Here is a 72,089-nt window from a genome sequence, read left to right on the forward strand (position 1 = left end):
TCAGTTGCAAATACCTTTGCTTTTCACTGTCATTTCTCTTAATTCCTAAAACCATTATTTCTTTGTATTAATTCTTCATCTTATGGCAGAAGATATTTTCCCTGAGGCTCAGTTGGTTCCTCTTTATTTGCTTGCTTTCCTGCCTCACTAGGTTCAATTCTTCTCCCTCCAATATGGCTATTTTCTTAATGTTACATCCTCCTTTACAATTTCAGTTAGTCACTATAAGTACCTAAGTATGAAAAACCTTTTTTCCTTAAGACAAAACAGTATTCATAATTTTGGCCAGTCTTCCAGAAAGAAGGTTTCAATGAAAGCATGATTATTCTTTTTGTCTCAATCTTTCTGGCTTGCATTAGTTTACAGCATGCCATTTGAAACACATGTTGTGTTTTATGCATCTCTTGTTCATCATGTAGTTTCAAAGAGGAAATGAGAAACTCATCTTAAACCTAACCTTATTTAGGGGCGCCTGGGTGGCTCAGTCGGTTAAGCGACTGCCTTCGGCTCAGGTCATGATCCTGGAGTCCCAGGATCGAGTCCCATATCAGGCTCCCTGCTCTGCTGGGAGTCTGCTTCTCCCTCTGACCCTCCCCCTTCTCATGCTCTCTCTCTCTCTCTCTAATAAATAAAATAAAATATTTAAAAAAAAAAAAACCTAACCTTATTTAGTTTAAGAAAAGCATATAAAAAGACATAAAAATTTCAGAAGTTTCCTTCTCTTTGTCCTTAAAAAAGTCTCTAGTTTTTTCTATGGTTCCTAGGAGAGGAATACCTTGTCAACTTTATTTCTTGGCCTGGAACACAAGGTGTCAAGTAAAAATCACTTTTTGATTCAAGTCTGTTTTATCTACAGGAAGACTGATGGGAAAAAAATCTGTTTTCTTTTAAATAATTTTAAAATGTGCCTTCATGACTTCTTTAACCAAGAAATACTGATTGTGTCCATCTGAAACTGAGATAAGAACAGGTCTGACTTCCTTTTTGTTTTTACTTTTTATGGTTAAGACAAGTAAAATTAAATGTATAGGATTTATCAAGATACTTGACATAAATCAAAGCTCATTTTGGCTTTTATACAATGTGGAAATTAGCCAGTATTCGTTAACACCCATACAGGAATTGTCTAAGAAAAATATTTTTAAAATGGAGAACATTTTCTCCCCTAAAAAGTCTTCATTTCATAACCATGGATGTTAAATTTCACAAAGAAAGCTTGAATTTTCCATAAAGAGATGTAACTTTCACAGTAAAAACAGTCTTTTTTTAAGAGAGCTATTTTTAAGAAAGTATCCTGATGAGTTTTTGTTCTCTTCTATTAATCTATATTGATTATACCTTGATAGGCTTGTTTAATAGGCACACCTCTTGAAGGAAGTCAGGATAACTAGTAATCCATGACTCAGTGTTTATGGCAATAAACCTAAGTTATACCATTTTTTAAAACCACAAATTATTAATCATCTGACCTTTCAAAAATATCTATACTTTTAGGAGGTTAAAAAAAAGTTTGACAAATATATTCTGAAAATATTGCTACCAATATGTGAAAATCTAAGATTTTTCTGCTTATCAGTTTTCACATTTATATCATTTTAATACTTTGGCTGATATGAGTCTGTGTTAGTTGCCTGCTCAGTTTTAACTTGTTTCTGGTGCATTTGCCTTGTGAGAGATGATGTTTTATTAAGTAATCAAAATTCTCCCATAAAGGATTTTTGTTTAATTTACCTCTGATCCTTGTCTTTGTTTATAAATTGTGCATTAGGCCAAGAGTATGTAATTTTGTATTTCTAGTCTTTCTTGCTTTCCCTTCAAGGCCTTTTCTTATACTACTTTTAGGCAAAGTAGTGCTTCAATTGATTATGTTAAGGCTAACAGTGGGAATCATACACTTTTATAATGGAGTTGACAGAGATGGGGATAAAGTGGAAGAAACATAAAGGTATTGGGCTTATGAGGAGTTGGATAAGTCTAGAACAGGGGTTATTGGAGGAAAGGGAAAAAGTAATGGTAGACAAGATCTTGGTTTGCAATACTATTCTCTAATAAAAGGAGTTAGGGTTCCTTGGAGAAATGGCTAATCTTAGGGCTGGGGCATGGGATATATAAGGTGAGCCCAGCACATTTTGTAGTGCCATAAATTAAGGAAGTACTCAAAAAAGAAAAGTAGAGGTATGTCAAAGGGATACAGGAGTTAACCTGAAAGTGTTTTCAATGGCCAAAGCCAGAGTACCCTGTTCAAGAAAATAAATCATGTAGTATTGGATTATAACTGAAGCATAAAATAAGTATACATGAGCCCAAACTGATATAAATAAATTATTGAATAAACACAGATGAATAAATAAAGAATAGACAAATCTCCCATGCATAATTTATGCATATAACTTTCCTTCCAGAAAGTAAAACTTAATTCTACCTCCTTGAGTGAAGGCTTAGTTCATTTCCAAAATATAGTATATAGAAAAAAGGGTTAAAAAATATATAATGGAGAAACCTGGCACACATTCCTATTTAAGCCAGGTGATCAAGACTAACATTACCAGTGACAAGACATGTTGATCATATGTATCTCACATGTGATGGGATGAAAATGGCACTTAATCTCTATGGTCTTATTCCCCAAACAAATAACCTCAGTTTAATCATGGAAAAAAAGTCAGATAAACCCAAATTGATGGTCATCTGCAAAATACTAGACACTTATCCCTCAAAACTGTTAAGGTCATGAAGAAAAGCAAGCAGATAGTAAAAACTGTCACTGACCAATGGAAACTAAAGACATGATTACTAAATGTGATGTAGGATCCTCAAATAGAAAAAGAACATTGTTGAAAAACTAGTAAAATCTGAATAAAATCTCAAATTTGGTTAGTTGTAATGTACCAGTGTTATTTTCTTTGTGACAAATCAAACATGGTTATGTAAGATGCTAACAACAGGGGAAACTGGATGAAGACTAAGGGGTAATTCTCTGCACTATCTTTGCAACTTTTCTATAGATCTAAAATTATTCCAAAATAAAAAGTTTGTTTAAAAAAGTAAATGGTAAGGAGGTCTTCCAAAAATAGACCATAGACATAACTTTTGTACATGTCATAGTTGTCATTTTGAGCCAATTTTAAGTCAGTTTGTTTATATGTAATAGAGAGTTGATTAATGGTAAGTATTCTCAAGGAAATACCGAGAGAGGATGATGAAATTTCTAGCTAATGAATGTTGTTGAGATGGTGGTGTGTATTTCTAGTGCTTGTAGCATGTGGGAGTTAAAAAGAGAGTCTCAAATGGAATGAGGCCCTGGATAAACTAGATGACCATTTATAGACTTAAATTCAAGGATAGGATCTGTTGGAGACAGAGGGCTAGAAGGAGAGAGAGAAGGGAGGAAGAAGGGGCAGAGGGAGGAAAGGAAGAAGGGAGAGAGAGAGAATGAAAATGGTCTCCCCTAGGAATAATCTTGGCATTGTGATATGTTTGTAAAAAATTGGAGATAGAAAAAGCTAGAGTCAGGGTCAGTTGTGGCAAGGAGGAGATTGGGAAAAGGGAACACAATTTTAAAAGGCACATATGTTAGGGAGGAGCAAGATGGCAGAGGATTAGGAGACCTAAATTTTGTCTGGTCCCAGGAATTCAGCTAGATAGTTACCAAACCATTCAGAACACCTACAAACTCAACAGGAGATCGAAGAAAAGAATAGCAGCAACTCTCTGAACAGAAAAGCAGCCACTTTCTGGAAGGTAGGATGTGCAGAGAAGTGAATCTGAGGCAATATTCGGGAAGATAGATGGCGGGGGGGACGGGGCCTCCAACAGCTGGCTACCGGCAAGTGATAGACCAGTGGAGCACAAAATCGGAAATTTTAGAAGTCTGCTCTGCTGAGGGACATCACTCCAGTGGCTAAGCGGGGGGTGGAACCCTCACTGGAACAGTGTGGTCCCAGGACCCTTGGGGTCACAGAAAGACGGGGTGCCTGAGTGTGGCAGAGCTCCCTGGTATCAGAGCAGGGAAGCCAGCTACAAAGATGGAACCAAGGAGTGGGCTTTCAGCTCAGGGTTGCCATAAACCATGATCCATGGTGGAGTTGGGCCACTACTCTTCGAGTAGGGACCCAACAAGTGGCAGATCCAGGGAGACTGCCCTTCCTCCCCCAGGAGGAGCAGTGTGGGAGCCCACCACTGGAATCTGCTGGGTTTGGAGACTCCAAACGGGGTTCTGTGCCAGAGATAGAAATGTTCGGTCACAGGCCAGGTGAGCACTGAGTGCGGCCAGAGACCAGGGAGACAGGAGTGACTGACTGCTTTTCTCTGAGGGCGCACTGAAGAGTGAGGTCCTGAGTTCTCGGCTCCTCCAGGGCCAGAGATTGGGAGGCTGCCATTTTCATTCTCATCCTCCAAAGCTGTATGGAAAGCTTGCAGGGAACAAAAGCTACTGAGAGCAAACCTGAGCAGAATACTTAGCCTGGCCCCTGGGAAGGGCAGGGCAATTCCACCTTGGGCAAAGACATTTGAGAATTACTGCAACAGGCCCCTCCCCTAGAAGATCAGCAAGAACATCTAGCCAAGACCAAGATTACCAATCAATGAGAACTGCAGGACTCCAACAATAGGGGAATACAGCAAATAGAACTCTTGGCTTTTTTCCCATGGTGCTTTAGTCTTTCAAAGTTAATCTTTTTAATTTTCTTTTTTTCTTTTTCTATTTTTTTGTTGAATTTATCTTCTTTCCTTTTTCAAACAACATCTTATCAATTCCTTTTTTAAAATCTTCTTTAATTTTTCATTTTTACAGTCATATTCTAACTCTTCATTGTATTTAACCTTATTTTTTGTATATAAATAAGTTTTTCTTACTTTAAAATTTTGGGATACAGTTTGTTCTAACAGACCAAAATATACCCTAAATCTAGTGTATGACATTGTCCTAGTCTCACACCTGATCACATTCTTTTTTTATTTTTAATCTTTCTCATTCTTTTTTCAACCAACTTCTTATCTTATCAATTCCTTTTTTAAAATCCTTTTTTAATTTTCATCTTTGCAGTCATATTCCATCCCTTCATCATAATTACCCTTATTTTTGTGTATATATAAATTTTTCTTTCTTTAAAATTTGGGAGGCAATTTCTTCTAACAGACCAAAATACACCCAAAATCTAGTGTGTGGCTCTGTTAGTTTCATCAGCCTGATCATATTCTTTTCTTTTTTTTCCCCTTTCTTTTCCACCCAGTTTCAGGTCTCTTCTGATTTGTTTAGTATATATTTTTTCTGGGGTCACTGTTACCCTTTTAGCATTTTTTTAGCATTCTGTTCTCTCATTCATCTATTCTCCACTGGACGAAATGACAAGATGGAAAAACTCACCTCAAAAAAGAGAGCAAGAAGCAGTACTGACTGCCAGGGACCTAATCAATAGAGACATTAGTAAGATGTCAGAACTGGAGTTCAGAATGACGATTATAAAGATACTAGCTGGGGTTGAAAAAAACAGAGAAGATACTAGAGAATCCCTTTCTGGAGAAATAAAAGAACTAAAATCTAATCAAGTCAAAATCAAAAAGGCTATTAATGAGGTGCAATCAAAAATGGAGGCTCTAACTGCTAGGATAAATGAAGCAGAAGACAGAATTAGTGATATAGAAGACCAAATGATGGAGAATAAAGAAGCTGACAAAAAGAGAGATAAACAACTACTGGATCACGAGGGCAGAATTTGAGAGATAGGTGATACCATAAGATGAAACAACGTTAGAATAATTGGAATCCCAGAAGAAGAAGAAAGAGAGAGAGGGGCAGAAGGTATATTGGAGGAAATTATAGCATAAAACTTCCCTAATTTGGGGATGGAAACAAGCATCAAAATCCAGGAAGAACAAAGAAGCCCCCTCAAAATCAATAAAAATAGGTCAACAACCCTATATCTAATAGTAAAACTCACAAGTCTCAGAGATAAAGAGAATCCTGAAAGCAGCTCGAGAGAAGAGGTCTGTAACCTACGATGGTAGAAATATTAGGTTGGTAGCACACCTATCCACAGAGACCTGGCAGGCCCGAAAGGACTAGCATGATATATTCGGAGCACTAAATGAGAAAAATATGCAGCCAAGAATATTATATACAGCTAGGCTGTCATTGAAAATAGAAAGAGGGATAGAAGGCTTCCAGGACAAACAAAAACTAAAAGAATTTGCAAACACCAAACCAGCCTTACAAGAAATATTGAAAGGGGTCTTCTAAGCAAAGAAAGAGCCTAAAAGTAACATACATCAGAAAGGAATAGAGACAATAAACAGTCACCTTACAGGCAATACAATGGCACTAAATTCCTATCTTTCAATAGTTACCCTGAATGTAAATGGGCTAAATGCCCCAATCAAAAGACACAGGCTATCAGATTGGATAAAAAAACAAGACCCATCGATATGCTGTCTGCAAGAGACTCATTTTAGACCCAAAGACACCTCCAGGGTTAAAGTGAGGGGGTGGAAAACAATTTACCATGCTAATGGACATCAAAAGAAAGCTGGGGTAACAATCCTTCTATCAGACAAATTAGATTTTAAACCAAAGACTATAATAAGAGATGAGGAAGGACACTACATCATACTTAAAGGGTCTATCCAACAGGAAGATCTAACAATTGTAAATATCTATGCCCCTAACATGGGAGCAGCCAATTATATAAGCCAGTAAATAACAAAAGCAAAGAAACACATCGACAACAGTACAATAATATCCCCCTCATTGAAATGTACAGATCATCTAAGCAAAAGATCAACAGGGAAATAAAGGCTTTAAAGGACACACTGGACCAGATGGATTTCACAGATATATTCAGAACATTCCATCCCAAAGCAACAGAAGACACATTCTTCTCTAGAGCCCATGAAACATTCTCCAGAATAGATCACATCCTGGGTAACAAATCAGGTCTCAACTGGTACAAAAGATTGGGATCATTCCCTCCATATTTTCAGAACACAATGCTTTGAAACTAGAACTCAGTCACAAGAGGAAAGTTGGAAAGAACTCAAATACATGGAGGCTAAAGAGAATCCTACTAAAAAATGAATGGGTCAACCAGGAAATTAAAGAAGAATTTAAAAAATTCATGTAAACAAATGAAAATGAAAACACAACTGTTCAAAATCTTTGGGATTCAGCAAATAATCCCAAAGTGTATAGCAATACAAGCCTTTCTCAAGAACAAGAAAGGTCTCAAATACACAACCTAACCCTACACTTAAAGGAGCTAGAGAAAGAACAGCAAATAAAGCCTAAACCCAGCAGGAGAAGAGAAATAATAAAGATCAGAGCAGAAATCAATGAAATAGAAACAAAAGAACAGTAGAACAGATCAACAAAACTAGGAGCTTGTTTTTGAAAGAATAAATAAAATTGATAGACCCTTGGCCAGATTTATGAAAAAGAAAAGAGAAAGGACCCAAATAAATAAAATCATGAATGAAAGAGGAGAGATGACAACCAACACCAAAGAAATAGAAACAATTATAAGAACATATTATGAGCAACTATATGCCAGCAAATTAGATAATCTGGAAGAAATGGATGCATTCCTAGAGACATATAAACTACCAAAGCTGAACCAGGTTAGATGGATAAACTGCTCTACACTAGAAATTAACAGCAATTTGGAGATGTTGCTGGTATCTAGGGAAAGGGGAAAAGGAGAGGCAGCTCCTTTTATATGTGGCAGCAGATATAGCAGCAGATCTGGCTTGAGAAATTCCCAGTTATAGGGAAGTCATTGTTTTTACAAGAAGAGTAATGTCTAATAAAATTGTAAATTTCAAAAAAAAAAAAAAAAAAAGAAACTGTACCAGGAAGAAATAGAAAATGTGAACAGACCCATAACCAGTAAGGAAATTGAAGCAGTAATCAAAAATCTCCCAACAAACAAGAGCCCAGGGTCAGATGACTTCCCAGGGGAATTCTACCAAACATTTAAAGACAAATTAATACCTATTCTTCTGAAGCTGTTTCAAGGAATAGAAATGGAAGGAAAACTTCCAAACTAATTTTACGAGGCCAGCATTACCTTGATCCCAAAACCAGACAAAGACCCCATCAAAAAGGAGAACTACAGACCAATATCCCTGATGAACATGGATGCAAATATTTTCACCAAAATACTAGCCAATAGGATCCAACAGTACATTGAAAGGATTATTCACCGCCACCAAGTGGGATTTATTCCTGGGCTGCAAGGTTGGTTCAACATCCACAAATCAAACAATGGGATACAATATATTAATAAAAGAAAGAACAACAACCATATGATAGTCTCAATAGATGCAGAAAAAGCATTTGACAAAGTACAACATGCTTTCTTGATTAAAATTCTTCACAGTGTAGGGATAGAGGGAACATACGTCAATATCATAAAAGCCATCTATGAAAAGCCCGCAGTGAATTTCATTCTCAATGAGGAAACACTGAGATCTCTTCCCCTAAGGTCAGGAACACAGCAGGATGTCCACTATCACCACTGTTGTTCAACATAGTCCTAGAAGTCCTAGCAACAGCAATCAAACAACAAAAAGAAATAAAAGGCATCTGAATCAGTAAAGAAGAAGTGAAATTCTCACTTTTTGCAAATGATATGATACTTTATGTGGAAAACCCAAAAGACTCCACCCCAAACCTGCTAGAACTCATACAGGAATTCAGTCAAGTGGCAGGATATAAAATCAATGCACAGAAATCAGTGGCATTTCTATACACCAACACAAGACAGAGGAAAGAGAAATTAAGGAGTTGATCCCATTTACGGTTGCACCAAAACCCATAAGATACCTAGGAATAAACCTAACCAAAGAGACAAAGGATCTATACTCAGAGAACTATAGAATACTCATGAAATAAATTGAGGAAGACACAAAGAAATGGAAAAATGTTCCATGCTCATGGTTTGGAAGAACAAATATTGTGAAAATGTCTATGCTACTTAGAGCAATCTACACATTTAAGGCAATCCTTATCAAAATACCATCAATTTTTTTCAAAGAAATGGAACAAATAATGCTAAAATTTGTATGGAACCAGAAAAGACACCGAATAACCAGAGGAATGTTGAAAAAGAAAAGCGAAGCTGGCAGCATCACAATTCTGGCCTACAAGATTACAAACCTGTAATCATCAAGACAGGATGGTACTGGCACAAACACAGATACATAGAACAATGGAACAGAATTGAGAGCCCAGAAATGGACCCTCAACTCTATGTTCTACTAATCTTCGACAAAGCAGGAAAGAATGTCCAATGGAAAAAAGACAGTCTCTTCAACAAATGGTGTTGGGGAAATTAGACAGCCACATGCAGAAGAATGAAACTGGACCATTTCCTTACACTACACACAAAAATAGACTCAAAATGGATGAAGGACCTAAATGTGAGATAGGAATCCATCAAAATCCTTGAGGAGAAAACAGGCAGCAACCTCTTCGACCTCAGCTGCAGCAACTTCTTCCTAGACACATTGCCAAAGGCAAGGGAAGCAGGGGCAAAAATGAACTATTGGGACTTTATCAAGATAAAGATTTTGCACAGCAAAGGAAACAGTCAACAAAACCAAAAGACAACCAACAGAATGGGACAAGATATTTGCAAATGACATATCAAATAAAGGGCTAATATCCAAACTCTATAAAGAACTTATCAAACTCAACACCCAAAGAACAAATAATCCAATCAAGAAATGGGCAGAAGACATGAACAGACATTTCTGCGAAGAAGACATCCAAATAGCCATCAGACACATGAAAAAGTGCTCAACATCACTCGGCATCAGGGAAATCCAAATGAAAACCTCAATGAGATACCACCTCACACCAGTCAGAATGGCTAGAGTTAACAAGTCAGGCAATGTTGGCGAGGATGCGGAGAAAGGGGAACGCTTGTACACTGTTGGTGGGAATGCAAGCTGGTGCAGCCACTCTGGAAAACAGTATGGAGTTTCCTCAAAAAGTTGAAGATAGAGCTACCGTGTGACCCAGCAATTGCACTACTGGGTATTTATCCCAATGATACAAATGTAGTGATCCAAAGGGGCACATGCACCCCAATGTTTATAGCAGCAATGTCCACAATAGTCAAACTATGGAAAGATCTAAGATGTCCATCAACAGATGAATGGATAAAGAAGAGGTGGTATATATATATACAATGGAATATTATGCAGCCATCAAAAAAAAAAGAAATCTTGCCAATTGCAATGATGCAGATGGAACTAGAGGGTATTATGCTAAGTGAAATAAGTCAGAGAAAGACAAGTATCATATCATCTCACTGATATGAAGAATTTAAGAAACAAGACAGAGGATCATAGGGGAAGGGACAGAAAAATGAAACAAGATGAAATCAGAGACGGAGACAAACCATAAGAGACTCTTAATCTCAGGAAACAAACAGAAGGTTGCTGGGGTGGAGGGGGTGGGAGGGATGGGGTGGCTGGGTGATGGACATTGGGGAGGCTAAGTGCTATGGTGAATGCTATGAATTGTGTAAGACTGATGAATCACAGACCTGTACTTCTGAAACAAATAATACATTATATGTTAATTTAAAAAATTAAAAAAAAAAGAAAAAAAGAAAAGCCATATATGCAGGTGAGATTTGGGAGAAAGGGAAAACTCATGATACTTTAATTTTTTTCCAGACTGAAGGAAGGAGAAATGGGAAGAAGGGATGATATAGGTACCTAGACAGGAGGGGGATGATTGTTCAATTAAGCTACAGTAAAAAGCCAATTAAGCAAAGACTGCTATATCAGACATTTAGACAAATGATTACACATTTACCAAGAGTGGAAATGACTTACATCTTGGGAATGATCTCAAAGTATATATCGTTCTAGTTACCAGGTTTGGAGGAGATTGAGGCACATTTAGATCTGTCGTGATTTAAGAAGGAGAATCAAAATTGTTGGAACATCATTTTAGTAAATCTCTGAAGTTTTATTTAGCAGTGAAACAGTGATGTTAAGAAAACCTGGGATTGAGATGGTACTGAAAGATACTGGCAAAGCATTTGGATTAGGGAGTAAAAGTAAAAGAAAGAGTTGAGGTCAGGGGAGGTCAGACATCTCTTAGTGTTGGGATTATGAAAATAATGGACAAAATTATGTGTTTTAGCATTAATAAAAAGAATAACAAGCTTGCTTATAGCCAGCTTTCAAATATGGGGAACAGGAGAAGAATGCAGGGATAACACTTTGTATTACCTTTGATGAAAAGAATAGTTTTAAGTATACAAAATTCTCTAATAACACCAAAAAATGTATAAAAAAAGGTAGTGGGTAGCAGAATAATGTCTGCTGAAACAACGTTTTATCCAAAATTGATCGAATAGGAGAGGATTCTGCCTCAACTTTTGATGCTACACTGCTACTACAACCATGGCTAAACCCAGAGTAGAACTAACTCCAAATCCATATATTCAGTGTGATATTTTTCAATAATTATGCAGTGACTGAGAATAATTTCAAATTAGTGAGTTCAGTAACTTACCCTGAATTGTTTATCATCTTTTAAGGAGTAGTTTAAAAACAGTTTATTTCTGTGCTAAGCTGATTGTATGAAAAGTTCTATTTTTTTCTTTTGAAAAAATTAATTGAGTAGTAAAGCATATTATATTCTCCTTTTCTCATCCATGGAGGTTTTTCCAGACCAAATTCCCGGTCAAGGTACTGCAGTTGGTGACAATATGTCTGAATTGATGGCAATCTACTCATGTGGAAATAGTTCCCAGGTTACTGGTATTGAAAACAAGCAAACACAGAGACTTTTCTAGAATGCATTGCTAGAATGTATCCAGAATATGAGCAGACAGAAATTCTTCAAGAAGAGACTTGTAAGTGGTGATAATAGAAAGAGCTTAAAGTAGGAATGGAAGAGAAAAGGAGATAAAAAGATGCAAACAGGCAAAAGAGCTGCAATGACTCAAGGTGAAATCTTTCCCTGTCAAAAGCAGGATCACATATAGGAGGAAAGAGCTGAGCTGCCATTAATGACAAGAGGATGAAGATGGAACTGAGTGAGAAAAGGCCCATGTAACAAAAAGCTGTTAACAGTCCTCAAAGGACATTCTGAGCTATTTCGGGGACACTTCTTAAAATTGTAACCATTTTCTTTTGAATGGGACTATAGGCTGAGTTTTGAGGTAAATTCTTCAGATGTAAAATTGAGAAAAAATTGCAAAGGCATTTTGGAGGTTTCATCTTATGCTCCAAATCTGGTTGGCAATGGCTAAATTTCATAGTGCCCATCTTTCCTACTGCTTGTTTCAGATTCTCACAGTATAAGGCCATTTAATGAATATGAGGCAGTAGGTAAATGAATTGCAGCAGCTTGAGATTTATGTAGAGACTATGCCATCAAACCTTTTGTTCCCTCTTCCAACTTCACAAAGGATATGGATTACCAGACAAAGATCTGTGAGATTTGTAAATCAGCTCAAACAATAGTGATGTTTGGAACTTGTACTGAGTTTACTGAAGCTACTTCTTGCAATCTTAGAGCTTTACATAACCCTTTCTTGCAAGCACTGTGATTGCCTTTATAGATTCATAAATTACTCTTGGTATACAGAATATGTGGGAGGCTGGCACAGCATGGGACTAAGACCTGAGTGTTCAAATATTGGAAGACAGCTGGAACACAATCTGTGCAAAGGCAATCAGAGCTTCCAGGTCCATTCAATACTAACTTAAAACATCTAGTGAGAATTGGGAAAATCTCACTCAGTTATACATTTATAAATTTAGTAACCTGGCATTCTTCCCTCTATTTCCCTCTCTTTCATACATTTTGATCTATAACATTAGTTTACTAGAGCAATTTGTCTTTGATATGCTGAGCTGCATTTCCAGAGTATGGAGTCAAAATTGTCTTTATGAGAATTGTGTACATGTGTCTCTTCTATAAATCCAGATTTCTTGGAGAAAACTTGGTTTGATTTGAGTTTCTCTCCTGCCAACAAAGGATAGCAGAAACTGAATACTGCAGTCTAAACTAAACCAACCTTTGTGTCTCTCTTTGTTTAAAATGATTTCTCCAAAAGTGTAGATGAAGCAGTTCCATAAGTTTACATTGCTTGTTTTCACATTGTTAATGGTTTCTCCAAATGTATTAATTACTCAATGTGTGGAAGATAAATGATGTTGAAAGCTGTATTAATTCCTTTGGGCCTTCAGAAGATGATATACACTAAGAACTCCATAAGGCTGCTTCTTATTCCTGGAGAAGGCCCCAGAGTTTTAGATTAGCATGGACCTGCCTTAGGATTGTTCTGGTGAGGAGTGGTCACAGGTCTACTCCCACTGTTCAGTAGCTCTTTGACTCAGGCCTAATTGGCTACAGTTAGAACTTGTAAGGGATCCAAGTTATTGGGACCTCAGATACAAATTCCTAATATAGTTACAGAAGTTCTTGTTAAATGGCAAATCACCAGATTAAGAAGTCAAGGGTATGGGGGAATGGGTGTTTCTGTCAAAGTAAATTTAAATCTAGAAAATTTACACTTAGCCTCTAAACTCCCCATATAATTTTCATCCACAGACCACCCTCATTGAAAATTCTGTTTCAGAATCGGATATCTGGAAGCAATTAGCCAATAAGATACACCTACATGTTCCTGAGGATTATTGTCTCTTAGAGGGAATTCTGTATTACAGATGCATCTGGTGAAATGCTAATAGAGCTTAAAATAAGATTTAGAGCTTTTGAAAACTTTTTTTAAATTTTCACTCACTAGTCTGTTTGATCTCTTTGGCCTCATCAAAATGAGGTATTTTAGAGTCAAATGGCCAAGGATAAACACATGGAAAGTTTCCAAACAGGATTGCAGAGATTTTTAGGTAACTTTCCAAATAAAGGTATGACTGGGGAAATACCCTAAAATTAGAGCTGATTAGCTATATGGTTCCCCCTGAGCTGATATTTTTAGTTTGATAACCATCTGAGTCCCCAAAGATTGGTTCATTTCATCTTTTTCTTTGTTTTATTATACATATTAGTCACTTACTGTGTGTAAAAATTATGAAAAAATGATTAATTTTATGTATATGTATATATAAATGTATACACATATATCCTTTTTAAAAATATTTTTTTTATTTATTTGACAGAGAGAGAGAGAAAGAGAGAGAGCACAAGCGGGGGGGGAGCTGCAGGCAGAGGGAGCCTGATGTGGGGCTTGATCCCAGGACCCTGGGACCACCACCTGAGCTGAAGGCAGACGCTTAATTGACTGAGCCACCCAGGCGCCCCCACATATATCCTTTTTTAAAATATTTTATTTATTTATTCATGAGAGAGAGAGAGGCAGAGGGAGAAGCAGGCTCCCTACAGAGCAGGGAGCCCAATGTGGGACTCGATCCCAGAACCCTGGGATCATGACCTAAGTGGAAGGCAGATGCTTAACCAACTGAGCCATCCAGGTACCCTACACATACATCCTTCACGTGCTACAATAATAAATTTTCTTTGGCAATTTAACTTAGAACTGTAGGTTTTTATATAGCGTAGTTAATACAATGTAACATCTTTGCTATGAATATTAGGGATTATATGCTTGTCTACAGTCCACATGGGCAGAACCTTAGTGTACACTGAAACAAGTTATGCATGTGAATTGAGGGTAATATGAAAAACCCATTAATGCTATATTAAAGATACCATTTGAAAACTGTTTTCTATTCTTTGATGATGGTTTGTGTAAGAAGCCACTGAGTCGGTGCTGAATCTCAGTGTTGTACAGCAGTCTTATGGCTATTTACTTTTTCTTTTGTGGTATATCAATCCAGTTATCTCACCTGGTTGAATGTGATATATTTGGCAGATGTAATATCACATATTCTCTTTCATGTTTGCACCATGACCAGGTTGTGAAAATGGTCCACACACCTTAGGTTCAACTTGTTGAGCTCATGTCAAATACAATATCTTTAATGCTTGACTACAATACTTCTATATTTTATAGCAATGTATAGTTAAATGTGACTTCTATCCCTTATCTAGATGCAATAAATATTTGCTACTGACTGCTGCTGAGAGGCAATATCTGGGCATTTCATAAAACCAGCATGATGGCTTTGTCTGGAGGGCAGCATTTGTTAAACATTTTAATCTGCTATATTCTTTGGTTAACTTTTCATTATTTATAGATATCCAGGGCTGGAAAGGCCTTGAGAGGTCATATAGTCTACACAGCATCCACATCAGCCCTGTCCCTGCCTCTAAGTAGCACCACAAAGACTTCCAACTTATGAGGAACTAATCTGTTTTCTTAAAGATCCTTGGTAAAGGAGATTCCTGACTCCCAAAATTTACTCATTTCTGTAACTAGTAATCCTTATTGTCAGGGAATTCTTCTTTATGTTGAACAGGCTTTTCATGTTTCTGGTAAGAGCAGCTCCTTTTAATCTGCCATAGTAAATATGGGTAATTGTTTCTTTTCTGGGGAAAACAAAATGAACACCTTGAAAACAATTATGAAATCACCCTTAGCCCTATCTTGTCTGGGCTGAAGAATTTCAACTCTTATGTATGCCTTATTTGGATACATTGTAGTCACATACGTCACTCTTTTTCAGATGCTATTCACATTTTTACATCTCTTTTAAAATGTGTTTTCCAACAATGGACACAGTACCCTGAGATAGTGTGGGTAGGAAGGAATCCCATCTCAAAATTTCAATCCCCCAAAGCATTTTTCCATTTAGACCAACCCCAAACTGCTGATGTCCATTTATATGGAGAAGAAAATAGTTTCTGCCAATACTGGTTCTTGCTTTAGTACTCCTCAATTTCAAGTCTGAATATAGGCCATTTTTTTCTTTCCATGTTTTAAGCTCCTTCAGAAAAGAAGAATTTGTACTACACATTTTTTTGATTTATCTTATTTTGCAGAATATTCAAATAACTCTTTACTGTCTGCCAAGTCAGTGATTCAACAAAGAATTTGAAACTCTAAACTATGTATATGGCACTATACTTGCTGTAGCTCTATGCTGTCTTAGATAATACAGCTACTTTATGGCTTGAACTTGGCTTTCAGTCATAGCAAATTTTGAGGTAAGCCTGCTGCTGTGATCAGATGCCATTCTGGAGATGTAGAGTATAAAGAGCCAGTATTCTGTTTCTCTTAATCTTTATATATGAGAAGTATGGGTTATTTATTCACTGATTTATTTGCCATTTATTAAAAAATATTTATCAAACACATACGATGTTCTAGGTACTATGTTAGGTGCTGGTATTCAGTGGCATACAAAAACATACATGAGACTTTCCCTCGTAAAATTTTAAATTTAGTGGAGGAAGTAGACATTAATCAGAGAATCACACAAATGTATGTAAAATGAAAATAGTGTAAAGGGAAGGTATAGGGTGTCATGAGAGCATGTGATAGTAGCGACCTGGCCTGTCAGAGAGGGAAGGACAGCTTCACTGAAGAAGGAATACATGAGTTGAGACCTGAAGGAAGATCGTGGGTCTACTAGATTCTTACTAACCTCCATAATGTTACTGTACCTGCTTCCAAAATTCATTAGAATTTCTGGAAGAAAGGTAGGGGTCAAGTATGGAAGAGTAGAGCCAGGATGGTAGTTGTATGTTATAATGCAGGTATAGTAGAACTGGTGGGCCAGGAAACAAGTACCAGATTTCTAGACAAATTGCTACTTTTAAAATAGGAAAAAAAAAAAAATCACTTGCCTCAGCTTTTCAATCTAGAGGGAAAGAGGAAAAACATTGGTACATAGGTATAAAGATCAGGAGTCAAGTAGTATTGCTTGACAATGGATTTTGTGATGAATATTTTTTCTTAACTGATAAACTTGATTCCTCACAACTTTGAGGAATATGATTTTTTAAATTAAAATCAATTAATTAACATATAGTGTATTATTATTTTCAGAGGTAGAGTTTAGTGATTCATCAGTTGCGTATAACACCCAGTGCTCATTCCATCAAGTGCCCTCCTTAATGTCCATCACCCACTTAGCCCATCCTCCCACCCACCTCCCTTCCAGCAACCATCAGTTTGTTCCCTATATATAGTTAAGTCTCTTATGGTTTGTCTCCTTCTCTGATTTTGTTTTATTTTATTTTTCCCTCCCTTCCCCTATGTTCATCTGTTTTGTTTCTTAAATTCCACATATGAGTGAAATCACATGATAATTATCTTTCTCTGACTGGCTTATTTTGCTTAGCATAATACCCTCTAATTCCTTCTACATCATTGAAAATGGCAAGATTTTATTCTTTTTGATGGCTGAGTAATATTCCAATATTTATATATGCCACTCTTCTTTATCCATTCATCTGTTGATGGACATCTGGGCTCTTTCCATATTTTAGCTATTGTGGATATTACTGCTATAAACATTGGGGTGCATGTGCTCCTTTGAACACTAGGTTTGTATCCTTTTGATAAATACCTAGTATTGTAATTGATGGGTTGTAGGGTAGCTCTATTTTTAATTTCTTGAGGAACCTCCATACTGTTTTCCAGAGTGGCTGCACCAGTTTGCATTCCCACCAACAGTGTAAGAGGGTTCCCTTTTCTCCGCATCCTCACCAACATCTGTTGTTTCCTGACTTGTTAATTTTAGTCATTCTGACTGGTGTGAATTGGTATCTCATTGAGGTTTTGATTTGTATTTTCCTGATGCCAAGTGATATGGAGCATTTTTTCATGTGTCTGTTGGGCCTTTGGATATCTTCTTTGGAGAAATGTCTCTTCATGTCTTCTGCCCATTTCTTGACTGGATTATTTGGTTTTTTTGGGTGGTGAGTTTGATAAGTTCTTTATACATTTTGGATACTAGCCCTTTATCTAATATGTCATTTGCAAATATCTCCTTCCATTCTGTAGTTTGCCTTTTAGTTTGGTTGTTTCTTTTGCTCTGCAGAGCTTTTTCATTTTGATGTAGTCCCAATAGTTTATTTTTGTTTTTGTTTCCCTTGCCTTTGAAAACGTGTGTAGCAAGAAGTTGTTGTGGCCAAGGTCAAAGAGATTGCTCCCTGTGTTCTCTAGGATTTTGATGGATTCCTGTCTCACATTTAGGTCTTTCTCCATTTTGAGTTTATCTTTATGTATGGTATAAGAAAGTGGCCCAGATTCATTCTTCTGCATGTGGCTGTCCAATTTTCCCAACACCATTTATTGAAAAGACTGTCCTTTTTCCATTGGATATTCTTTCCTGCTTTGTTGAAGATTAGTTGATCATAGGAGTATGATTTTTAATAATGCAGTGATCCCATGATTCCTGCTAGCTAGAATCTAATAGGATAATAGACTTCTAGGTGAAAGTTAAAGCTAAAAGTGTTTTGGAATGAATAAAATAGTTATGTATTGTGCCCTAGAGCATTAAAATGAAAGATTGAAGCAACAACTGATTAAACAGGATTCTCTTAGTACATTAAATTTGAAAGTTGTATCATAAGTTGTGAAAAAGGTAGTGTGGAAGGTTTTATTTGGTAAACTGAACATCTAAAGTCAAATAGTGCAAGAAGACAAAAGCAAGCTGTCACAAAAGGTTTATAAAATACTCTTCCTGAAATGGCAAAGCCTGAGAGGAGACATGACAAACTTAAATAAGGTATAAAAGTGAGATCAAATTTGTCAACTTTTGAGATGCCTTTAAAGTATGAGTAAGGAAAAGCTGAGGACACAAAGAAATGCTTCTTTAGATTGGACAACAAACAGATATATCTCTTTACCCAAAATATATGGTACAGAAAAGGATTTTAGATTTTTTTTTAAATAGTGGGAAAGATTTTAGGTTTTTCTTATTTATATTTTAGCTAGAATTAAGCTATACTCTCTCAGTTTTATTGTTTTGCTTCAATTTCAAGCTATATCTTTGTTTTTTAGTGTTTTCATTTTAAAATTATTTAAACAATTTGAAAAACATTTAAATCACTAGAACATTTAAATCTCTCTTGTTTTAATTTTACTATGTTCAAAAGTAATACCTTGTAGTTTTCTTCTTTTTAAATGTACATACCTCTTTAACGGATTTACTGAGGTATAACTTACATACCATAAAATTTACTAAAAGTGTATAATTCAATGATAAATTTATAGAGTTGTACAACAATCACCACAATTCAGTTTCGGAATGTTTCCATCATCCCCAAAAGTTCCTTCATACCAATTTTGAATCAATCCCCACTCCCATCCCAACCTCGGGCAAACACTGATTTCCTCTATATATTTGTCTTTTCTGGAAATTTCATATAAGTGGAATCATACAATATTTAGTCCTTTGTGTCTGGCTGCTTTCACTTACAGTAATGTTTTTGAAATTCTTCAAGAGATTCTTCAACTAGCATATATCACCACTTCATTACTTTTTTATGTTTGCTTCTTTATATTTTTAAATTTATTCTAATTTTTTAAAGTTCTATTTTAATTCCAGCATTGTTAACTTACAGTGTTATATTAGTTTCAGATGTACAACATAGTGATACAACAATTCCATACATCACCTGGTGCTCATCATGACAAGTGCAGTTGTTAAACTGCATCACTTTTTAAACCATCCCCCCATGATACCTACCTACCCTCTGGTAACTATCAGTTTGTTCTCTCTAGTTAAGAGTCTGATTCTTGGTTTGTCTCTCTCTCTCTCTTTTTCCCCTTTGCTTGTTTGTTTTGTTTCTTAAATTTCTCATATGAGTGAAGTCATATGGTATTAGTCTTCCTCTGACTGACTTATTTCACTTAGCATTATACTCTCTAGCTCCATCCATGTCATTGCAAATGGCAAGATTTCATTATTTTTTATGGCTGAATAATATTCTAATGTATGTGTGTATATATAGAATTATCCATTTATCTATCAATGGACACTTGGGCTGCTTCTATAATTTGGCTATGTAAATAATGCTGCTATAAACATTGGGGTGTATGTATCACTTTGAATTAGTGTCTTTGTATTTTGGGGGTAAATACCCAGGAATAAGATTACTGGATGGTAGGGTAGTTCTATTTTTAATTTTTTTAGCAATCTCCATACTGTTTTCCACAGTGGCTGCATCAGTTTGCATCCCCACCAACAGTGTAAGAGGGTTCCCCTTTCTCCACATCCTCATAAACACCTGTTGTTTCTTGTGTTGTTGATTTTAACTATTCTGACAGGTGTGAGGTGTTATCACATTGATTTTGTTCCTGCAAGTTTACTGAATTTGTTCATCAGTTCTAGAAGTTCTTTTAGTAGAGTCTTTTGCATTTTCTCTATATAGTGTCATGTCATCTGCAAATAACAAAAGTTTACTTCTTCCTTACCAGTTCAGATGCCTTTTATTTCTTTTTGTTTTCTAATTGTTGTGGCTATGACATTTTTAAAGAACCATCTCCTGGTTTTATTGATCCATCTTATTATTTTTTTCTATTATTATTATTTTTTTTTAGTTTCTATTCATTCATTTTTGCCCTAATTTTTGCTATTTCCTGCCTTCTTCTGGTTTTAGGTTTTTTGTTTTCCTTTTTCTAGCTTTTTAGTGTAAGGACAGGTTGTTTATTTGAGATTTTTTGGCTTCTTGAGGTAGGCCTGCATTGCTATAAACTTCCCTCTTAGAACAGCTTTTGCTGCATCCCAAAAGTTTTGGACCATTGTGTTTTCATTTTCATATTTTTCCATTTGCTTTGTAATTTTTTCTTTTTTTCCTGTTTGACCCATTCATTGTTTTATAGAATGTTATTTAACCTCCATGTGTTTGTGGTCTTTCCAGAATTTTTCACTGTTGTTGTTGACTTCTAGTTTCATAGTGTTGTGGTCAGAAAAAATGAATGGTATAGGTTTGATGTTCTCGAATTTGCTGAGGTTTTGACAAAGCAGGATAGAATATCCAATGGAAAAAAGACAGTCTCTTCAACAAATGGTGCTGGGAAAATTGGACAGCCACATGCAGAAAAATGAAACTGGACCATTTTCTTACACCATACAAAAAGATAAACTCAAAATGGATGAAAGAGCTAAATGTGAGACATGAATCCATCAGAATCCTAGAGGAGAACACAGACAGCAACCTCTTTGACCTTGGCCACAACTTCTTGCTAGATGTGTCTCCAAAGGCAAGGGAAACCAAAGTAAAAATGAGCTATTGGGACTTCACAAAATAAAAAGCTTCTGCACAGCAAAGGAAACAGTCAACAAAACTAAAAAGCAACCTACAGAATGGGAGAAGATATTTTCAAATGACATATGAGATAAAGGGCTAGTATCCAAAATCTATGAAGAACTTATCAAACTCAACATCCAAAAAAAAAAAAAAAAAAAAAAAAACAGAACAAAACAGAAAAAGTCCATTCAAGAAATGAGCGGAAGACATAAATAGACATTTCTCCAAAGAAGACATACAAATGGCCAACAGACACATGAAAAAATGCTCCACACCCCTTGGCATCAGGGAAATACAAATCACAACCACAATGAGATACTACCTCACACCAGTCAGAATGGCTAAAATTAACAAGACAGGAAACGACACATGTTGGTGAGGATGTAGAGAAGGGAAACCCTCTTACACTGTTGGTGGGAAAGCAAGCTTGTGCAGCCACTCTGGCAAACAGTATGGATGTTCCTCAAAAAGTTGAAAATAGAGCTACCCTACAACCCAGCAATTGCACTACTGGGTATTTACCCCCAAGATACAAATGTAGTTAGCCGAAGGAGCACATGCACCCCAATGTTTATAGCAGCAATGTCCGCAATAGCTAAATTATGGAAAGAGCCAAGATGTCCATCAACAGATGGATGGATAAAGAAGATGTTGTATATATATACAATGGAATATTACTCAGCCATCAGAAAGGATGAATACCAACCATTTGCATCAATGTGGATGGAACTGGAGGGGATTATGCTGAGTAAAATAAGTCAATCAGAGAAAGACAATTATCATATGGTTTTACTCATATGTAGAATATAAGAAAAAGCACAGAGGATCATAGGATAAGGGAGAGAAAACCAAATGGGAAGTCATCAGAGAGAGAAAAAAAACATGAGAGACTCTTAACTATATGAAACAAACTGAGGGTTGCTGGAGAAGAGGTGGTTGGGGGGATGGGGTAATTGGGTGATGGGCATTAAGGAGGACATGTGATGTGTTGAACACAGTGTGATACACAACTGATAAATTATTGAACACTACATCTGAAACTGATGATGTACTATAGGTTGGCCAATTGAATTTAAATAATAAAAATAAATAATATAAAAAAACAATGTTGACAAATTGAATATAATTGTTGGCACGGGGAAAAAGGCTGCAAGGTGGCAAGTACTGAGAACTTTCACAAATGCTTTCTGGTAATCCAGATACACCGTGTCTAAAGCATATTTATGAACTACCAGCCTAGTAACTATTTAAAAAGGATACAAAGTATAAAAATATAAAATAACAAAAAGAGAAAAAGAGGTTTTCCCTGATCTTTGAATGAGGGAGAGCTTTCATAGCATAAAAACAATGGAAAAAAAGCAATAAATGAAAGGGCCAATAGATTTGACCACAAAGTTTTAAAGTTTCCATAAACTGGAAAAATGGAAACAGAATAAAAAGACTAAATGAGAAAATATTTACAACAAATATGACTAGAAAAGTATTATTTTCATTTTTATTTTATGATCTTATACCAGTCAGTAAGAAAATATCAAGACCCAATAAAAATGGTCAAAGAACATGGCCAGATCAAAGAAGGGAAATTACATATAATGATTAAATTTTAAAAAGATGTACAATTTCATTGCTGTTCAAACAATTGCAAATTTAAAATGGATATATTATTTGTTTTAACCAATCAATTTTTCCAATAAATAAATCCTCAGTATTGGCAGGAGTTCAGTGAAATGGAAACCCATTTACACTAATAGGAATAGGAATTGGTAGTACTTCTGTGGGAAGCTATTCAGCAATATATATCAAGGGTATTAAAATGCACATGTCCCTTGATTTTATTTTTTAATAGCATTATTGAGGTATAATTGATATAGAAAGAACTACAAACATTTAATTTGTAAAATTTGCTTAATTTGGAGATATGTAAACACCTGTGATAACATTATCCACAATGAAAGTAATAGCTTTATCTAATTCCTCTCAGGGTTTTTTTGTGGTTTTTTTTGGTCCCCTTTTTTTTTTCTAAAAACACTTAATATGAGATCTGGTGTCTTAACAAATTTTGCAGAGTTCAATACCATATTGTTAATTATGGGCACCATGTTGAACAGCAGATCTTAAGAACTTATTTATCTAACATAACTAAAACTTCATACTTATTGAAAAACTGCCCATTTCTCCCACTCCCCAGCCTCTGGCAACCATGATTGTATTCTCTGCCTCTATGAATTTGACCATTTTAGATATCTCATATAAGTGAAATCATGCAGTATTTGTCCTGTGAGTAGCTTACTTCACTTCGTATTTGTTCATGATTCATTTGTGTTGTTGCACATGGCAGGATTTCCTTATTCTTAAAGGCTAAATAATATTCCATTATTCTATAAAGAAACTGCCACATTTTCTTTATCCATTTATCTGTTGAAGGACACATGGGTTGTTTCCATATCTTGCCTACTGTGAATAATGCTGAGATAAACATGATATTGCAGGTAGGTATCTCTTCAAAATCCTGATTTCAATTCTTTTGGATATATGCCCAGAAGTGGGATTGCTGGATATTATAGTAGTTCTGTTTTCATTTTTTTGAGGAATTTCCACAGCTGATGCACTATTTTACATTCCCATCAACAGTGTACAAAAGTTCTAATTTTTCCACATTCTTGCCAACACTTATCATTTTTTTTAAATAGCCATCCTAACATGTGTGAGGTGATTATCTCATTGTGGTTTTGTTTTGTATTTTCCCCATAATTAATGATGTTGAGCATCTTCTCTTGTGCCTGTTGGCCATTTGTATGTTTTCATTGAAAAAATGCCTATTTAAGTTCTTTGCCCATATATTCACTTGGGTTATTTGATTTGTTTTTTGTTGTTGTTGTTTTGTTGTTGTTGTTGTTACTGCTGAGTTGTAGGAGAGACATATATTTTGGATATGAATCTCTTATCAGATATATGGTTTTCAAATATTTCTCCCATTCATAGGTTGCCTTTTTATTCTGTTGATTTTTTTTCTTTTGCTTTGCACACGGTTTTTAGTTCTATGCAGTTCCACTTGTCTATTTTTGCATTTGCTGTCTGTGCTTTTGGCATTCTATCCTAGAAATCATTGCCCAGACCAATGCTAAAAAGCATTTTCCCTGTCTTTTTTTCTAGGAGTTTTACAGTTTCAAGTCTTACATTTAATTCTTTAATCCATTTGAGTTGATTTTATGTACAGTGTAAAGAAGGGGACCAATTTCATTTTTTGTTTGTGGCTATCCAGTTTCCCCAGAACCATTTGATAAAGAGACTATTCTTTTCCCATTATATATTCTTGGAAACTTGTTAAAGACCAGTTGGCTATACATGATGGGCTTATTTCTCATATATTTTGTTCCATGTGTCTGTCTTTATGCCAGTACTGTACTGTTTTAGTTACTGTAGTTTTAATAAATTTTGAAATCTAGAAGCATGATGCCTCCAGGTTTGTTCTTTTTTCTCAAGATCATTTTGGCTATTCTGGTTTGATATGAATTTTAGGATTTTTCTTTTCTATTTCTATAAAAAATGACATAGGAATTTTGATGGGAACAGCTTTGAATCTGTAGATTGCTTTGGGTAGTATGGACATCTTAAAAATATTAATTCTTACAATCCATGAACATAGGATATCTCCATTTATTTGTGTTTTCCATACTTTTATCAGTGTTTCATAGTTTTCAGCATAGAGACCATTCACCTCTTTGGTTAAGTTTGTTCCTAAGTGTTTTGTTCTTTTTAATACTACTACAAATGTGATTATTTCCTTCATTTCCTTTTCAGATAGTTCATTTTTGCTGTATAGAAATATAAATGATTTTGCTTTTGTATCCTGCAACATTACTGAATTTATTTCTTGGTTCTTTATTTTATTAGTAAACATATTTGTCCATAAAGAAACATTTTATTACTTTTTGTTTCAATTTTTTATTTAAATTCTATGTAGTTAACATATAATATTAGTTTCAGGAGTAGAATTATTGATGCATCACTTACTTCAACACTCAGTGCTCATCACTAGTGCCATCCTTAATACTCATCACCCATTTAACCCATTCCCCTGCCCACCTCCCCGCCCAGCAACCCTGAGTTTTTTTTCTATAGTTAAGAATATGTTTTATGGTTTACCTTTCCCTTTCTTCCCCCTATGTTCATCTGTTTTGTTTGCTAAATTCCACATATAAGTGAAATCATATGGTATTTGTCTTTCTCTGATTGACTTATTTTGCTTAGCATAATACACTCTAGCACCATCCACGTCATTGCAAATGGCAAGATTTCATTCTTTTTTATGGCTGAGAAATATTCCATTGTATATATATAACACAACTTCTTTATCCATTCATCGGTTGATGGACATTTGGGCTCTTTCCAAAATTTGGGTATTGTTGAAAATGCTGCTATAATCATCAGGGTGCATGTATCCCTTCGCATCAGTATTTTTGTATCCTTTGGGTGAATAGCCAGTAGTGCAATTGCTGGATCATAGGGTAGTTCTATTTTTAACTTTTTGAGGAATTTCCATACTGTTTTCCAGAGTGGCTGCACCAGTTTGTGTTCCCACCATCAGTGCAAGAGTGTTCCCCTTTCTCCACATCCTCACTGACACCTATTGTTTCCTGTGTTGTTAATTTTAGCCATTCTAACAGGTATGAGGTGATATTGCATTATAATTTTGATTTGTATTTCCCTGATGAAAAGTGATGAGCATCTTTTCATGTGTCTGTTGGCCCTTTGGATGTCTTCTCTGGAAAAATGCTTATTCATGTCTTCTGTCCATTTCTTAACTGGATTGTTTTTGGGGTGTTGAGTTTGATTAAGTTCTTTATGGATTTCAGATATTAACCCTTCATCAGAAATGTCAGTTGCAAATATCTTCTCTCATTCTGTAGGTTGCCTTTTGTTTTTTTTATTCTTTCCCTCACTGCACAGAAGGTTTTTATCTTGATCAAGTCCCAATAGTCATTTTTGCTTTGGTTTCCCTTGCCTCAGAGACATGTCTACTAAGAAGTTGCTATGGCCAATGTGAAAGAGGTTTCTGCCTGTGTTCTCCTCTGGGATGTTGATGGTTTCTTGTTTCACATTTAGGTCTTTCATCCATTTTGAATTTATGTTTGTGTAGGGTGGAAGAAAGTGGTCCAGTTCCATTCTTCTGCATGTTGCTCTCCAGTTTTCCCAACACCATTTGTTGAAGAGACTGTCTTTTTTTCCATTGGATATTTTTTACTGCTTCATCTAACATTAGTTGACCATACAGTTGTGGGTCTATTTCTGGGCTTTCTATTCTGTTCTATTGATCTGTGTGTCTGTTTTTGTGCCAGTATCATACTGTCTTGATCACTACAGCTTTGTAATATAGCTTCAAGTCCAGAATTGTTATGCCTCCAGGCTTGCTTTTCATTTTCAAGATTACATTGGCTATTTGGGGTCTTTTGTGCTTCCATAAAAATTTTAGGGTTGTTCTAACTCTGTGACAAATGCTGTTAATATTTTGATAGGGATTGCATTAAATGTGAAGAATGCTTTGAGTAGTTTAGACATTTTAACAATATTTGTTTTTCTAATCCATGAACATGGAATGTCTTTCCATTTCTTTGTGTCATCTTAAATTTCTTTCACAAGAGTTCTATAGTTCTCAGAGTATAGATCTTTTACCTATTTGTTTAGGTTTATTCCTAGGTATCTTATGGTTTTTGGTGCAGTTGTAAATGGGTTAATTCCTTGATTTCTTTTTCTGCTGCTTCTGCATTGCTGTATAAAAATGCAACAGATTTCTGTACATTAGTTTTGTATCCTGTGACTCTACTGAATTCATGTATTTGTTGTAGCAATTTTTTGGTTGAGTCCCTCAGGTTTCCTACATAGACTATCATGGCATCTGCAAACAGTGAAAGATTGACTTCTTCCTTGCTGATTTGGATGACTTTTATTTCCTTTTGTTGTCTGATTGCTGATGCTAGGACTTACAGTACTAAGTTAAATAACTGGTGAGAATGGACATCCCTGTCTTGTTCCTGACCCTAGAGGAAAAGCTCTCAGTTTTTTTCCATTAAGGATGATATTAGCTGGGGGTCTTTCATATATGGCCTTTATGATGTTGAGGTATGATCCCTCATTCCTTACTTTGTTGAGGGTTTTTATTAAGAATGGGTGATGTACTTTGTCAAGTGTTTTTTCTGCATCTATTGAGAGAATCACATGGTTCTTATCTTTTCTTTTATTATTGTGGTGTATCACATTGATTGGTGAATATTGAACCACCCTTGCAACATAGGAATAAATCCCACTTGATTGTGGTGAATTATTATTTTAATGTACTGTTGGATTCAATTTACTAATATTTTATTGAGAATTTTTGCAGCCCTGTTCATCAGGGATATTGGTCTGTAATTCTTTTTTTTTTTTTAATTTTTTTATTGTTATGTTAATCCCCATACATTACATCATTAGTTTTAGATGTAGTGTTCCATGATTCATTGTTTGTGCATAACACCCAGTGCTCCATGCAGAACGTGCCCTCTTTAATACCCATCACCAGGCTAACCCATCCTCCCCACCTCCCCTCTAGAACCCTTAGTTTGTTTTTCAGAGTCCATCATCTCTCATGGTTCGTCTATCCCTCCGATTCCCCCCCCTTCATTCTTCCCCTCCTGCTATCTTCTTCTTTTTTTTTTTTCCTAACATATATTGCATTATTTGTTTCAGAGGTACAGATCTGAGATTCAACAGTCTTGCACAATTCACAGCGCTTACCAGAGCACATACCCTCCCCAGTGTCTATCACCCAGTCAGCCCATCCCTCCCACCCCACCCCCCACTCCAGCAACTTTTAGTGGGGTCTTTCTCTGGTTTTGGAATGAAGGTAATGCTGGCCTCGTAGAATGAATTCCATTTCTATTTTTTGGAACAGTTTGAGAAGAATACATATTAACTCTTTTTTAAGTGTTTGGTAAAATTCCCCTGTGAAGCCATCTGGCTCTGGACTTTTGTTTGTTGGGAGATTTTTGATTACTGATTCAATTTCTTTTGCTGCTTATGGGTCTATTCAATTTTCTATTTCTTCTTGTTTCAGTTTTGGTAGTTTGTATGTTTCTAGGAATTTGTCCATTTCTTCCAGATTGCCCAGTTTGTTAGCATATAATTTTTCATAATATTCTCTTATAATTGTTTGTATTCATGTGGTGTTGGTTGTGTTCTCTCCTCTTTCATTTTCTTTTATTCATTTGGGTCTTTTCTTTTTTGTTTTTTAGAGATCTGGCTAGGGGTTTACCAGTTGTACTAATTCTTTCAAAGAACCAGCTGTTTGTTTCATTGATCTATTCTACTGTTTTTGTTTTTTTTTGTTGTTGTTGTTGTTTGTTTGTTTCTATATTGTTTATTTCTGCTCTAATCTTTATTATTTCCCTTCTGCTGGCTTTAGGCTTCATTTACTATTCTCTTTCTAGCTCTTTTTCATTTAAGGTTAGTTTAGTATTTGAGATTTTCTTCTTCTTGAAGTAGGCCTATATTGTTATATATTTCCCTCTTATGACCACTTTTGCTGCATCCTAAAGGTTTTTGGACCATCTTGGTTTAGTTTTAATTTGTTTCCATGCATTTTTTAAATTTCTTCTTTAATTTTCTAGTTGACCCATTCATTCTTTAGTAGGATGTTCTTTTACTTCCATGTATTTGTGGTCTTTCCAATTTTTTTTTTTTTTTTTTTTTTTGGTTGACTTCAAGTTTCATAGTGTTGTGGTCAGAAAATTTGCTTGGTATGATCTCTATCTTTTTATATTTGTTGAGGCCTGATTTGTGACCTAGTATGTGATCTATTCTTTTGCATGTCTCATGTGCACTTGAAAAGAATATGTATTCTGCTGCTTTAGGATGAAATGTTCTGAATATATTTGTTAAGGCATATGGTCCAGGGTATCATTCAAAGTCATTGTTTCCTTTTTGATTTTCTGCTGAGATGATCTGTCCATTGCTGTAAGTGGGGTGTTAAAGTCCCCTACTATTATTGTATTATTATCAATAGTTTCTTTATGTTTTTTATTAATTGTTTTATATATTTGGGTGCTCCCAAGTTGAGGGTGTAAATATTTCCATTTGTTAGATCTTGTTGGATAGACCCCTTTATTATGATACAGTGCCCTTCTTCATCTTCTGTTACAGTCTTTGGTTTAAAATCTACTTTGTCTGATTTAAATTTTGCTACTCTGGCTTTCTTTTCACATCCATTAGCATGGTAAATGTTTCTCCATCCCCTCCCTTTCAATCTGCATGTGCCTTTAGACCTAAAGAGAGTCTGTTGTAGGCAGCATATCGATGGGTCTTTTTTTATTTTTGTCCTTTCTGATACCTTTATGTCTTTTCATTGGAACACTTAGTCCTTTTACATTTAGAGTAACTATTGATAAATATAAATTTAGTATCAATGTATTACCTGTTAAGTCATTTTTTTCTGGAGATTTTCTCTGTTCCTGTCTATTCTTTGTCATTTTGGTTTTTCTTTACCATTCAATGAGTCTCCTTCAATATTTCTTGCAGGGCTAGTTTAGTGTTAATGAAGTCCTTTAGTTTTTGTTTGGGAAACTCTTTCTCTCTCCTTCTCTTCTGAATGACAGCCTTGCTGGATAAAGTATTCTTGGTGCTTATTTTTCCCATTCAGTATATTGAATATATCACGCCTCTCTCTTCTGGCCTACCTATTTTCTGTGGATAGATCTGCTGCTAACCTTATTTGTCTTCCCTTGAAATTTAGCGATTTCTTTACCCTTGCTGTTTTTAGGATTCTGTCCCTATCTCTGTATTTTGGAAATTTTACTGTGATATGTCTTGGTGTTGGCCTGCTTTTGTTGATTTTGATGGGAGTTCTCTGTGCCTCCTGGATTTGGATGTCTGTTTCCTTCCTCAGATTAGTAAAGTTTTCAGTTATAATTTGCTCAGATAAGTCTTCTGTCCTGTTTTCCTTCTCTTCTCTTCTTCTGGGACACCTATGGTACAAAATTATTATGCTTTATGGAGTCACTGAGTTCCCTAAGTCTACATTCATGATCCAAGATTTTTCTTTTCCTCTTCTTTTCAGCTTAATTATTATCCATAATTTTATCTTCTGTATCACTTATTTATTTCTGTCCTTCTTCCATCCTAGTGCCATTACATCCAGTCAGTTTCATGTCTTGGTTTTAGCTTTTTTTTTTTTTTTTCAGCCTGACTAGTTTTTAGGTCTTTTATCTCTGCAGTAAGGGCCTCCCTAGTGTCTTCTATGCTTTTCTCAAGCCCAGTTAGTATGCTTATGATTTTTGCTTTAAATTGTGGATCAGGCATATTGCTTATATCTGTTTCAATTAGATCCCTAGCCATGACCTTTTCTTGTTCTTTCAGGATGAATTCCTCCATCTTGGCATTTGTCTAGGTCCTTGTCTTCTTCTCTGTCTTAGGAAAGTCTGTTATGTTTCCTGCTCCTGAGAGTAATGGCTTTGTAAAGTAAAAGTAAAAAAACTGTCCAGGGCCTGGCACTTCAGGAAGTGTTTCTTGTGTATACTGTGTGTACTCTGCTGCTGTGTTTTGGGTGCCCATCCCTCAGCTCAATTCTCTGCAGAGTTTCTCCTTGCCTGCAGTGGGGATTGTTTGGACCTTGTCCAGAGTGTGGCAAGTTTTAACTAGGTGTGCTCTGGTCTGCTTGTTAAAAGAGGTCTGATCTTATTTCCACTACAGCTAAAGATTTGCAGCACTCTTTGGTCAGTAGACTTGGTGCATGTGGGGGGTTTGTGCAGGTCTCCTAGGGGAGAGGCCTGCTGCTCTGTTTCTCAGGCACACTTGCACTAGTAAAGAAGCAGCTGTAGAGGTCAGGGCATCAGGCCTTACTGTAAACAGCTCAGGCCTCCATGTTGGCACTGGGCTGCTTACTGAAGTCCTTCATGATGGGTGAGGGAGAAAAATGGTGCCAGCCCTCTCCCAGGTTCCTGGAGATTGGAATTTGTGCCCGATGCTGTCAGGGAAGCCCTCATAGAAGAGTGAATTATCTCCTCTCGTGTGTCCCAGGCATCTATCAGATCATTGCCTTCACCCTTAGTGTGTCTTGGCCTTTTACAGCCATGTTTTACCTCAGGCATGCTGGCTGAGTTTCAAAACTCCATCTTTAGGGACCTGGCATGGAGCAGACCCACACTTGTTCTCTGTGGGAGGGTCATGCTGTGCTGGGGCTGTGTCACTTTGTCCCAGAAGGGCAATTGCACCATCCCACAGGACCTTGAAGTTTAGAGTATAGCACAGCAAAAAGCCTGAATCCAGGTTAGCGTCCCTCAGCAGGTATCTCTGTCCCTATGCTTAAGGGACAGGTGAGAACAATGCATTTGCTGGCCCTTTTGTCCCCTGAGAGGCAATGCCACCTCTCCAAGATGCATTCCAAGAAGGGGGGAAATTCTCTCCCTGTGTGTCCCAGGGGATCCTCAGATCATGCATTCCACAGCTGGGCCTCTGCCCTCATTCTCCACAGGAGCACTGCAATGCCAGCCAGGCTGCACACTTGCCATGGCACAGACTTCTAAAACTCCAGTCTTTGAACTATGCTGGTTGTAAAAGCTCATGATAATCAGCCCCTCTCATTTTCCCAGTCAATGATTTTGGGGAAGTGTTTTTCTTGTATGATCCCCTCTGTTGCTCCTCTCCTCCCCTCCTTTCTCCATCATCAGGGCTCTTTCCCCTCTGAAGCATCCGTGATAATTTTCTACTCCAAATCAGGTCTCCGTACCTCCTGCCTTCCACAATGTAGCCTCTTCTCTCCCTCTAGATGGGCAGTTTATTCTTTTAGTCCTCAGATCAATTTCTTGGGTGTTCAGAATGATTTGATATTCATCTAGATGTGTTCGAGGGACAAGGCAAGCATAGGTCCTCCTCCTACTCCATCATCTTAATTCTCCTCCCTATTTTTTAGTTCTCATAGTTTTTTTGGTGGAATCTTTAGGGTTTTCTACATATAGAGTTATGTTATCTGCAAACAGTGATGATTTTGCTTCTTCCATTCCAACTTGGATGCCTTTTATTTGTTTTTCTTGCCTAATTGCTCTGACTGAGACCTCTAAGACTGTTAAATAGAAGTGGTGGGAATGGTCATCTTTGTCTTATTCTTCTTCTTAGAGGACTCATTGACTTTATAATCACACATCTTAGAAATTATCACAAGGATATATTTAAAACTCAGAAAAGTCCTTATTACTAGGATATTTATTATACATTGCTTATGATAGCAAAAAATATAGGAAATGATTTAAAAATAATTAGTAAAGGAAGAATTGAATAATGACACAGGCACAATATGTATATTATTAATTTCTGATTTTGGTTAATTTTTAATAATTGGAGGAGTAGCTTATAATTAAACATTTTGTGCTCAGAGTGAGCACATTACCATGAACATAATAATAATTAAATACATATTTTATTTGATGAATACTGAGGGAAATAAAGTTAAATAAAAGGCAGGATACTTTTTTTCTTTTTTTCAATTTTATTTATTTATTCGAGAGAGGAAGAGAGAGAGTGAGCAAGGGAGAGTAACTGGGGGAAGGAGCGGGGTGGGGCAAGCTCCATGCTGAGTTCAGAGCCTGATGCAGGGCTCAATCTCATGACCCCAAGATCATGACCTGAGCTGAAAATAAGTCAGACACTTAACCAACTGAACCACCCAGGCACCCCTAAAAAGGCAAGATTCTGAATGTAAATTTATAATGGGTCAGCTATGTCAGAATTTTTTTAAAGTCTTAAGTACATCAAGTACACCAAAATATTAATAGTTATCTTTAGTTGTGGGTAAGAGTAAATTGTGAGTTCCTTTATTGTTCTTATTTGTAATTTTGTTTTTTCTGAACTGCATATAAGTATTGCTTTTATAGTCCGAAAAATGTTTATAAAAAGGAAAAGATGTTGTGTAGCATTGCCATGACCTGTTCTTGGGTGAAATCATGTTGGCTCCAAAAAATTACAGCTTCTTTTCCAGATGCCCACAATATGTTCATCTAATAATCCACTTTAGAGTCTTGCCAGGAATAAACATTAAACATTTGTCACATTTGACATGTGCTTTCTTGTATGTCCTAGAATTTAGGATAGTTGTCTGTCTCCAGACTTCCAGTGTATATCTATCCAGGTTGCCATGATTTCTCAACATTAATAACAGTAATTTTTTTATTATATAGAATTTCCATGGTCACTCAGGACCCTCAGATGTAACAATCTTGGGCCAGGAGATTTAAATTCCTTTAAAGTAAGTAGGTTTTTTATTTTCTCACTTAATATGGACTTCAATTTTCTCTTAAAGAGATTTATTCTACCTGTTTCTGTTAGAAAATCATTATCTTTGGGGCACCTGGGTGCCTCAGTCTGTTAAACATCTGACTCTTGATTTCAGCTGAGGTCATGATCTCAGGGTCATGAGATTGAGCCCCATGTCCAGCTTCATACTCAGTGGGAAGTCTGCTTGAGATTTTCTCTCTCCCTGTTACTCTGCTCCTCCCCACTGTGCTCTCTCACTCACTCTCTCTCTCTCTCTCAAATAAATAAATCTTTTTTAAAAAAGAAAATCCTTGTCTTTGATAGATAAGACAGAAGTGGGGCAATTCTTACTAATGTGATCCAGGCAGAGGGTCTATCTTGTTTCTTCATCTTGTTAAAACACACACACCCACACACCCACCCGCCCACCCACCCACACACACACCCACACACACCCTCTTTTTTCTCAGCCTAAATTTACTCTCATCTTTATCTTTCTGACTCTACTCATAGGTTCATATAACTGTCTTTTTTCCCCCCTATTGAAGTAGAAAAAAGACCTGGGCTAGAGTTAGTTTTGCCATTTGTTTGGAAGTTGCTTTCTCTCCTAACCAGAAGCTTTGTTTTCTTGGCTGTAAAATATCGACCATAAAAATTGCCTTACTTATTTCTTACACTTATGATAATGATCAAATGGGAAATATATGTGCAAATGCTTTGTAAGTTTTGTGTTAGAGCATGGAGTATCCTCTCCATGAAATGATTTTCAAATCATTTGAACTGCTCCTTCTTGTCAGTATCATTGGTTCTTTTATTATTATTATTATTATGTTCAATTAGCCAACATATAGTACGTCATTAGTTTTTGATGTAGTGTTCAAAGATTCATTAATTGCATATAATACCCAGTGCTCATTGCCACACTTGCCCTCCTTAATACCCATCACTCAGTTACCCCATCCCCCCAACTCCCTTCCTTCTGTAACCCTCAGTTTATTTCCTGGAGTCCAGAGTCTCTCATGGTTTGTTTCCCTCTCTGATTTCTTCCCATTCAGTTTTCCCTCCCTTCCCCTCCACACTATTCCTTATGTTTCACATGTGAGTGAAACCATATGATAATTGTCTTTCTCTGCTTGACTTATTTCACTTAGCATAATCCCCTCCAGTTTCATCCATGTCAATGCGAATGGGGGGTATTCATCCTTTCTGATGGCTGAGTAATATTCCATTGTATATATGAACCATATCTTCTTTACCCATTCATTTGTTGAAGGACATATCTGCTCTTTCCACAATTTGGATATTGTGGACATTGCTGCTATGAACATTGGGGTGCATGTGACCTTTCTTTTCACTACATCTGTACCTTTGGGGTAAATACCTAGTAGTGAAATTGCTGAGTCATAGGGTAGCTCTATTTTTAATGTTTTGAGGAACCTCCATTCTGTTTTCCAGAGTGGCTGTACTAGCTTGCATTCCCACCAAAAATTAAGAGGGTTCCCCTTTCTCAACATCCTCGCCAACATTTGTTGTTTCCTGTCTTGTTAATTTTTGCCATTCTAACTGGTGTAATGTGGTATCTCGTTGTGTATTTCCCTGATGACTAGTGATGTTGAACATTTTTTCATGTGTTTGTTAGCCATTTGTATGTCTTCTTTGGAGAAGTGTCTGTTCATGTCTTCTGCCCATTTCTTGACTGGATTATTTGTTTTTTGGGTGTTGCATTTGAGAAGTTCTTTACAGATCTTGGATACCAGCCCTTTATTTGTAATGTCATTTGCAAATATCTTCTACCATTCCATGGGTTGCCTCTAAGTTTTGTTGACTGTTTCCTTTGCTATGCAAAATCTTTTTATCTTGATGAAGTCCCAATATTTCACTTTTTCTTGTTTCCCTTGCCTTTGGAGACGTGTCTTGAAAGATGTCACTGTGGCCAATGTCGAAGAGGTTACTGCCTATGTTCTCCTCTAGGATTTTGATGGATTCCTGTCTCACATTGAGGTCTTTCATCCATTTTGAGTTTATCATTGTGTATGGTGTAAGACAATGGTCCAGGTTCATTCTTCTATGTGTGGCAGTCCAATTTTCCCAGCAACATTTATGGAAGAGATTGACATTTTTCCATTGGATATTCTGTCCTGCTTTGTCACAGATTAGTTGACCATAGAGTTGAGGGTCCATTTCTGGGGTCTCTATTCTATTCCATTGATCTATGCTGTCTTGACAATCACAGCTTTGTAATATAGCTCAAAGTCAGGCATTGTGATGCCCCCTGCTTTGGTTTTCTTTTTCAACATTCCCCTGGCGATTTGGGTCTTTTCTCGTTCCATACAAATTTTAGGATTATTTGTTCTAGTTCTGTGAAAAAATGTCAATGCTATTTTGATAGGGATTGCATTGAATGTGTAGATTTCTCTGGGCAGCATAGACTGTTTTACAGTGTTTATTCTTCCAATCCAAGAGTATGGAATGTTTTTCCATCCCTTTGTGTCTTCCTCCATTTCTTTCATAAGTGTTCTGTAGTTTCTAGAGTACAGATCCTTTACCTCTTTGGTTAGGTTTATTCCTAGGTATCTTATGGTTTTTGGTGCTATTGTAAATGGAATCGATTCCTTAATTTCTCTTTCTTCAGTAAAATTGTTAGTGTATAGAAATGCAACTGATTTCTGTGCATTGATTTTGTATCTTGTGATACAAAAATTTTGTATCTTGTGATATTGCTGAATTGCTATATGAGTTCTAGCAATTTTGGGGTAGAGTCTTTTGAGTTTTCCACATAAAGTATCATGTCATCTGTGAAGAGTGAGAGTTTGACTTCTTCTTTGACAATTTTAATACATTTTATGTCTTTTTGTTGTCTGATTGCTGAGGCTAGGACTTCTATTACTATGTTGAACAAAAGTGATGAGAGTGGGCATCCCTGTTGTGTTCCTGACCTTAAGGGAAAAGCTCTCAGTTTTTCCCCATTGAGAATGATATTCACTATGGGCTTTTCATAGATGGCTTTTATGATATTGAGGTATGTTCCCTCTATCCCTATTGCAAGGGTGGTTCAACATTCGCAGATCAATGTGATAGATCACATTAACAAAAGAACAGACAAGAACCATATGATCTTCTCAATTGATGCAGAAAAAACATTTGACAAAATACAGCATCCTTTCCTGATTAAAACTCTTCAAAATATAGGGATAGAGTCTCATTGGTTCTTATTTATCATTCAAGAATTGCCATCTCTTTGAAATTTTTCTAAGCATTTGCGTGTGTTTCATCCTCTAACTTACTTCAAGGAACGATTATTTCTTTTCCTCTGTGCTCTTATTACTTGGTACGTATTTTGATTATTTACATAACTAAAAGTTATAAACATTATTTCATTGTATTATCATTGTTTCTTTCAATGCCTGTTATCTGTTATCCTTCTCCAAACTCAAACTCCACTCCTAGGCTTTGAGTTCCTTGAGAAAAAATTGGATTCATTTTTTGTAATTCTGGCCCAGTGCTTCTTACATACAAATGTTTGCTGAAACAATCAATCAGTTAATCAATTAATGAAGGAGAGTACCAGCTCTAAAATACTGTACACAAATAAGGAATTATTCTGAGTTGTTTTTTCTCCTTTTCTTTCGTATACATTCTTTAAAATCTAGTAAGCCATATCATATTAGGCAATTAACACTTTTCTTTGTGTCCTATTCTTTTTTTGGTGTACTGTTGATTTCCTTTTAGATAGTCTCTCACACACTGAGAGATTCCCCTTTAGAATCTCTGATCACGGGTCATACATAATTTATTAAATCCACCCCCGCATTACTTCTTTGGCTATCAGAAAACCCTAAAAATATTAAGATCATTTTTCCTCCTAAGATTCATTTAAATTTCATTGAACCTTGGTAGTACATTTGGATTTGAAGTACCAAATTCTCTGTTTCTTTCAGCTTCTGAGTTTTTACTCATTTCTTTTAGTAACCAAATGATATTCCATTGTATAGATGTACATTTTGTTTTTGTTTATCCATTCATCAGTTGATGGACATTTGGGTTGTTTTCACATTTTGGCTATTATAAATAATGCTGCTATGAACATTTGTGTACATATTTTTATGTGGACATATGTTTTCATTTCTCTTGGGTATATACCTATTGGTAGAATTACTGGATGCTATGGTAATTCTATGTTTAACTATCGGAAGAATTACTAAATTATTTTCCACAGTAGATGAACATTTTTACATTTCCATCAGCAGTGTATAATAGCTCTAAATTTTTCTCATCCTTTCCAACACTTGTTATTGCCTGTCTTTTGATTATTGCTATACTAGCAGTTGTAAAGCTGTATATTATTTTGGTTTGAATTTGCATTTCTCTGGTGGCTAATAATGCTTAACCTCTTTTCATATGGATATTGGACATTTTTGTATCTTCTTTGGGGAAAGATATATTTATGTTCTCTGCCTTTTTTTTTCATTGAGAATTGGCTTTGGCTTTATTATTTTTCCCCCCATTTTTTTCCATTATGTTATGTTAATCACCATACATTACATCATTAGTTTTTGATGTAGTGTTCCATGATTCATTGTTTGTGTATAACACGCAGTGCTCCATGCAGTACGTGCCCTCTTTAATACCCATCACCAGGCTAACCCATCCTCCCACCCCCCTCCCCTCTAGAACCATCAGTTTGTTTCTCAGAGTCCATAGTCTCTCGTGGTTCTTCTCCCCCTCCGATTTCCCCCCCTTCATTATTCCCTTCCTGCTACCTTCTTCTTCTTCTTTTTTTTAACATATAATGTATTATTTGTTTCAGAGGTACAGGTCTGTGAGTCAACAGTCTTACACAATTCACAGTGCTCACCATAGCACATACCCTACCCAATGTCTATCACCCAGCCACCCCATCCCTCCCACCCCACACCACTCAAGCAACCCTCAGTTTCTTCCTGAGATAAAGAATTCTTATCAGCGAGGTCATATGATACTTGTCTTTCTCTGACTGACTTATTTCGCACAGCATAATACCCTCCAGTTCCATCCACGTTGTTGCAAATGGCAAGATTGCATTCATTTTGATAGCTGTATAATATTCCATTGTATATATATACCACATCTTCTTTATCCATTCATCTGTTGTTGGACATCATGGCTCTTTCCATAGTTTGGCTATTGTGGACATTGCTACTCTAAACATTGGGGTACACGTACCCCATAGGATCCCTACATTTGTATCTTTGGGGTAAATACCCAGTAGTGCAATTGCTGGGTCATATGGTAGCTCTATTTTCAAATTTTGAGGAACCTCCAAACTGTTTTCCAGAGTGGCTGCACCAGCTTGCATTCCCACCAACAGTGTAAGAGGGCTCCCCTTCCTCCGCATCCCTGCCAACATGTGTCGTTTCCTGACTTGTTAATTTTAGCCATTCTGACTGGTGTGAGGTGGTATCTCATTGAGGTTGTGATTTGGATTTCCCTGATGCCAAGCGATGTTGAGCACTTTTTCATGTGTCTGTTGGCCATTTGGATGTCTTCTTTGGAAAAATGTCTGTTAATGTCTTCTGCCCATTTCTTGATTGGATCATTTGTTCTTTGGGTGTTGAGTTTAATAAGTTCATTATAGATTTTGGATACTAGCCCTTTATCTGATATATAGATTTTGGATACTAGCCCTTTATCTGATATGTCATTTGCAAATATCTTCTCCCATTCTGTCGGTTGTCTTTTGGTTTTGTTGATTGTTTCTTTTGCTGTGCAAAAACTTTTTATCTTGATGAAGTCCCAATAGTTCATTTTTTCCCTTGCTTCCCTTGCCTTTGGCGATGTTTCTAGGAAGAAGTTGCTGCGGCTGAGGTCAAAGAGGTTGCTGCCTGTGTTCTCCTTTAGGATTTTGATGGACTCCTGTCTCACATTTAGGTCTTTCAACCATTTGGAGTCTATTTTTGTGTGTGGTGTAGGGAAATGGTTCAGTTTCATTCTTCTGCATGTGGCTGTCCAATTTCCCCAACACCATTTGTTGAAGAGACTATCTTTTTTCCATTGGACATTCTTTCCTGCTTTGTCAAAGATTAGTTGACCATAGAGTTGAGGGTCCATTTCTGGGCTCTCTATTCTGTTCCATTGATCTATGTGTCTGTTTTTGTGCCAGTACCATGCTGTCTTCATGATCACTGCTTTGTAATAGAGCTTGAAGTCCAGAATTGTGATGCCACCGGCTTTGCTTTTCTTTTTCAACATTCCTCTGGCTATTCAGGGTCTTTTCTGGTTCCATACAAATTTTAGGATTATTTGATCCATTTCTGTGAATAAAGTTGATGATGTTTTGATACGAATTGCATTAAATGTGTAGATTGCTCTAGGTAGTAGAGACATTTTCACAATATTTGTTCTTCCAATCCATGAGCATGGAACGTTTTTCCATTTCTTTGTTTCTTCCTCAGTCTCTTTCATGAGTATTCTATAGTTTTCTGAGTACACATTCTTTGCCTCTTTGGTTAGATTTATTCCTAGGTATCTTATGGTTTTGGGTGCAATTGTAAATGGGATCGACTCCTTAATTTCTCTTTCTTCTGTCTTGTTGTTGTGTATAGGAATGCCACTGATTTCTGTGCATTGATTTTATATCCTGCCACTTGACTGAATTCCTGTATGAGTTCTAGCAGTTTTGGGGTGGAGTCTTTTGGGTTTTCCACATAAAGAATCATATCATCTGCAAAAAGTGAGAGTTTCACTTCTTTGCCAATTCGGATGTCCTTTAATTTCTTTTTGTTGTCTGATTGCTGTGGCTAGGACTTCTAGTACTATGTTGAATAGCAGTGGTGATAATGGACATCCCTGCCGTGGTCCTGACTTTAGGGGGAAAGCTCTCAGTTTTTCCCCATTGAGAATGATATTTGATGTGGGTTTTTCAGAGATGGCTTTTATGATATTGAGGTATGTACCTTCTATCCATATCCTCTGAAGAGTTTTGTTCAAGAATCGATGCTGTACATTGTCAAATGCTTTTTTTGCATCTATTGAGAGGATAATATGGTTCTTGTTCTTTCTTTTATTAATGTATTGTATCACATTGATTGATTTGCAGATGTTGAACCAACCTTGCAGCCCAGGGATAAATCCCACTTGGTTGTGGTGAATAATCCTTTTAATGTACTGTTGGATCCTATTGGCTAGTATTTTGGTGAGAATTCTTGCATCCGTGTTCATCAAGGATACTGGTCTATAATTCTCCTTTTTGATGGGGTCTTTGTCTGGTTTGGGGATCAAGGTAATGGTGGCCTCATAAAATGAGTTTGGAAGTTTTCCTTCCATTTCTATTTTTTGGAACAGTTTCAGAAGCATAGGTATTAATTCTTCTTTAAATGTTTGGTAGAATTCCCCTGGGAAGCCATCTGGCCCTGGGATTTTGTTTATTGGGAGATTTTTGATGATGCTTCAATTTCCTAAGTGGTTATGGGTCTGTTAGGTTTTCTATTTGTTCCTGGTTCAGTTTTGGTAGTTTATACATCTCTAGGAATGCATCCATTTCTTGCAGATTATCTTATTTGCTGGCATAGAGTTGCTCATAATATGTTCTTATACTTGTTTGTATTTCTTCAGTGTTGATTGTGATCTCTCCTCTTTCATTCATGATTTTATTTATTTGGGTCCTTTCTCTTTTCTTTTTGGTAAGTCTGGCCAGGGGTTTATCAATCTTGTTAATTCTTTCAAAGAACCAGCTCCTAGTTTCGTTGATCTGTTCTACTGTTCTTTTGGTTTCTATTTCATTGATTTCTGCTCTGATCTTTATTATTTCTCTTCTCCTGCTGGGTTTAGGCTTTATTTTCTCTTCTTTCTCCAGTTCCTTTAGGTGTAGGGTTAGGTTGTGTATTTGAGACTTGTCTTGTTTCTTGAGAAAGGCTTGTAGTGCTATATACTTTCCTCTTAGGACTGCCTTTGCTGCATCCCAAAGATTTTGAACAGTTGTGTTTTCATTTTCATTTGTTTCCATGAATTTTTTAAATTCTTCTTTAATTTCCTGGTTGACCCATTCATTCTTTAGTAGGATGCTCTTTAGCCTCCATGTATTTGAGTTCTTTCTGACTTTCCTCTTGTGATTGAGTTCTAGTTTCAAAGCATTGTGGTCTGAAAAGATGCAGGGAATGATCCCAACCTTTTGGTACCGGTTGAGACAGGATTTGTGACCTAGGATGTGATCTATTCTGGAGAATGTTCCATGGGTGCTAGAGAAGAATGTGTATTCTGTTGCTGTGGGGTGGAATGTTCTGAATATATCTGTGAAGTCCATGTGGGCCAGTGTGTCATTTAAAGTCTATTTCCTTGTTGATCTTTTGCTTAGATGATCTGTCCATTTCAGTGAGGGGGGTGTTAAAGTCCCCTACTACTATTGTATTGTTGTTGATGTGTTTCTTTGCTTTTGTTATTAATTGGCTTATATAATTGGCTGCTCCCATGTTAGGGGCATAGATATTTACAATTGTTAGATCTTCTTGTTGGATAGACCCTTTAAGTATGCTATAGTGTCCTTCCTCATCTCTTATTATAGTCTTTGGCTTAAAATCTAATATGTATGATAGAACGATTGCCACCCCAGCTTTCTTTTGGTGTCCATTAGCATGGTAAATGGTTTTCCACCCCTCACTTTCAATCTGGGGGTGTCTTTGGGTCTAAAATGAGTCTCTTGCAGACAGCATATTGATGGGTCTTGTTTTTTTTTATCCAATCTGATACCCTGTATCTTTTGATTGGGGCATTTAGCCCATTGACATTCAGGGTAACTATTGAAGGATATGAATTTAGTGCCATTGTATTGCTTGTTAAGGTTACTGTTACTGTATATTGTCTGTGTTCCTTTCTGGTCTATGTTACCTTTAGGCTCTCTCTTTGCTTAGAGGACCCCTTTCAATATTTCTTGTAGGGCTGGTTTCGTGTTTGCAAATTCCTTTAGTTTTTGTTTATCCTGGAAGCTTTTTATCTCTCCTTCTATTTTCAGTGACAACCTAGCTGGATATAGTATTCTTGGCTGCATATTTTTCTCATTTTGTGCTCTGAATATAGCATGCCAGTCCTTTCTGGCCTGCCAGGTCTCTGAGGATAGGTCTGTTGCCAATCTAATGTTTCTACCATTGTAGGTTACAGATCTCTTCTCCCGAGCTGCTTTCAGGATTTTCTCTTTGTCTCTTAGACTCGTAAGTTTTACTATTAGATGTTGGGGTGTTGACCTATTTCTATTGATTTTGAGGGGGATTCTCTGTGCCTCCTAGATTTTGATGCTTCTTTCCTTCCCCAAATTAGGGAAGTTCTCTGCTATAATTTGCTCCAATATACTTTCTGCCCCTCTCTCTCTTTCTTCTTCTTCTGGGATCCCAATTATTCTAATATTGTTTCGTCTTATGGTATCACTTAACTCTCAAATTCTGCCCTTGTGATCCAGTAGTTGTTTATCTCTTTTTCTCAGCTTCTTTATTTTCCATCATTTGGTGTTCTATATCACTGATTCCCTCTTCTGCTTCATTTATCCTAGCAGTTAGAGCCTCCATTTTTTATTGCACCTCATTCATAGCCTTTTTGATTTCGACTTGGTTAGATTTTAGTTCTTTTATTTCTCCAGAAAGTGTTTCTCTAATATCTTCCATGCTTTTTTCAAGCCCAGCTAGTATCTTTAAAATCATCATTCTGAACTCTAGTTCCAACATCTTATTAATGTCCATATTGATTAGGTCCCTGGCATTCGGTACTGCCTCTTGTTCTTTTTTTTGAGGTGATTTTTTCCGTCTTGTCATTTTGTCCAGAGGAGAATAGATGAATGAGAGAACAAAATGCTAACAGGGTGACAACGACCCCAGAAAACTATACATTAAACAAATCAGAAGAGACCTGATACCGGTGGAAAAGAAAGGGAAAGAAAGAAAAAAGAAGAAGAAAAAGAAAATGATAACAAACAAACAAACACACAGACAAAAAAACAAAACACAGAATATGATCAATTATGATCAAGCTGGTGCATAGATCAGTGCCACACACTAGATTTTGAGCATATTGTGGTCTGTTAGAAGAAAGTGCCTCCCAAAATTTTAAAGAAAAAAGCTTATATATGTACAGAAATATGGGTAAATATGATGAAGGCTGGAATATGACTGTAAAGATGAAAATTATAAAAGAGTTTATAAAAGGAATTGATAAGATAAGAAGTTGTTTGAAAAAAGAAAGAAGAGGATTTAAAAAAAAAAAAGGGAGAAAATGTGATCAGTCAGGAGACTAGAACAAAGCCATACACTGGAGATTTAGGGTATATTTTGGTCTGTTAGAAGAAACTGTATCCCAAAATTTTAAAGAGAGAACAATTTATATATATATATATATATACATATACCAAAAATAAGGTTAACTACTATAAAGGGATAGAATATGATTCTAATAATGAAAAATAAAAAGGATTTTTTAAAAAAGGGATTGATAAGATGTTGGTTGAAAAAGGGAAAATGGAAAATAAAAAAAAAGAAAATTAAAAAAAGTAACTTGAAAGGCTAAGGAATCATGGGAAAAAAGCCATGAAATCTATGTGCAGTATTCCCTTTGTGCTGGAGTTCTGCTGTTCTCATTGATGGGTAAACTTGGTCTTGGCTGGCTGTTCTTGCTGATCTGGGGGAGGGGCCTGTTGCAGTGATTCTCCATTGTCTTTGCTGGAGGCAGAATTGCCCTGCCCTTGCCGGGGCCGGGCTAAGTAATCTGTTCGGGTTTGCTCTCGGGAGCTTTTGTTCCCTGCAAGGTTTCTGTACAGCGTTGGAGGACGAGAGTGAAAATGGCGGCCTCCCAATCTCCGCCCTGGAGGAGCTGAGGACTCAGGGCCCCACTGCTCAGTGAACTCCAAGAGAAAAGCAGTCAATCACTCCGGTCTCCCTGGTCTCTGGCAGCACTATGTGCTCACCTGGCCTGTCACCAAGCATTTCTATCTCTGACTCACGACCCCGTATGGTGTCTCCAAACCCAGCAGATTCCTGTGGTGCGCTCCCGCACCACTCCTCCCCGGGGGACAAAGGGGAGTCTGCCCGGATCTAGCACTTGTTGGGTCCCTGCTGGAAGAGCAGTGGCCTGACTGTGCAGTGGATCACAGTTTATAGCAACCCTGAGCTGAGAGCCCACTCCTTGACTCCGTCTCTGCAGCCGGATTCCCTGCTCCAGTACCTGGGAGCTCTGCCGCACTCAGGCACCCCCGGTCTTGCTGTGATCCCGAGGGTCCTGAGACCACACTGTCCCAGCGAGGGTTCCACTCCCCACTTAGCCACTGGAGCAATGTCCCTCAGCAGAGCAGGCTTCTAAAAGTTCCAATTTTGTGCTCTGCTGCTCTATCACTTGCCAGTAGCGGCTGACAGAGGCCCCCTTCCCCACCGTCTATCCTCCCGATTATCGTTTTGGATTCACTTCTCTGCACGTCCTACCTTCCAGAAAGTGATTGCTTTTCTGTTCAGAGAGTTGCTGCTATTCTTTTCCTCGATCTCCTTTTGAGTTCGTAGGTGTTCAGAATGGTTTGATCCCTATCTAGCTGAATTCCTGGGACCAAATGAAATTTAGGTCTCCTACTCCTCTGCCATCTTGCTCCTCTCTCTGTCCTTTTTTAATTGGGTTATTTTTCTTGAAATTTAAGTGTTCTTAATATATTCTGGAGACTAGTCTGTTATCAGATATGTTATTTACAATATTTTCTCCTATCCTGTTTATTGTCTTTTCATTTTTATCATAGCATCCTTTCAAGCACAAAATTCTAAAATTTTGATTAAATTCATTTTTTTTTTTTCCATTTGCTGCTTGTGTTGTGGTGTTATTGCTAAGAAACCATTGCCTAAGTCTATGGAAACTTACTTTTATATTTTCTTTGAAGAGTGTTATAGTTTTAGTTCTTACATTTAGGTCTTTAATCCATTTTGAGCTAATTTTTATATATGGTGTGAGGTAGTGTTCCACCTTCATTCTTTTGAATGTGAATATCCTGGTTTTTGTTGAAAACCACTTATGTTGAAAATATTTTTCTTTCCTCCATTGAGTTATTTTTTTACCCTTGTCCAAAACCATTGAAAAAAAAATGTCAGGGTTTATTTTTAGCCTCTCATGTCTTTTCTATTTATCCATATTTCTATCTTAATGGAGTATCATGCTCTCTTGATTACTGTTGTGCTTTGATAAGTTTTGAAATTCAAAAGTGTTAGTTCTCCAACTTTGTTCTTTTTCAAGATTGTTTTGACTATTTCAGCTCCTTTTCATTTCCATACTAATTTTAGGAACAGCTTGTATATTTCTGTAAAAATCCACTCAAGATTTTAATGACTCTGTGCATAAATATGGGGAATACTGCCATCTTAACAATATTAAGGTTTCCAATTCCTGTTCATTAGATATATTTTCATTTACTTAGATCTTTAATATCTTTTAATAATGTTATATAGTTTTCAGTATATTAGTTTTGTATTTCTTTTATTAAATTTATCCCTAAATATTTTATTCTTTTTGATGCTACTGTAAATGGAATTGTTTTTTAATTTAATTTTTGGATTGTTTTGTTAGTATATGTAAATACAAGTGATATTTTTCAATTGATATTGTATCTTGAAGCCTTGCTCAACTAGTATATTTATTGTAATATTTTTTATGGATTCCTTAAGATTTCCTAAATACCAAATTATTTCATCCTCAAAGTGAGTTATTTTTTTACATCTTCCTTTCTAATATGGATATTTTAAATTTCTCTTTCTTGCCTAATTGTTCTGGCTAGAACCTCCACTACAATATTGACTAGAAGTGGCAAGAGTAAAAATCTTTGTAAAAATCTTATTGCTCTTAACCTAAGGGGGAAATAATTCCATCTTTCACCATTAAATATGGAATTAGCCATAAGATTTTTATAGGTGATTTTTTATCAAATTTTAGAAATTCTCTTGCATTCCTATTTTGTTGAGTGTTTTGATCATGAAAGTATATTGGATATTGTCAAGTTATTTTATTTTTCTATATCTGTTAAGGTAATCATCCTTTATTCAATTAATACTGTGTAATACATTGATTTGCATGTGTTAAATCAATGTTGCTTTCCTGGGATAAATCACATTTGATTATGGTGTATAATCATTTTTCCATGTTGGTGGGTTTTTTGTTGAGGATTTGTGTCTATATTCCTATGGCATTATTGTTTTCTCTATTTTTTGTTCATTCTTATAATGTGTTTGTCTGGTTTTGCTATCATGGCAAATTTCGTCTCATAGAATGAGTTGGGAATTGGTCTCTGTTCTAATTTCTAGAAGTTTTTATAAAGTGATGGTATTAATTATCTCTTATACATTTGGTAGAATTTACCAGTGAAGCTATTTGGGCCTGGGCTTTTCTTTGGCGGATTTTTTTAAACATTAATTTAGTCACTTTACCTGTTATACGTTTATCTGCTGCTCTATTTCTTCTTGAGTCAGTTTTGGTAAATTGTGTTTTTCTAGGAATTTGTTCATTTCAATTAGGATATCTAGTTTATTGGCACATAATTATTCATATTATTCTCTTATAATATTTAAAGACAGTAGTGATGTTTCTTCTTATATTCCTGATATTCATAATTCAAGCCTCTTCTACCCTTTTTTTTTTTTTTAAGATTTTATTTATTTGCGAGAGAGAGAATGAGAGACAGAGAGCATGAGAGGGAGGAGGATCAGAGGGAGAAGCAGACTCCCTGCTGAGCAGGGAGCCTGATGTGGGACTTGATCCCGGGACTCCAGGATCATGACCTGAGCCGAAGGCAGTTGCTTAACCAACTGAGCCACCCAGGCGCCCTCTTCTACCCTTTTTGTGGTCTGTTTGTTTTGTTTTGTTTTTTGTAAAGAACTAATTTTAGTTTTGTTAATTTAATGTTTTACTATTCTCTGTCATTTCTTTCTTTTTTTTATTTTATTATGTTATGTTAGTCACCATTCAGTATATCATTAGTTTTTGATGTAGTGTTCCATGATTCATTGTTTGTGTATAACACCCAGTGCTCCATGCAATACATGCCCTCCTTAATACCCATCACTGGGCTAACCCATCCCCCCAACCCCCTTCCCTCTAAACCCTCAGTTTGTTTCTTGGAGTCCATAGTCTTTCATGGTTCATCTCCCCCTCCGATTCCCCCCCCCTTCATTTTTCCCTTCCTTCTCCTAATGTCCTCCATGCTATTCTTTATGTTCCACAAATAAGTGAAACCATATGATAATTGACCTTCTCTGATTGACTTATTTCACTTAGCATAATCTCCTCCAGTCCCATCCATGTTGATGCGAAAGTTGGGTATTCATCCTTTCTGAAGGCTGAGTAATATTCCATTGTATATATGGACCACATCTTCTTTATCCATTCATCTGTTGAAGGGCATCTTGGCTCTGTCCACAGTTTGGCTGTTGCATACATTGCTGCTATGAACATTGGGGTGCATATGGCCCTTCTTTTCACTACATCTGTGTCTTCTGGGTAAATACCCAGTAGTGTAATTGCTGGGTCATAGGGTAGCTCTATTTTTAATTTTTGAGGAAACTCCACACTATTTTCCAAAGTGACTGTACCAACTTGTATTCCCACCAACAGTGTAACAGGATTCCCCTTTCTCCACAACCTCTCCAACATTTGTTGTTTCTTGCCTTGTCAGTTTTTGCCATTCTAAGGCTAATTCAAATCAAAACCACATCGAGATACCACCTTACATGAGTTAGAATGGCAAAATTTATTTCTTTTCTAATCTTTATTATTTACTTCTTTATTCTAGGATTGAGTTTATTTTTCTCTTATTTTCCAGTTTCTTAAGGTGAAATGTGATTTATTTAATAGTTTCTTTTTATTTATTTTTTAAAAGATTTTATTTATTTATTTGAGAGAGAGAGAGAGCCAGAGAGAGAGCACACGCAGGGAGAGGAGTGGAGTCAGCAGGGAGCCTGACATGGGGCTTTGATGCCAAGACCCTGGGATCATGACATGAGCTGAAGGCAGACGCTTTAACTGACTGAGCCACCCAGGGGTCCCTAGCTTCTTTTTAAATACAGGAATTTATACCTATATAAATTTCCTCTAAGCATTGCTTAGCTGAATCCTATAAATTTTGTTATGTTGTATTTTGTTTTCATTCATCTCAAGGCATTTTCTAAGTTTCCTGTGTTTTCTTCTGTTATCTAGTTAAGACGGTGTTGTTTAATTTCCACATATTTGTAAATTTCTCCATTTTTTTCCATTTTGAACATTTGAACATTTGAACATTTTTTCCATTTGAACAATTTTATTCTGTTCTAACTAAGTATATAATTTTATGATTTCAGTTCTGTTAAATTTATTGAGAACTACTTTATGGCCTTATATATGGTTTATTCTGAAGACTTTTAAGTGCACACTTGAAAATAAAATGTATTCTTCTGCTGTTGTGTGGAGTGTTCTATTGACTTTAATTCAGCTGTTGAGCCCTCTAAGTGAATTTTTCATTTTAGATATAGTACTTTTCACTTCTAAAATTTCTGTTTAGTTTTCTTATAATTCCTATCTCTTATAGATATTCTTTATTTGGTGAAACACTGTTCTCATATTATTCTTTAATACTTTGTACATGGTTTCCTTTAGCTTCTTGAACTTGCTTAAGACATTTGATTAAAGTCTTTGTCTAATAAGTCCAATGTGTTGACTTTCCAGGGACAGTTCTAATGACTGCTTTTTAAACTGGTATATGCACGATACTTTCCTGTTTCTTTCATATCTCATAACTTTTTGTTGAAAAGTAGGCATTTAAAATATATAATGTCGGGGTTCCTGGGTGGCTCAGTTGGGTAAGCATCCAACTCTTGACTTCAGCTAAGGTCATAATCTTAGTGTTCTGAGATCCAGCCCTGCATTGGGCTCCATGCTCAGTGCAGTCTGCTTGTCTCTCCCTATCCCCTGCTTGCTCTCACTCTCTCTCTCAAATAAATAAATAAATAAATATTTAAATTTTATATTTAAATTATAATTTATATTTATATTTAAATTATATTTAAATTATATCAGATTCACCCTCACTCCAGGGTTTTTTTGTTGCTCTTTGTTGTTGTTTGTTTAGCTCAGTTACTTTTCTGAATTAATTCTTTAAATTGAGTATTCTTTGTCATTTACGACCATTAAAGTCTCTCCTTCAGTATCTTAGTTTTCAGCTAATAACTGGAAAGAGATTTCCTTAAGTGCCTTGAATGAATATGTCTCCCTGCCTTTGTCAATGGGCTCTGTTTCTGTTTTGGAGCATGCTTCCTGATAGCACAGAACATCAATGTCAGAAAGATATGGAGAGATTGGGACCTTCTCATGTCTTTCTAGAGATTGCACACAACCCTGAGCATGCATGTGGCTGTCTAGATTCATACAAGTATATTTGAGGTTTATCAAAATTCTCGGTGATGTTTCATTTTTAGTTTTTCTTCTTTAGATTTTTTGTCATGCTTTTGTTACCCCCACTGATATTGCCACCTTAGGCAGCTGCAATATTAAACAATTGCTGCTGATTGGATTTTGGCAAATGCCCTAGGGGTAGGCCTATTTGCAGAGTGAGCTCTGAGTGAGACCAAATAAAGACAAGCTTTGAGAAAGGAGCTATTCAGGAGTCTCCAGACAGGTCAAACTGTGACAAACACTTCAGAATAGGACTTTTAGGAATTCCAAATACATTTATCCCCCTCCGTTGTCTGCTAGGCTGTTGGTTTTCACAGCTTCAGTTATTGTGAACCTGTCAGCTTTCAAAGTTACACCAGAGCTGGAGAGAATGGGAATAGAACAAGTTGAAATGTCATAAAACTCACTGTTCTTACTAACATTCAGCCACTTTTATTGAATAAACACCCCTTAGATTGTTGCAAATATTTTGGTTAATTTACATTGTTCTGAAAAAGTTAACAATTTTTGCCAGTGTTCTGGTGCTTTTATAAAAGAGCTAATTTTCAGGTTTTACTTCATTATCCCAGAAGGGTTTCTTCAGTAAGGGCAACTTGTTTTCCTAGAATTCAAATAAAGTACTCTTAAAGTATCATGATGGGGTGAAAAAAATCAGACTTTGAAATTTGACACACTGTAGATTGAATCCTGGCTCAGTTATTTGGTTGTTGTGTAATCTTAGACAAATGACTTATCCTCCCTGCATCTCAATTTTCTTAGTTATTCATTGAGGATGATAATAGTTACTTCATAGGATTGTTATGAGAATTAAGTGAAATAATGGATATAAAGCATTTGGTACATAAAAATTATTCAATGCATGTTAAATTTGCCACTCACCTTTTTGTTTAACTTCAAACTCAGTGAATTCAATCTTAGTAAGTTATTATCCCCTGTGTTGGACTTGCCCAATTTATTTTGGTACAAAAAATATATAAAAATGGTACTAAGATGCTCAGGCAGTGGTTATTACCCCATTAGCTGTCACCATTTACCTACAGACTTATTTGCAAGGTGCCTTTAGGACTTGGTTGTTGCATTACAACTCCATTTTCATTTGTGGCTTCCAGAACTGGGTTGGCTTTACTAACAGTGATACTACATTGCTGACTTATTTTCAGCCTCTGTTTATCACCATGCCCCATAGATCCTTTTTAGCCCCACTCACACATGGCCAGTTATTTCTCTTATTTATTAATTATTTATTATTAGATTTATATGGTGTTTTCCTCCCTAAAAGCTTAAGGTACTGTACAGAGAACTTAAACATATGGCCCAAGGAACATTAGACACCTAAAATTAAATTTAAAATGGGGAAAGTAGGCAAGCAAACAGGAATGGACAATCTGAAGGAATAATGGAAGAAGGATGTGTTGGGCGGTTCTTTTTCTTTTGGCAAAATTCTCTGAGAACTTATCCCTGGTGAGTTTTTTAAACTTTTAATTTTTTTAATTATTTTTTTTTTAAATTCAGTTCTTTGATCCAGTCTCAAGATACCTGAGGTCATTTACAGGTCAAAAGAGATAGGTATGTTTTACCTGTACAGATTTGGGTAAGCAGAAAGCACAACTCAACATGTATTTTATTGCCCAAGTCAGAGATTTAAATGGCAAATAACATTGGTCTCAGAATCAATTTCTTTCTTTATGGGAGGATATGCTAATAAAATGTGAACTATTAGTAGGAAAATTATATGTTGTATGGACAGGCTTATTGCATTCCATGTTTAATGATGGTAGATGGTGCTTAAAGGAACAGGATGCTTCATAGGCTGTGAGTCACTAAGGGTATCACATTGATATAAGTTATACTGAATCACAAATATTACTGGGAATCAAGTTGTAAGGAAGAATGATAATAATGCCTTTGCTTATTGTCCCTCAGATTCTGGCATCCCACAGTGTACACTTTCAGTTTACAAGTATAAGTAAAATGGGTTTAGTATTTAGAGTACAGATCTGGTATTATAGAGGATATTGAGGGACATGTATGAATGGATTTTGTCCTACTGCCTCTTACATTGACTTGCTGAGAATCACCATTTGAAATCACCCACAAGACATCCTTTGTTTAATATCAGTGTTTTACACACACACACACACACACACACACACACACACACACTTTCCTTCTAGTGCATTAAAGTGTGGTTTATGTGACCAGAATTTATTCATTTTTGTTATTACCATTAATATTTATCCCAGAGGGTCTAAAATAAACTCATAACTCACTAGCTTGTTAGCAGATTAGTAGAAGCATTTGAAATTGATTTTTTTTCTCTTTCCATGTTACCATGAATGAAGGCAAGTTGACTTTTACTTTTTTCATGATTCACTGTGGTTCTAGGCTCCAGGGTTTTGCCAATTATTTCATTAAACTACAACGGAGAGGGGCACCTGGGTGGCTCAGTCGGTTAAGCATCTGCCTTCGGCTCAGGTCATGATCCCAGGGTCCTGGGATCAAGCCCCACATCGGGCTCCCTGCTCAGTGGGGAGCCTGCTTCTCCCTCTCCCTCTGCCTACCTGCCTGTCTGCCTACTGTGATCTCTCTCTCTCTCTGTCAAATAAATAAATAAAATCTTAAAAAATAAAAAAAATTAAAAAAAAAAACTACAACTGAGGTGAATTTTTTTGTGAATTTTACTTAAAAGAGATGTGTCAAGAGACTGTTCAGAATATGCAGACCAAATTCGATTTCAAAAACTAAACAGATTTTCTACATGGCTTCTACTGTGACAAAAGCCCTGGATAAGGATCTTTATCTAGATAGTCTCGGATGCAGGCCTATTTCTTTCTTCTCTCTGTTGGATCCTGGTACTTTATGATTGTTCTCTGTAGCATCCTATACCTTCAGGACAAATTACTGAGGCCCTTAGAATTTGGTTACAGTCCCAAAGGGCATCCTGCTCTGAAACAATTATGGTAGCTCTAATTGTATTTCAAAGGTTTGGCTGTTTCCCTGAATTTTGGTTTTTATTTTTATTTTTCCAATAAAGTTAAACTATGTCTTGTGTACTGCCTTTTTAAAAATATTTTATTTATTTGACAGACAGAGAGTGAGCGCACAAGCAGGGGGAATAGCAGAGGGAGAAAGAGAAGCAGGCTCTCCCCCGAGCAGGGAGCCCAGATGTGGGGCTTGATCCCAGGACCCTGGGATCATGACCCGAGTGGAAGGGAGATACTTAACCAAATGAGCCACCCAGGCACCCTGGTACTGCTTTAATATTAGTGTGATATGTCTATAATATTTAATATAATAGTCATTAAGTATTTTAGTTAAGCAAAAAGAGTTTATTTCCTTCCCTTCTGCAAATAACACACAACAAAATAACTTCATTTTTAGAGATACAGCATATAGGGTGCATGGTACAGGGTAAAAACAGATTGTTTTAATATCTCTGATGAGCAACTGTTTTGCACTAATGAATTCATCTGTCATATATCTTTGAAAAGTACACTGATATGGTCTCAGTTCTAAGTGAAAAACAAAATTATTGAGTTCTTCAAATTTTATTAGTAAACTATAACCATATAATGAACAAATATTACAAATCATTTTAGAGAGAAATTTTAGCTAACAATTTTTGTCAGTCCAAAGAAATTTTATCCTTTTCTCTCTGTTTCTCCATTTCTCATCATTGATTTGAAAATTAGTAACAATACCCTTAGAATAATTTTGTCCTGTTTTGATTGCTTTTTCCTTGCCCTGAATGATTTCATTTTGATCTGGCCTAATTATGTTCAGGTGCAAGATTTCAGACTCTGTTATAATAAGCCAGGTTGAAGGGCTGGGAGTGAGTTGGCTGTAACATTCAAAGCCAAGGCTACAATAACTTGTATTTTTTTCTAATTATTGCCCCATGTCCTGGGGCCAGGTGATATGATCCCTAGGTGTTTTGCTATGTGGTTTACAAAAATCACCCAGAGGTTGGAATAAAGTTTTAAGAGACCAACCTTCTAGGGGGAGGAGCAAGATGGCAGAGGAGTAGGAGACCTAAATTTCGTCTGGTCCCAGGAATTCAGCTAGATAGGGATCAAACCATTCTGAACACCTACGAACTCAACAGGAGATTGAAGAAAAGAATAGCAGCAACACTCTGAACAGAAAAGCAACCACTTTCTGGAAGGTAGGACATGCGGAGAAGTGAATCCAAAGCAATATTTGGGAAGATAGATGGTGGGGAAGGGAGCCTCTGTCAGCCGCTACTGGCAAGTGATAGAGCAGTGGAGCACAAAATCAGAACTTTTAGAAGTCTGCTCTGCTGAGGGACGTTGCTCCAGTGGCTGAGTGGGGGGGTGGGACCCTCGCTGGGACAGTGTGGTCTCAGGACCCTCGGGGTCATAGGAAGACTGGGGGTGCCTGAGTGCAGCAGAGCTCCCAGGTACTGGAGCAGGGAGGCCGGCTGCAGAGACGGAGCCGAGGAGTGGGCTCTCAGCTCAGGGGTGCCATAAACTGTGATCTGTGGCACAGTCAGGCCACTGCTCTTCCAGCAGGGACCCAACAAGTGGCAGAACCGGGGAGACTCCCCTTCCTCTCCCGGGAGGAGCATTGTGGGAGTGCACTGCAGGAATCGGCTGGGTTTGGAGACAACATATGGGGTCGTGAGTCAGAGATAGAAACGCTTGGTGACAGGCCGGGAAAGCACGGAGTGCGGCCAGAGACCAGGGATACAGGAGTGATTGACTGCTTTTCTCTGGGGGCTCACTGAGCAGTGGGGCCCCGAGTCCTCGGCTCCTCCAGGGTGGAGATTGGGAGGCCGCCATTTTCACTCTCATCCTCCAACGCTGTACAGAAACCTTGCAGGGAACAAAAGCTCCCGAGAGCAAACCCGAACAGATTACTTAGCCCGGCCCCGGCAAGGGCGGGGCAATTCTGCCTCCGGCAAAGACAATGGAGAATCACTGCAACAGGCCGCTTCCCCAGAAGATCAGCAAGAACAGCCAGCCAAGACCAAGTTTACCCATCAATGAGAACGGCAGAACTCCACCGCTAGGGGAATACTGCACATAGAATTCATGGCTTTTTTACCATGATTCTTTAGTCTTTCAAAGTTAATTTTTTAAATTTTCTTTTTCTTTTTTGTTTTAATTTTTCTTTTTCCCTTTTTCAACCAACATCTTATCAATCCCTTTTTTAAAAAAATCCTTTTTATTTTTCATTTTTAGAGTCATATTCTATCCCTTCATAGTAGTTAACCTTATTTTTGGTATATATGTATAAGTTGTTCTCTCTTTAAAAGTTTGGGATACAGTTTCTTCTAACAGACCAAAATATACCCTAAATCTCTAGTGTATGGCTTTGTTCTAGTCTCCTGCCTGATCACATTCTTTCCCTTTTTTTTTTTTTAAATCCTCTTCTTTCTTTTTTCAAACAACTTCTTATCTTATCAATTCCTTTTATAAAATCTTTTATAATTTTCATCTTTACAGTTATATTCCATCCCTTCATCATATTTATCCTTATTTTTGTACATATATAAGCTTTTTTCTTTAAAATTTTGGGAGACACTTTCTTCTAACAGAACAAAATACGCCCAAAATCTAGTGTGTGGCACTGATCTATGCACCACCATGATCATATTTGATCATATTCTGTGTTTTGTTTTTTTGTGTGTGTGTGTTTCTTTGTTTTTTTATCTTTTTCTTTTTTCTTTCTTTCCCTTACTTTACGCCCAGTTTCAGGTCTCTTCTGATTTGTTTAGTGTATAGTTTTCTGGGGTTGTTGTTACCCTGTTAGCATTTTGTTCTCTCATTCATCTATTCTCCTCTGGAGAAAATGACAAGATGGAAAAAATCACCTCAAAAACAAGAACAAGAGCCAGTACCGACTGCCAGGGACCTAATCAATATGGACATTAGTAAGATGTCAGAACTAGAGTTCAGAGTGATGATGTTAAAGATACTAGCTGGGCTTCAAAAAAGCATGGAAGATATTAGAGGAATCCTTTCTGGAGAAATAAAAGAACTAAAATCTAACCAAGTCGAAATAAAAAAGGCTATTAATGAGGTGCAATAAAAAAATGGGGGCTCTAACTGCTAGGATAAATGAGGCAGAAGACAGAATTAGTGATATAGAAGACTGAATTATGGAAAATGAAGAAGCTGAGAAAAAGAGAGATAAACAACTACTGGATCATGAGGGCAGAATTCGAGAGATAAGTGATACCATAAGATGAAACAATATTAGAATAATTGGGATCCAAGAGGAAGCTGAAAGAGAGAGGGGGCAGAAGGTATATTGGAGCAAATTATAGCAGAGAACTTCCCTAATTTGGGGAAGGAAACAGGCCTCAAACTCCAGGAGGCACAGAGAAGCCCCCTCAAAATCAATAAAAATAGGTCAACACCCCAACATCTAATAGTAAAACTTATGAGTCTCAGAGACAAAGAGAAAATCCTGAAAGCAACTTGGGAGTAGACCGAGTAACCTACAATGGTAGAAACATTAGATTGGCAACAGACCTATCCTCAGAGACCTGGGAGGCCAGAAAGAACTGGCATACTATATTCAGAGCACAAAATGAGAAAAATATGCAGCCAAGAATGCTATATCCAGCTAGGTTGTCATTGAAAATAGAAGGAGAGATAAAAAGCTTCCAGGACAAACAAAAACTAAAGGAATTTGCAAACACGAAACCAGCCCTACAAGAAATATTGAAAGGGGTCCTCTAAGCAAAGAGAGAGCCTAAAGGTAACATAGACCAGAAAGGAACACAGACAATATACAGTAACAGTCACCTTAACAGGCAATACAATGGCACTAAATTCATATCCTTCAATAGTTACCCTGAATGTAAATGGGCTAAATGCCCCAATCAAAAGACACAGGCTATCAGATTGGATTAAAAAACAAGACCCATCAATATGCTTTCTGCAAGAGACTTATTTTAGACCCAAAGACACCCCCAGATTGAAAGTGAGGGGGTGGAAAACCATTTACCATGCTAATGGACACCAAAAGAAAGCTGGGGTGGCAATCGTACTATCAGACAAATTAGATTTTAAACCAAAGTCTATAATAAGAGATGAGGAAGGACACTATAGCGTACTTAAAGGGTCTATCCAACAAGAAGATCTAACAATTGTAAATATCTATGCCCCTAACATGGGAGCAGCCAATTATATAAGCCAATTAATAACAAAAGCAAAGAAACACATCAACAACAATACAATAGTAGTAGGGGACTTTAACACCGCCCTCGTTGAAATGGACAGATCATCTAAGCAAAAGATCAACAAGGAAATAAAGACTTTAAATGACACACTGGCCCACATGGACTTCACAGATATATTCAGAACATTCCATCCCAAAGCAACAGAATACACATTCTTCTCTAGCTCTCATGGAACATTCTCCAGAATAGATCACATCCTAGGTCACAAATCTGGTCTCAACCGGTACCAAAAGATTGGGATCATTCCCTGCATCTTTTCAGACCACAATGCTTTGAAACTAGAACTCAATCAAAAGAGGAAAGTTGAAAAGAACTCAAATACATGGAGGCTAAAGAGCATCCTACTAAAGAATGAATGGGTCAACCAGGAAATTAAAGAAGAATTTAAAAAAATCATGGAAACCAATTAAAATGAAAACACAACTGTTCAAAATCTTTGGGATGCAGCAAAGGCAATCCTAAGAGGAAAGTTTATAGCAATACAAGCCTTTCTCAAGAAACAAGACAAGTCTCAAATACACAACCTAACCCTACACCTAAAGGAGCTGGAGAAAGAAGAGCAAATAAAGCCTAAACCCAGCAGGAGAAGAGAAATAATAAAGATCAGAGCAGAAATCAATGAAATAGAAACCAAAAGAACAGTAGAACAGATCAATGAAACTAGGAGCTGGTTCTTTGAAAGAATTAACAAGATTGATAAACCCCTGGCCAGACTTACCAAAAAGAAAAGAGAAAGGACCCAAATAAATAAAATCATGAATGAAAGAGGAGAGATCACAATCAACACCAAAGAAATACAAACAATTATAAGAACATATTATGAGCAAATCTACAGCAGCAAATTAGAAAATCTGCAAGAAATGGATGCATTCCTAGAGATGTATAAACTACCAAAACTGAACCAGGAAGAAAGAGAAAACCTAACAGACCCATAACCACTAAGGAAATTGAAGCAGTAATCCAAAATCTCCCAACAAAGAAAATCCCAGGGCCAGATGGCTTCCCAGGGGAATTCTACCAAACATTTAAAGAAGAATTAATACCTATGGTTCTGAAACTGTTCCAAAAAATAGAAATGGAGGGAAAACTTCCAAACTCGTTTTATGAGGCCACCATTACCTTGATCCCAAAACCAGACAAAGACCCCATCAAAAAGGAGAATTACAGACCAATATCCTTGATGAACATGGATGCAAAAATTCTCACCAAAGTACTATCCAATAGGATCCAACAGTACATTAAAAAAATTATTTACCACGACCAAGTGGGATTTATCACTGGGCTGCAAGGTTGGTTCAACATCTGCAAATCAATCAATGTGATACAATACATTAATAAAAGAAAGAACAAGAACCATAAGATCTTCTCAATAGATGCAGGAAAAGCATTTGACAATGTACAGCATCCTTTCTTGATCAAAACTCTTCAGAGTATAGGGATAGAGGGTACATACCTCAATTTCATAAAAGCCACCTATGAAAAACTCACAGCAGATATCATTCTCAATGGGGAAAAACTGAGAGCTTTCCCCCTAAAGTCAGGACCACGGCAGGGATGTCCACTATCACCACTGCTATTCAACAAATACTAGAAGTCCTAGCCACAGCAATCAGACAACAAAAAGAAATAAAAGGCATCCGAATCAGCAAAGAAAAAGTCAAACTCTCACTCTTTGAAGATGATATGATACTTTATGTGGAAAACCCAAAAGACTCTACCCCAAAACTGCTAGAACTCATACAGGAATTCAGTAATGTGGCAGGATATAAAATCAATGCACAGAAATCAGTGGCATTCCTATACACAACAACAAGACAGAAGAAAGAGAAATTAAGGAGTCGATCCCATTTACAATTGCACCCAAAACCATAAGATACCTAGGAATAAATCTAACCAAAGAGGCAAAGAATGTGTACTCAGAAAACTATAGAATACTCATGAAAGAGACTGAGGAAGAAACAAAGAAATGGAAAAACGTTCCATGCTCATGGATTGGAAGAACAAATATTGTGAAAATGTCTCTACTACCTAGAGCAATCTACACATTTAATGCAATTCATATCAAAATACCATCAACTTTATTCACAGAAATGGAACAAATAATCCTAAAATTTGTATGGAACCAGAAAAGACCCCGAATAGCCAGAGAAATGTTGAAAAAGAAAAGCAAAGCCGGTGGCATCACAATTCTGGACTTCAAGCTCTATTACAAAGCAGTAATCATGAAGACAGCATGGTACTGGCATAAAACAGACACATAGATCAATGGAACAGAATTGAGAGCCCAGAAATGGACCCTCAACTCTATGGTCAACTGATCTTTGACAAAGCAGGAGAGAATGTCCAATGGAAAAAAGACACTCTCTTCAACAAATGGTGTTGGGAAAATTGGACAGCCACATGCTGAAGAATGAAACTGGATCATTTCCTTACACCACACACAAAAATAGACTCAAAATAGTTTAAAGACCTAACTGTGAGACAGGAGTCCATCAAAATCCTAAAGGAGAACACAGGCAGCAACCTCTTTGACCTCAGCCGCAGCAACTTCTTCCTAGAAACATCGCCAAAGGCAAGGGAAGCAAGGGCAAAAATGAACTATTGGGACTTCATCAAGATTAAAGCTTTTGCACAGCAAAAGAAACAGTCAACAAAACCAAAAGACAACCAACAGAATGGGAGAAGATATTTGCAAATGACATATCAGATAAAGGGCTGGTATCCAAAATCTATATATCAGATAAAGGGCTAGTAATCAAAATCTATAATGAACTTATTAAACTCAACACCCAAAGAACAAATGATCCAATCAAGAAACGGGCAGAAGACATGAACGGACATTTTTCCAAAGAAGACATCCAAATGGCCAACAGACACATGAAAAAGTGCTCAACATCCTTTGGCATCAGGGAAATCCAAATCAAAACCTCAATGAGAGCACCTCACACCAGTCAGTATGGCTAAAATTAACAAGTCAGGAAAGACAGATGTTGGCCGGGATGTGGAGAAAGGGGAACCCTCCTACCCTGTTGGATGGGAATGCAAGCTGGTGCAGCCACTCTGGAAAACAGTTTGGAGGTTCCTCAAAAAGTTGAAAATAGAGCTACCCTATGACCCAGCAATTGCACTACTGGGTATTTACCCCAAAGGTACAAATGCAGGGATCTGAAGGGGTAGATGCACCCTGATGTTTATAGCAGCAATATCCACAATAGCCAAACTATGGAAAGAGCCAAAATGTCCATCGACAGAGGAATGGATAAAGAAGATGTGGTGTATATATACAATGGAATATTATGCAGCCATTAAAAGGAATGTAATCTTGCCATTTGCAATGACGTGGATGGAATTGGAGGGTATTATGCTGAGCAAAATATGTCAATCAGAGAAAGACATGTATCATATGATGTCACTGCTATGAGGAATTCTTAATTTCAGGAACAAACTGAGGGTTGCTGGAGTGGTGGGGGGTGGGAGGGATGGGGTGGCTGGGTGATAGACATTCGGGAGGGTATGAGCTATAGTGAGTGCTATGAATTGTATAAGACTGTTGAATCACAGACCTGTACCTCTGAAACAAATAATACAGTATATGAAAAAAAAAAAAAAAGAAGGTAGCAGGAAGGGAAAAATGAAGGGGGGGAAATAGGAGGTGGAGACGAACCATGAGAGACTATGGACTCTGAGAAACAAACTGAGGTTTCTAGAGGGGAGGGGGGTGGGGGGATGGGTTGGCCTGGTGATGGGTATTAGAGAGGGCACGTACTGAATGGAGCACTGGGTGTTATACGCAATGAATCATGGAACACTACATCAATGATGTATGGTGATTAACATAACATAATAAAGAAAATAAAAGAGACCTACCTTCTAGATTATGGAGATATGGTTCCTGATTTTGAAGACAGGGCATTGTCTTTGCCCTTTCTCTCAAAGCAGTTACCATCCTTAAATACAGACTGCTATTTGAGCAAAACAAACAGGTAATGGAAGAACCTCTTGGTTTGGTAAATGGCAATGTAATTGTAGCTGATATATCCCTGCTCCAACAGCCTAATTTTTTAAAAAGTAACTATATTCCTCTCTTCTATCAACATATCCACAGTTATTCTGTCCTCTGGCTCATTGAAAAAAAAAGATTCTAATAATTGCCACTTGGACATTGAGTTTATTTATTTTTAAAAATTTTGTTATGTTAATCACCATACATTACATCATTAGGTTTTGATGTAGTGTTCCATGATTCATTGTTTGCGTATAACAACCAGTGCTCGATTCAATATGTACCCTCTTTAATACCCATCACCAGGCTGACCCATCCCCCCACCCCCCTCCCCTCTAGAACCCTCAGTTTATTTCTCAGAGTCCATGGTCTCTCATGGTTTGTCTCCCTCTCTGATTTCCTCCCCTTCATTTTTCCCTTCCTACTATCTTCTTTTTTTTTTTAACATATAATGTATTATTTGTTTCAGAGGTACAGGTCTGTGATTTAACTGTCTTACACAATTCACAGCACTCACCATCGCACATTGGGGAGGGTATGTGCTATGACGGACATTGAGTTTAAAATGACATCTGGCTGAGCAGGAATTTTTTTCTTTTTTTTCTTTTTCAGTTTTCTTTCTTTTTTTTTAAATTTTAAGTTTTTATTTTAATTCCAGTTAGTTAGCATTACAGTGTTATATTAGTTTCAGTTGTACAATATAGTAATTCACCCATTCCATATGTCATCCAGTGCTCATCACAAGTTCACTCCTTAATCCCTTTCACCTATTTCACCCATCTGCCCACACCCACCACTCTGGTAACCATCAGTGTGTTCTCTATAATAGTCTCCTTCTTGGGGTGTCAGGGTGGCTCAGTTGGTTAGGCATCTGACTCTTGATTTCAGCTCAGATCATGGTCTCAGGGTCATGAGATTGAGCCCCATGTCTAGCTCCACACTCAGTGGGGAATCTGCTTCTTTCCCTCTCTTTGTCCCTTTGACCCTCCCCCCACTCACACACTCACTATCTCTAAAATAAATAAATAAATATTTTAAAAAAGAGTCTCTTAATGTGTGTGTCTCTCATTCTTTCCCCCCTTTTTCTTATTTGGGTATTTTTTTTTCTTAAATTCTACATGTGAGTGAAGTCATACGGTATTTGTCTTTCTCTGACTGACATTTCACTTAGCATTGTACTCTCTAGCTCCATCCCTATAGTTGTAAATGCAAGGTTTCATTCTTTTTTATGGCTGAGGAGTAATATTCCATTGTATACATATGTCATTTCTTCTTTATTCATCAACCCATGTACATATGGGCTGCTTCCATAATTTGGCTATTGTAAATAATGCTTCTATAAACTTAGGGGGGCATGTGTATCTTTGAATTAGTGTTTTTGTATTCTTTGTGTAAATACCCACTAGTGCGATTGCTGGATCATAGGGTAGATCTATTTTTAACTTTTTGAGGAAACTCCATACTGTTTTCCACAGTGGCTGTACCAGTTTGCATTCTCACCAATAGTGCCAGAGGGTTCCTTTTCTCTACATCCTTACCAACACCTCTTGTTCTTGCGCTGTTGATTTTAGCTATTCTGACAGGTCTGAAGTGACATCTCACTGTGGTTTTGATTTGCACTTCCCTGATGCTGAGTGATGTTGAGCATCTTTTTATGTCTGTTGACCATCTAAATGTCTTCTTCTGAGAAATGTCAGTTCATATCTTATGCCCATTTTTAATCGGATTATTTGTTTTTTTGAGTGTTGAGTTGTATAAGTTATTTATATATTTTGGATACTAACCCTTTATTGGCTGTCATTAGCAAATATGTTCTCCCACTCTGTAGGTTGTCTTTAGTTTTGTTGATTGTTCCCTTCGCTGAGCAGAAGGTGTTTATTCTGATGTAGTCTGAATAGTTTAATTCTGCTTTTGTTTCCCTTGCCTCAGGAGACACATCCAGAAATAAGTTGCTTTGGATGGTGTTAAAGAGGTTACTGCCTGTGTTCTCTTCTAGGATTTTTATGGTTTCAGGTCTCAAATTTAATACATTTTGAATTTATTTTTGTGTATGGTGTAATAAAGTGCTCCAGTTTCTTTCTTTTGTATGTTGCTCTCCTGTGTTCCCAACACCACTTGTTGAAGAGACTGTCATTTTCCCATTGGAGACTTTTTCCTGCTTTGTCAAAGAATAATTGACCATATTGTTGGTCAATTTTCTACTGTGTTCTATTGATCTATGTGCCCATTTTTGTTCTAGTACCATACTGTTTTAATTGCTACAGCTTTGTAATATAACTTAAAGTCCAGAATTGTGATGCCTCCAGCTTTGCTTTTCTCTTTCAAGATCGCTTTGGCTATTCAGGGTCTTTTGTGGTTTCATACAGACTTTAGGACTGTTTGTTCTAGTTCTGTGACAAATGCTGTTGGTATTTTGATAGGGATTACATTAAATATGTAGATTGCTTTGGGTAGTATAGAGATTTTAACAATATTTGTTTTTCCAATCTATGAGCACAGAATGTCTTTCCATTTCCTTGTGTCATCTTCAATTTCTTTCATCAGTGTTTTATGGTTTTCAGAGGACAGGTCTTTCACCTCTTTATTTAACTTTACTCCTAGGTATCTTATCATTTTTGGTGCAATTGTAAATGGGATTTCTTTCTTAATTTTTCTTTCTGCTAATTCAGTATTAGTGTATAGAAATACAAGAGATTTCTGTACATTGATTTTATATCCTGCAACTTGACTGAATTTGTGTATCAGGCCTCGTAATTTTTTGTGGAGTTTTCCAGGTTTTCTATATAAAGTATCATGTCATCTTTAAATAGTGAAAGTTTTACTTCTTCCTTACTAATTTGTGACACTTTTCATTTCTTTTCATTGTCTGATTGCTGTGGCTGTGACTTTCAGTACTATGTTGAATAAAAGTGGCGAGAGTGGATATTGTTGTCTTGTTCCTGACCTTAGGGGAAAAGCTCCCAGTTTTTCCCCTTTGAGTATGATGTTAGCTGTGGGTTTTTCATATGTGGCTTTTATTATGTTGAGGTATTTTCCCTCTAAACCTACTTTGTTGAGGGCATGAATATATGTTGTACTTTGTCAAAGGCTTTTTTTTGCATCTGTTGAAATGATCAAATGGTTCTTACCCTCTTGTATTCATGTGATGTATCAAGTTGATTGATTTGTGAGTATTGCACCACCTTGCAACCCAGGAATAAATCCCATTTGATTGTGGTGAATGATTTTTGAATGTATTGTTGAATTCAATTTGCTAGTATTTTGTTAAGGATTTTTACATCTATGTTTATCAGGGATATTGGGCTGTCGTTCTCTTTTTTAGTGGTGTCTTAATCTGGTTTTGGGATCAGGGTAATGCTGGTCTCATAGAATTAATTTGGAAGTTTTCTTTCCTCTTTTATTTTTTTTTTTGGAATAGCTTGAGAAGAATAGGTATTAACTCTTCTTTAAATGTTTGGTAGAATTTGCTTGTGAAGCCATTTGATCTTTGCTTTAAATACTCCATTTTACTTAGATCTCTGGCAATGGCCTTGTCCTGTTCTTTCATTTGTGATAAATTTTTCTGTCTTTTCATTTTATGTAAGTCTCTGTGCCTGTTTCTATGTGTTAGGAAAGTCAGCTACTTCTCCCCTTCTTGAGGGTAATGACCTTATGAAGAAGAGTTCCTGTAGTGCCCTGCCATGTAGTGCCCCCATTCCCCAGGGCCTGGCACTTCCAGGAGTGTCTCCATTGTACACTACGTGTACTCTGCTGTTTTGTCTTGGCTGCTTTATCATTTAGGCCAGTCATCTACAGAGACTCCCCTTGCCTTTTGTGGGCAGTGTTTGGTCCTTGGCCTGAATATGGCAAGTTTTAACTAGGTGTACTCTGGTCTGCTTGTGAAATGAGACCTATTGCCAGCACTGTTGGAAATAAGGCTCTGCAAAACTCCTGCATTGGGAAATGTAGTGTGGGCAGGGGTTTGGGCTGGTGGTTTGGGGTAGGAGGCCACAAGGCTGGGACTGAATCAAGTGTAACTGGGAAGGGTGGTTCCACCAGATCACGGGTGGGCAGTGCTTGGTGTAAGCAAGTTAGGTAGAGAGTTGACACTGGGCTGGTTCCTGTAGGTGGGCCTGCCCTTATGCTGATGGGTGGGGGAGGAAAATGATGCTGGCCACTTCCTCTATTTCCAGAGAGCTCTCTCCATGAATGCTGCTCTGAGATGAGCAAATAACCTCTCCACTGTGTGCCCCGGGTGCTCTTCAGATGGCTGTTTCCAGGCTGTATGTCCATGGTTTTTTTGCATGCTTTTTCTCTAAGAGCAGAGCAATGTTCTCCAGGCTGTATCCCAGCCATGCCTGCTGACCTTTAAAAAGTCTAGGGTTTAAGACACCCTGGTTGCTGGAAGTCATTAAATTTGGCTCCTCTGACTTTCCCAGCCAATTGCTATGGAGATTCGTTTTCCCTGTGTGCTCCCCTGTTAGTCTGTTTCTTGCCCTTTTCAGGGACCATGGTTCTTTCCCCACTACAGTTGCCGCAAACCATTTCTCTACCAAATGTCTCTGCACTTCCTACCTTCTTTGATGGGGTCTCTTCTTTGCCTTTAGTTGTAGAGTTTGTTCTGCAAGTCTCCAGGTTAATTTCTGCAGTATTTAGAATGATTTGATAGTTTCCTAGTTGGATTCATGGGACTAGTCACACCTAGGCTCTTCTTACTCCACCACTATCTTCCAACCTGGCTAAGCAAAACTTAAGATACCCAATTCCTACTAAAATGTTAATAAAGTAACAAACTAATAGGAGCTGAAGAAAATTTGGAAAACTAAAATTTTCAATTTCCAATTTTCTGAGAAATGGTTGCTAGAACTAAAATAAATGTCTAGTAACCCAAAGAACGATGAAGCTGTTCTGCAATCCAAAAGTTCCTGAAGCAGCAGTCTTAGTCACTCAAAGACAGGGGTTCATTTTTTCACCTCTACTATCTAACACAGTGATCCAGGGTTTATACCAATTAGACACTTGGACGGTTACCTTGCTGTCTTTAAAAAATAAATAAATTGATTTATGAAAATTTATGAATGCTTACTATAATAATCAAATAGTGTAGTACAATAAGAAAGCGCAAATAACCCAAAATCTCAACTCCTGATATAACCATTAGCATTCAGGGAACCCCCTTCTAGACATCTTCTATGTTGTCTAGACATCTTCTATAGATATTAATAGTAAATTTTTTAAATTAACATATAATGTATTATTTGTTTCAGGGGTACAGGTCTGTGATTAATCAGTCTTACACAATTCACAGCGATCACCATAGCACATAACCTCCCCAATGTCCATCACCCAGCCACCCCATCCCTCCCACCCCCCCTCCACTCCAGCAACCCTCAGTTTCTTCCTGAGATTGAGAATTTCTCATAGCAGTAACATCATATGATACATGTCTTTCTCTGATTGACATATTTCGCTCACCACTATCAGTTGTGATGGTGGACATCCCTGCCATGGTCCTGACCTTAGGGGGAAAGCTCTCAGTTTTTCCCCTTTGAGAGTGATATTTCTGTGGGTTTTTCATAGATGGCTTTTATGATACTGAGGTATGTACCCTCTATTCCTACACTGTGAAGAGTTTTAATCAAGAAAACATGCTGTACTTTGTCAAATGCTTTTTCTGCATCTATTGAGAGGGTCATATGGTTCTTGTTCTTTCTTTTAGCTCTTTTTTTTTTTTTTAAGATTTTATTTATTTATATGACAGAGAGAGACACAGCGAGAGAGGGAACACAAGCAGGGGGAGCAGGACAGAGAGAAGCAGGCTTCCCACCGAGCAGGGAGCCGGATGTGGGGCTCGATCCCAGGACGCTGGGATCATGACCTGAGCCGAAGGCAGACGCTTAATGACTGAGCCACCCAGGCGCCCCTTGTTCTTTCTTTTATTAATGTATTGTATCACATTGATTGATTTGTGGATGTTGAACCAAACTTGCAGCCCAGGAATAAATTACACTTGGTCTTGGTGAATAATCTTTTTAATGTACTGTTAGATCCTTTTGGGTGGTATTTTGGTGAGAATTTTTGCATCCATGTTCATCAGGGGTTTTGGTCTGTAATTCTCCTTTTTGATGGGGTTTTTGTCTGGTTTTGGGATCAAGGTAATGGTGGCCTCATTAAATGAGTTTGGTAGTTTTCCTTTCATTTCTATTTTTTGAAACAGTTTCGGAAGCATAGGTATTAATTCTTCTTGAAATGTTTGGTAGAATTCCCCTGGGAAGCCATCTAGCTCTGGGCTTGTGTTTGTTGGGAGATTTTTGATTACTACTTCAATTTCCTTAGTGGTTATGGGTCTGTTTAGGTTTTCTATTTCTTCCTGTTTCAGTTATGGTAGTTTATACATCTCTAGGAATGTATCCATTTCTTCCAGATTGCCTAATTTGTTGGTATATAGTTGCTCAAAATATGTTCTTAAAATTGTTTGTATTTCTTCAGTGTTGATTGTGACCTCTCGTCTTTCATTCATGATCTTATTTATTTGGGTCCTTTCTCTTTTCTTTTTGATAAGTCTGGCCAGGGGTTTATCAATTTTATTAATTCTCTCAAAGAACCAGCTCCTGGTTTCGTTGATCTGTTCAACTGTTCTTTTGGTTTCTATTTCACTGATTTCTGCTCTGATCTTTATTATTTCTCTTCTCCTGTTGGGTTTAGGCTTTATTTGCTGTTCTTTCTCCAGCTTCTTTAGGTTTAGGGTTAGGTTGTGTATTTGAAACTTTTCTTGTTTCTTGAGAAAGGCTTGTATTGCTATATACTTTCCTCTTAGGACCACCTTTGCTGAATCCCAAAGATTTGACAGTTGTTTTTTAGTTTTCATTTGTTTACATGAATTTTTTAATTCTTCTTTAATTTCCTGGTTGACCCATTCATTCTTTAGTAGGATGCTCTTTAGCCTCCATGTATTTGAGTTCTTTTCAACTTTCCTCTTGTGATTGAGTTCTAGTTTCAAAGCATTGTAGTTGAAAATATGGAGGGAATGATCTCAATCTTTTGGTACCGGTTGAGACCTGATTTGTGACCCAGGATGTGATCTATTAATCCATATTGATTAGGTTCCTGGCAGTCAGTATTGCCTCTTGTTCTTTTGTTGTTTTTGTTGTTGAGTTTTCCCATCTTGTCATTTTATCCAGAGAAGAATGGATGAATGAGAGAACAAAATGCTAAAAGGGTAACAATGACCCCCCAAAAATATACACTAAACAAATCAAAAGTCACCTGAAACTGGGGGGAAAAGAAAAAAAAAAAAAAGAATATGATCAGGCTGGTGAAACTACCAAAGCCACACACTAGATTTTGGGTGTATTTTGTTCTGTTAGAAGAAACAGCCTCCCAAAATTTTAAAGAAAGAAAAACATATATGTATACAAAAATGAGTGTAAATATGATGAAGGGATGGAATATGACTGTCATGATAAAGATTAAAAAATATTTTAAAAAAGGAATTGATAAAACAAGAAGTTGGTTGGAAAAAGAAAGAAGAAAAATTAAAAAAAAAAAAAAAAAAAGAAGAGAATGTGATCAGGTGGGATACTAAAACAAAGCCATACACTAGATTTAGGGTATATTTTGGTCTGTTAGAAGAAACTATATCCCAAAATTTTAAAGAAAGAAAAAATAAGGTTAAACACAATGAAGGGATAAAATGTGATTGTAAAAATTAAAATTAAAAAAGATTTTAAATAAGGAATTGATAAGATGTTATTTCAAAAAGGAAAGAAAAAAAATTAAAAAAAAAAGAAATAGAAAAAAAATAAAGAAAATTTAAAAAATTAACTTTGAAAGACTAAAGAATCATGGGCAAAAAAGCCGTGAATTCTATGTGCTGTGTTCCCCTAGTGCTGGAGTTCTGCAGTTCTCCTTGATCGGTTAATTGGTCTTGTCTGGATGTTCTTGCTAATCTTCTGGGGGAGGGGTCTGTTGCAGTGATTCTCAAATGTCTTTGCCTAAGGCAGAATTGCACCCCCCTTGCCAGGGGCCAGGCTAAGTAATCTGCTCGGGTTTGCTCTCGGTAGCTTTTGTTCCCTGTAAGCTTTCCGTACAGCTTTGGAGGATGAGAATGAAGATGGCGGCCTCCCAATCTCCAGCCCCGGAGGAGCCAAGTGCTTGGGGCCCTACTCCTCAGTGAGCCCTCATAGAAAAGCAGTCATTTGTGTCTCCCTGGTCTCCGCTGCACTCCATGCTCACCTGGCCTGTGACCTAGCATTTCTATCTCTGGCACATGACCCCATTTGGAGTCTCCAAATCCAGCAGCTTCTTGCAGTGGGCTCCTGTGCCACTCCTCCCAGGGGAGGAAGGGGAGTTTCCCCAGATCTGCTGCTTGTTGGGTCCAGCTAGAAGAGCAGTGGCCCGACTGTGCCATGGATCACGGTTTATGGCAACCCCAAGCTGAGAACCCACTTCTTGGCTCCTTCTTTGCAGCTGGCTTCCCTGCTCTGATATCTGGGAGCTCTGCCACCTTCAGGCAGCCCTGGTCTTTCTGTGTCCCCGAGGGTCCTGAGACCACACTGTCCCAGCAAGGGTTCCACCCCCTGCTTAGCCACTGTTGCGACATCCCTTAGTGGAGCAGACTTCTAAAAGTTCTGATTTTGTGCTCCACTGCTCTATCACTTGCCAGGAGCCTGCTGATGGAGGCCCCCTCCCCCGCCATCTATCTTCCCAAATATCACCTCGGATTCAATTCTCTACACATCCTACCTTCCAGAAAGTGGTCACTTTTCTGTTCATAGAATTGCTGCTATTCTTTTCTTCTATCTCCTATTGAGTTTGTAGGTGTTCAGAATGGTTTGATAACTATCTACTTGAATTCCTGGGACCAGATGAAATTTAGGTCTCCTACTCCTCCACCATCTTTCTCCTCCCCCTGGGGCCAATAGGAAATTTTACTTAAATGATTTCATGTTATATACGTTTTTGTAACCTTCCTTTTCTAATTAGTAGTATGTTTCAGAGTAGATATATTTCTATGTCAACAATTAAAATCTGTATCAAAACTTTAATTACTAAATAGGATTGGATTAGCCATATCTGTGTCAGCCACTGACTCCCCCATCACACTCTTTCCCCCATTCCCTCTTCTTCTCTTCCTATGCTGGAGATATTTTTTTTCCATTTTCTCTTTCTCTTATTCCTTTCTTCCCTCCCTCTGTTCTTCCTTCTCTCCCACTCTGTCTATTCTATTTCTTTCTGTCTTTCCTTCTTTTCTTCCTCTCTTCCTTCCTTCCTTCTTCTTTCCTTCCCTCCCCCTCCTCTTCCATCTTCTCTCTCTTTCTCTCCCTCCCTCTTTTCCTCCATATCTCCTTCCTTCCCCCTCTCTCCCCAGTGAGATAGTACTCTCTGGGCTAAACCAATTGTACTATAGCCAACATTAGTTTAATCCCTCACTGACACCAAGTGTGGGATATTGGATGCTACTGAATTCTGATATTAAGTAATGTCAAGACCTCATAAAAGAGGGAAAACAACCTTTTTGTCAGTAAAACTTCAAGAGTTTTATTTTAATAAACATTGGAAATCATTTTTTTAAGCTGTCAGAAAGACATTACAGCCTCCAGATAGGGAAGATAATTCAGTTAACATTGTGGTATTTTTATTGGCTTATAAATAATTTTTAAACATTTTAATGAATTTCTATTGGATTTGTAATAAACAAAGTAAAACATGAATATGAACAAATAGTAGTCTTTTTTCTGCTTTTATTTTATTTTTATATTTTTATTTTTAATTAATTAATTATTTATTTTTAGTTTCAGAGGTAGAATTTAGTGATTCATCAGTTGCATATAACACCCAGTGCTCATTACATCAAGTGCCCTCCTTAATTCCCATCACCCAGTTACCCCATCCTCCCATCTACCTACCCTCTAGCAACCCTCAGTTTGTTTCCTGTAGTTAAGAGTCTCTCATGGTTTGTCTCCCTCTCTGTTTTTGTCTTATTTTATTTTTCCTTCCCTTCCCCTATGTTCAACTGTTTTGTTTCTTAAATTCCACATGTGAGTGAAATCATATGATATTTGTCTTTCTCTTTACTGACTTATTTTGCTTAGTGTAATACCCTCTAATTCCATCCATGTCATTGCAAATGGCAAGATTTTATTCTTCTTGATGGCTGAGTAATATTCCATTGTATATATATGCCGCTCTTCTTTATCCATTCATCTGTTGATGGATATCTGGGCTCTTTCCATAGTTTGGCTATTGAAGACATTGCTGCTATAAACATTGGGGCACATGTGCCCCTTCAAATCACTATGTTTGTATCCTTTGGATAAATACCTAGTAGTGGAATTGCTGCATTGTAGGGTAGCTCAATTTTTAACTTTTTGAGGAACCTCCATACTGTCTTCCAGAATGGCTTTACCAGTTTGCATTCCCACTGATAGTGTAAGAGGATTCCCTTTTCTCCGCATCCTCACCAACACCTATTATTTCCTGAGTTGTCAATTTTAGCCATTTTGACTGGTGTGAGATGGTATCTCATTGTGGTTTTGATTTGTATTTCCCTGATGCTGAGTGATGTGGGCATTTTTCTTATGTGTCTGATGACCATTTGTATATCTTCTTTGCAGAAATGTCTGTTCATGTCTTCTGCCCATTTCCTGATTGGATTTGTTTGTTTGTTTGTTTTTTGGGTGTTGAGTTTGATAAGTTCTTTATAGATTCTGAATACTAGCCCTTTATCTGATAAGACAATAAATAGTATTCTTAAGCCTAAAATTTCACTTCAATTTCTGGGTAAAGAGGGGAGAATTTTTCGTCCTTGATTGTTTTTAGCTTGATGAATTAAATTGGGGTTCTATAAACACAACAAGAGACCAGGTAGGCAAATGCATATGAGCACATTGGACCTGGTGTGGGGGAAATAGAGAATGCTGGAGACTGCAGAGAGCATCCTCTTCATCCTCACCAACACTTGTTATTTTGTGCCTTTTTGATACTAGCCATTCTGACGTGTGTGAGGTGATGTCTCATTGTGGTTTTGGTTTGCATTTCCCTGATGGTTAGTGATGTTGAACATC

The sequence above is a fragment of the Halichoerus grypus genome, chromosome X, assembly GCF_964656455.1.
Source record: "Halichoerus grypus chromosome X, mHalGry1.hap1.1, whole genome shotgun sequence".
In the NCBI taxonomy this organism is placed as follows: Eukaryota; Metazoa; Chordata; class Mammalia; order Carnivora; family Phocidae; genus Halichoerus; species Halichoerus grypus.